Genomic DNA, 60,948 nt, shown 5'->3' with positions numbered 1-60,948 from the left:
CCCCCCACCTAACTCCCCTCACACACTGACAAAAAACCTGGCCAAGAAAGGGGCCTTTGTCCTAGGACATCTGAGGCTGAAGGGGGAGGGGAGAAGGCTACAGGTGAAAGGACACATCAAAGCAGCCAGCTGCCCCTCCTCCTCAAAATAGCTCCCCTACCCTGTTCCCAGAGCCCAGGTTTTCCTTAAATGAAGGCTGTGCCGTAAATGCTCACCTGCCTAAACAGCTGGGAGGCTAGACACCTGGTCCTTACCTTCAGCTGCCTTCCACTTTGCTACGACTCAGTTTCCCTGTCCCTAGGAGACCCACGGGGAAAGAAGAAGGAGGCTACAACCTACATAAAGTGTAGAGGTCATTTTTGAGTGGACCATCAGGTTGGAATTCATCACAGGCATGGACGAAACGCAGACCTGGCTGGACTCCTGGGCTGGAAGGAGGGCTGGAGAGGCTTGGAGACATGTGTGCCCCCGCTGGCAGGGAGCAAGTGGGGGCGGGGTATGGGCAGAAACCACACCAGGCTCAAGTTTCCTCTCTTGGCCAGAAGGGGCAGGAGGAGAGGAGAGCCTCGGGGAAAGGGGAGGGTTGGAGGAAGGACTGAGAACTCAGGCCGAGGGCGTCAGAGAGTAGGCTGGTGCGCCTGCTTCGGGGCTCCCTGCCCCAGCCCAGCCCCAGCCTCCGCACTCAGAACTCAGCAATGGCCCGGGGGCGGGGCGCGGCCCTCGCGGATTCTCAGAGGTAGCGGGGATCCTCGCCCAGGAGGTGTCAGCTCAGGCCCACCCTCCCCAGAGACAACACCCGGAGCCTCATCTCACCTTGCTGGGACTCTGCCACAGGTGCCTGAAAGGCGGGGTGGGCGGGTGGATTCCAGTGGGATCTGAGGGGCAGGCAGGGAAGGGAGAAGGTAGATGGGGACATAACTAACATTCAGGATGTTTTTAGGCGATCTCAGACCTTCCCGGACTGCCCCTGGTTTGGGAATCTGACATCCTTGGGAACTCCTCTATGAAAAGAGCTAGATGGCTTCTTGAGTGCTCTGGGATCTTTGGGATGGGAGACTGTGGTTGGGGACTAGAAGGTGGTCTCCTGAGGCACCGCAAGGGGCTGGGAACCCTTCAACTGGTGGGCTGCTCTGGGAGAGGCAGACAGTAGACTCCCAGCTACGTGGTATCACCCTTTCCCCTACCCGTCCACTCCGCTGCCCTGTCCAGCCAGCTGGGAAGGTTTGGGGGAAGCTAAGGAATTGAAGACACTGGATATACGGACCTCTGAGAATTGTTGCAGCAAGATGGGTTGGGGTGGTGAGTACTGGGTGTTGCCCCCCACTGCTCCTTGTCTTTTTGGGGGGCCCAGGAGCAGTAGAGGTCCTCTGGACCTGGAAGGGAGAGGAAGGCATCCCAACCCCAGCGGAGTTCCTTCTGACTGGAACCCTTGGCTGATTGGGAAGTAGGGCGTTGGGAAGCAGGGGAAGAGAAGAGAGTAGGTATCAGATCTGCTAGGGTTGGGATTCTCTAGTCATTGGTCCCAGAGGACTGGAGTTTGGGGTCCAGGGATGGAGTGACAGGACAGCAGAAACTTGTCCCTCTCTCCCTTGTTCTCACACACAGGTTTGAGTCAGGCATGCCCCCAGGGGACTGAGCTCACTCTGATCCACTCTCTTCCGTTTCCTTCATTCTGCTTGTTTCTCTGTCTCACCTCTGTGTGCCTCTCCCTCTTTGGGGGTTCTCCCTAATATTTCTAAATAGGTTGCTTACTTGCCAACCCACATCTCACATTTTACTGACCTCCCCCCCTCCTTTTACTGCCTGTACTGACACTTGGAGAGGTGGAATAGTCAAGCCTTGGAAGAGGGACCCCTCTCATCATTCCCTCTTGTCAAGGAAGTTGAGAGCCCTGGAGCAGCAGTGGAGCCCAAATGCCTTCCTCTTCCCAGCATTGCTCTCCAAATGTTCCTCGCCCCATATCCCTAATCATAAAGCTCCATATCATTCTGTGAGTATTGGAGGTTATGATAAAATCTTTCTGGGCAGGTAGGACCATCAGGATAAGAGTAAGGAAGATGGATTTTAGTCCCTGCAGATGGCTCCAGTTTTACCTGATCCACAACGTTGGGGAATAAAAGAAGGAACAGCCAACCCAATGGGAATAAGATGTTGTGTGACCTTAATATGCAGACTAAAGTGTAAAGTGGGAGCTGCTTATTACTGTAAAAAAAAAAAAAAAAAGGGACGCAGGGAAGCCCACTTCCCCAGTATCTCCCCAGTTTCTGCACTCTATGGTGCAGAATTGGATCTGACTACCTCCCTCCCTGAGCTATACCTCTGCCTGCCAGTTCCCCTGTCCCCTGAAATACCTCCTAAGACCCAGAGGGACCTATGCCTGGTGTATAGACCACGACCCACCTTTGAGTGTGTAGGGGAAAACATCCTGCTCGTCCTGTATCCTGGTGCAAACTTGCTACTACACCAGAGAGCTGGCTGGAGCTAATCCAGAGATTCTCCTCAACTCCCTGTCCCCGAACCTCCTGCTTCCCCCTTGCTCTCCTGTGTTCTCATTTTCTTGTCTCAGGAGGAGAGGGAGACTGAGCTCCAGGTTTTCATGAGAAGGGGCTGATATATAGGCTCAGAGACAGGGGCCACCTGGATCCCAACCTTGCTTGGGTCAAGGGATTGAAGTTAGAAGCAGCCTAGAGATCATTTTCTGGTCTCCTTTCTGGCTTTGTGTTCTTTCCTGTAAATCCATACGGTTGGACTAGTTTAGCGTTTCTCAAGGGAAGGTTGGTCTATTGTATCAGAATCACTGGGGCACTTGTTAAAATGCTGATTCCTGGGTGCCTGCATCTATGAGTTCAATTCAGTAGGTCTGGGGTGGATTTTAAGAATCTATGTTTTTATACATAGCCCAGGTGAATGTGGTGACTTCCTGAGCTAGATGCAGTCTACTGCCTCTCACAGCAAGGAGGGCCTCTAGTCCTATCTCCATTTAATGGAACAGACTGAATGTGAACCAGTTTGCCCAAGGTCATGCATCTTGAAGGCCAGAGAATCCCTTCTCCTACCTCCTAGGGTAGGATCTTTGTGCTACACCTTAAAGTTAAATCCAGAAAAATAAAGGAGAGACAAATGGGGGTGGGGTGGGTGAAGAACTATGAGGCAAGAGTCTTGTCCCTGCCCCTAAACCCCTTCTCCATTCACTTTGCCTTTGGGCAATTTCCGTCAGAACCTGGGTAGGGGAGGGTGGGGTTCCGGTGTTGAAATGGCATCCTGGACAGACATAAACACCCCACCCACTCTGCCCACTGGCCAAAAGCTTGTGCCTACACCAACTCCCAGCTCTGAGGATGGCAATACAACAAGGGAGTGGAGGCAGGAACTAGGGGAAATCCTCTTTCAAAAGGATAATTTGTAGTGTCCACTAATTTTGTGGTAAGCCAAAGAGGGGATTCCATATTAAATATCTGTGGTGGGCCATCCTTGTGGTGGGTGGTCTAAGGTCATGCAATTTGAGGTCATCCAGTCCTATCCTCTGTCCTTCTATAAGTTTCCTTCACCTCTAGCCTGCTTTCCTTTCCTTATATGACAGTGCATGTGTGTGCGTGCATGTGTGCATTTGTGTGTTTGTGTGTGCACGCGTGCAATGTCTAGCTCTAAGAGATCAGGAGGCCCCTGCCAAATCTACCTGGGGTCTCTTATGGAAGGCAGGAAAAACAGATGCAGGGAGAGATGGGTGTCGGAGAATAGGGAGGCAGCATGAGGAGAGGGACTGACAGAGAGGAGAAGATAAAGGTAGGATTGAGGGTTTGCTGAGAACGCTAAGCTGTCCAAGCAGAAAGGGACCTCTGAGTTCAACTTGTCCAACTCCCTAGTTTTACAAATGAGGAAACAGAGGTCTGGAGAAGTGAGATGGCTTGCCCAACGCCACTCTGCTGCTTTGTGGCAGAGCTGCAGCTAGAGTCCAGGTCAAAAGAAGAGGGGTTGGAGGTGAGTGCGCATTTAAAGGCTTTAAAGAGATATTGCCCAGAAGAGAAAAGAGACAGACTCTATAAGCCTGAGCAAAAGCGAGACCCTGTTTCTACCAAAAATAGAAAAAATTAGCTGGTGCGCCTAATTATGGTGGTGCATGGCCTGTAGTCCCAGCTACTCGGGAGGCCGAGGCAGGAGATGGCTTGAGCCCAGGAGTTTGAGGTTGCTGTGAGCTATGATGATGCCACTGAACTCTAGCCCAAGAAATAGAGTGAGACCCTGTCTCAAAATAAATATATAAATAAATAAAAAGAGACAGACTCTACAGAAAGAACTGACTGATGTAGGCTGCCAATAGAGGACTGGAGTATGGAGACACAGGGGTGGGGTGGAAGGTGCCTGAAGGCATTGCAGGCAAGGAGAGTCAGATTGCAGACCTAATCCTGCTATTTATCTGCTTGAGTCTCAGTTTCTGAATATGCCTTATAGGATCTTTTTGGAAACTAATCTCATAAACTAATGCTTGTAAAATGCCAGTACAGTTCTTGACAAGTGCCTAGTAAGTCTTTGTTATCATTGTTATATTGCCTCAGAAGAGGAAAGACCTCGGTTATATGGGTTAGGGTATGGCCAAAATGACCCTGTGAAGACACAGGGAAGAGGTCCAGTGTCTCCAGAGTCCATTCCTACTCTGCCTGCAGCTGATAAAACCCCTTATCTGGCCCAGGCAGGGGAGCCCAGGGCCAGGATAGGAGGAGAGGGCAGGGCTGCTATCAGCCACCAGGCCTGGGCCATATCATGGAGAAGGGGAGGGGCCGTCTGCCTGGCTCTTTGCACAACACGTCTTGGGGATCCCCAAGCACGTTCTCTCATCTTGGGAAGAAAAGGCAGAGACCCTAAAACTGAGGACAGAGGAGGAAAGCAGGGATGACTTCTGATGTTGCCACAGAAAACAGAAAACAAACCAAAACAAAAAACCCAGAAGATCTAACTCTGTCCCTGTCCAGGAAAATCATTTTGGAGAGTAAGAAGTAGGGAAAAGAGAAGGCATCTTGTCTGAAAAAAGGTAAAGACCTATGTGCTCCCAAAGGACCTGACTACGGCCATAATAGGTGAGGTAGAGATCACACCACAGGAAAAGACTTTCCAGCTTAAGGGGTTGGTTGATGAGACCAGCATGAGTGAGGGGGATGGGGTCTCTCCTTCCCTCAGGTGAAGCTGGAAGGAGCTCCTCTCTGGGGTAAACTTGCTGATCCTAGCAGGTGCAGCTCTAACAACCTTCTTCCTTTAACACAGGTTTCTGGAGCCATTTGGGCTTTGGGGGAACCTGGACCAGACCCTGGTCCAGTAGGATGCCCCCGTGTCCTCCCCAGCAGAGCAGGAACAGGGTGATACAGCTGCCCACTCCAGAGCTGGGCGAGATGGAACTGACTTGGCAAGAGATCATGTCCATCACTGAGCTGCAGGTGAGGAGGGAGCGGGAAGGGAGTGGGGAGTGGAGACGAAGGGAGAAGCGGGGAGTTGGCCTGGACTGAGGCAGGCAGGGCTCAGGGCTGGAAATGCTACAGGTACTGGAAAAGGAAGGCCTGGAGCATGGGGAGATCTGGATGGAAGACACTGAGGAACACTGAGGAGAAGAGGGTGTGGAGGAGCAGGGATAGGAGTGGTGGGGAGGGAAGGATGTGATTGGGGTGTAGGCTTTCTCAGCAGCCATCTGCTTACATCTCTCTCTACCCCACCTCCTGCTCTGCCCTCCATTGCTCACCTTATTCTCTTCTGAGCTCCCTCCCCTCAAATCCTGCCCTTCTTCCCTCATTTCCTCCCCCTGCCCTTAGCAGCTGGGCCCCTTTCCCCCAGGTAGCAGTAGTTCAGAGGCCTCAGGAAGGGGAGTTAGACTGTGCCAGGGGGTCCTCTCCTCCTGGTAGTTGTACAAAGGGGTGACTGTTGGCTTAACAATGATGCCTTTGTCCCCAGCTGGGCTGGAACAGGGTGGCTCTCCGATGTGGGTTGGGGACCTTGTTTCCAGCATGCTCTCTCCTCCTCACTGCACCTGGGCAGGGACAGAAGGACTGAAGAGGAGAGGGCAGAGCTTGTGCAGGCTCCCCACAGTGTTTCTTAGCCTCCAGCCCCGCCCCCTCTTCCTCTCCTGATGCCATGCCTGGTGCCCTTAGCATCTGCCCTAGGCCCTCCTGCCACACAGCAGCTCCCTCTGCTGGGCACCCAGGGCATGGCCAGGGTCTGAACTTGACCCTTTGACCCTAGATAACCGCAGCAGGAAAGTGTTCTGAGGGGTCATCTTGGATAACAACGCCTTGTCTTCCTGAAGGAAATAAAGGAACATGAGCCATTTCAACCCAGTAAGAACTTTCTCCTGAGGAGATTTCATCATTGTTCCAATGTTAGGTAGTTTTTTCTGAAGTCTGACCTCAGTGACTTCCATTCTTGCTTAAGCTACTTTCTTCTTGGAACAGCTGCATCACAACTTTGCAAGAAGCTTCCAATGATTTTTAGCACCTTTCTCTTTCCTTTTTACTATCTCACGGGGTCTTTCAGAAAAACCCAGCTTGGTCTGGAGAGCATGCTGGTTTCTCTTCCTGTCTCCAAACCTCTGTGTCTTTCCTTGCAGGGTCTGAATGCTCCAAGTGAGCCATCGTTTGAGCCCCAAGCCCCATATCTTGGACCCTCAACACCCCCAACTTACTGCCCCTGCTCAATCCACCCAGATGCTGGCTTCCCCCTTCCTCCACCACCTTATGAGCTCCCAGCATCCACATCCCATGTTGCAGACGCCCCCTACTCCTATGGCAACATGGCCATACCAGTCTCCAAACCACTGACCCTCTCAGGCCTGCTCAGTGAGCCTCTCTCAGACCCCTTGGCCCTCCTGGACATTGGGCTGCCAGCGGGACCACCCAAGCCCCAAGAAGACCCAGAATCTGACTCAGGATTATCCCTCAACTACAGTGATGCTGAATCTCTTGAGCTGGAGGGGACAGAGGTCGGTCGGCGGCGCAGCGAGTATGTAGAGATGTACCCGGTGGAGTACCCCTACTCACTTATGCCCAACTCCTTGGCCCCTCCCAACTATGCCTTGCCACCTACTGAGACCCCCTTGGCCTTAGAGCCCTCCTCAGGCCCCGTGCGGGCTAAGCCCACTGCACGGGGGGAGGCAGGGAGTCGGGATGAACGTCGGGCCCTGGCCATGAAGATTCCTTTTCCTACGGACAAAATTGTCAACTTGCCGGTAGATGACTTTAACGAGCTGTTGGCAAGATACCCGCTGACAGACAGCCAGCTGGCACTAGTCCGGGACATCCGACGGCGGGGCAAGAACAAGGTGGCTGCCCAGAACTGTCGCAAGAGAAAGCTGGAGACCATCGTGCAGCTGGAGCAGGAGCTGGAGCGGCTGGGCAGTGAACGAGAGCGGCTTCTCAGGGCCCGCGGGGAGGCAGACCGGACCCTGGAAGTCATGCGCCAACAGCTGACAGAGCTGTACCGTGACATTTTCCAGCACCTTCGGGATGAATCAGGCAATAAATACTCCCCTGAAGAATACACACTGCAACAGGCTGCTGATGGTGCCATCTTCCTGGTGCCCCGGGGGGCCAAGACGGAGGCCACAGACTGAGCTGGCCTAGAGGGGTGGGACTGGTGATGGGAATTTCCTTCATTACCTTCTGATAAAGGTACCCCCTAACCCTGGGACCCAGAAGGCAACAATGGCAACAAGGTGTTTGGGAGCTCCAAGGTGTGTTTAAAGAGGCTTGCCTTGAGGGAGCGAGGGGAGGGTTGGACTCTCTTCCCTGACTTAGCCTCTCAGATCTCCAACCTCCACCTCTTGTCTAAGCTTTGGTCTATAAAGTGCTCTACAGAAATAGCCTTTCATTGTGTCTTCCTTCTTGAGGGAGGGTGATGAAGCTGAGCACTCCTCAGTGATCACTGCCTGTTGGGGGTAGGCAGGGAATACTGCCAAGCTTATTTCTTCCGCCCTCAGAGCTCTGTATGAAAGGTACACACAAAACCTGGGTTTGAGCAACAATGGACATCTGACATCTCCCATCTTCATCCCTTTTCAGAGTGATGGGCCATGCAAGTTCTGAGGAACCTCACACCTCCTAAACCCTATTTATAGAGCTTGGAGAGCTGCCAAAACTGGCTAGACCTACACAAGTTCCCTGAGGTCTCTCCTGTTAATCCTTGGAACACAAAAAAAAGCCAGAACACCCATAGGGCTTTTTTCTATTCTTTCCCTCCTTCTTACCTCTTTTTTTAAAAAAATTTTAATTATTATGGGTACATAATAGTTGTGCATCTTCATAGGGTACCTGCGATGTTTGATACAGGCATACAATGTGAATTAATCTCCTGCTTCTCAGCCTGGGTGCTAATGTGCCTGGGCTTGCTCAAACTGAGCAAGCTGTTCTTGACTGGAATGAGTTTGACTAGACACCAGAGTTTCAGAGGATTTCATGCCCAAGCCTTGATAAAACCTGCTCCACCCAGCCTGAGCAAGAGTGAGGCCTCGTCTCTATTAAAAAAATAGAAAGAAATTAGCGGGACAACTAAAAAAATATATATAAAAAAATTAGCCAGGCATGGCGGCGCGCGCCTGTAGTCCCAGCCACTCGGGAGGCTGAGGCAGGAGGGTTGCTTGAGTTCAGGAGTTGGAGGTTGCTGTGAGCTAGGCTGACATCACAGCACTCTAGCCCGGGCAATAGAGTGAGACTCTGTCTCAAAAAAAAAAAAAAAAAAGGTAGAAAACAAACAAAAAAACCCTGCTCCACGGTGGTGTAAAACATGTATTCCTGTGAAACTTTCTTTTTCTGGTTATATGAGACAAACACTATCCAGTTCTTGTTTGGGAGCATTCCTTTTCTCGATTCTTCTCGAAACAGAGTTCCTTAGCCACATGAAAGTCCAGTCAAACCTCCCAGACGGGATGGGTGTGGTGGCTCACACCTGTAATCCCAGCACTTTGGGAAGGGGGAAGATCACTTGAGGCCAGGAGTTCAAGACCAGCCTGGGCAACATGGCAAAATCCACCTACAAAAATTTTAAAAATTGGTCTGGCATGGTAGTGCTCACCTATATAGTTCCAGCTACTCAGGAGGCTGAAGGGAAGCATCACCTGAGCCCAGTATGAGGCCTCTGTGAGATATGACCATGCCACTGTACTCCAGCCAAAGAGACCCTCTCTCTGAAAACAAAACCACCCAACACCATACTATCTCCTTGCTTCCAGCTGGGTGGTTCCTAATCTTCTGAGCCACCGAAATTATAGTTTACCTCTTTGGAGTATTTTACTTCTACCCATTTATTTCACTAGCTCCACTACAACATGGAAACCTTATTTCCAAGTTCTGATACAGACACCACAAATTTTGAGATATAAACACAGATTAAAGGTGTGGAACCTTCATGCCTATAGATTCTGAACAATGTGGTCTCTAGCTTAAGTTTAGGGAATTAAAGCAACTTGAATCTTCCTATTCTAGATTTGAAAACAGTCCAGACAACTTTATATTCTCAAAAAAACTGATCATTAGTTTTTTAAAAAATGAAAATTTCTCCACATTTCAAGTTGTAAAAGGGCTAGCTGTTCAGAAATCTGATTACCTTAAATATTATGATGTATAACTAAAAAGGAACTTGATTTTACTAGTTCACCTAACAGACATGATTTTTCATTTTTTTCTAAGCTCATAAAATGTGGCAATTCCTGGCTTGAGATTTCTACTCAAGTACCAGACAGCTCGCCAATAAATACTTGTTTGTCAAAGATGAGATCCATTGTGCCCCTCCACAACTCCGCAACAGATGGTGAGCATAGCTCCCAGAGGAGACCTACTGAGCTCAATGGCAATGTCAGCTTGTACAACTTGATTTTCCCTTGCCAGGGGGGCTAGGAAAAGGACATGCTCAAGCGGAGTGATAGTAAACAGCTTACTTCTACTGGGCCAAGAGTTACTCCTGCAGTGAGAGCTTATTTCTATTTTCATTAAACCATGACACTGAATGAGATAAATTTGAACATAGTAAATAAAACACATAGTGTTAGACTTCAACCACCAATCCTCCCTAACTTGAATTTCAACACACATTGTTTAAGATGTTTTTCCATGTTTTCTAAGCAGTGATACCCACACATAATGCCTTCTGCCTTACAAATTTAAGGATCGAGGAAGCACTAGTAAGGGATTAAAAAGAGGCTGCTAAACATTCTAGTTTATCAGACAACTGGTATTGTCAGACACCCAATATTTCTGATCCCCAAATCTGAAATGGCACGGTATATAAAGTATGAAGCTATTTACCATAGATACCAGAAAAACAAAACAAGCAGAACTAAGTTAAAACACAAGTTATTTATTAAAAAACCCATTCACAAAATAGAATGATTAATTTAGAGCTGCAAGCAGCTAATGTCAACTGCATGGCAGTGAGAATGAAGTACAGTGGCTCAGATAAAGGTTGTCCTCACAAGGATGTTCCTGCAAAAGCAAAAAGAGGTTATGAAGTATTCACATAAGTAGAGGTTACAGATTCTACAATGATGTACACTGTGCCCAGCCTAATTGTTTTTGTAACTCATCATTTTGGTTTGAGATGCCTTGTCATTTTTTTACTTTGGGAATGCAGAGCACTCTTGCTGATCATTACCTTATAAAAGCTTACCTTTTAGCCATGAACTTGGACAGATGAGTTTCTGGTTTTTTTAATTTTTTTTTTTTTTAACAGAGTTGGTAAGACAGTAGTAGCAGACTCCTCCCTAGAAAAGTAAAGAACCTTTAGAACTAGCTCTTTTCTGAGACCAAGTCCCATCTCAAGCTAAACCTCCCACCTCCCATTAATGTTCCACCCATCCTCCCACCATTTGGGGAAAAGATTCTAATGTATTACTTTGAGCCATTGTTTTAAGGAAATGGGTCAAAGGAAGGTAAATAAAATTAAAGGGCAAAAATACATTATGATAGTAGCAATTAATGTGCTCACTTCCTTCAATTGGGAGCCACCAAAAGTAGGGTATCAATTTAAAACAATTCATCTCCAGAAAAACCAAGTGCAGCTTAACTGGACTAGTTTTGGCTCAATTTATTAAGGAAAATGTAACAAAACTGGATTTTAGGTAACTATATGGATGTAAGTAAAATCTGTTCTTACCTACAAGCATAGCAATAAAACCTTTCCTCCTGGTTCTGACTGCTAGTCCTAAGAGTCAGGTGTGCCTTACTCTTGTCTGCCTCCTTCCTTGCGATGATCACTGAAACTTCACTCCCTCCTAGCTTTCAAGGAGCGTGTCGTGGCCTGTCCCTGGCTTATCTGTACTCCACATACCACAAGTGTCTACTCTCAGCTGTAGAGTGTCTGAGCTCGGAGCCATTCGCGCTATACTTGCTAGCAGTTCCTAGTAGCTGAACATCTCTCCTGGATCTTTAAAGGCATTGTCACGAATCCTGAGGTATCTGCAAACTCCCTCAATAGTTAAGGTTCCACCTGCTATTGCAAACTCAGCCGATATCATGGAACTATCATCCATGCTTTCCCACCCTCCACCACCTCCCACCCTCCTCCAACCACCCTCCTCCCAGTAACACACCCATGGGATGGAATATACAATTCCTATTGATAAACAAATCTCTATGCTACTAGGTACAATGGCACTGAAATTATGAGGGCAAAGGTAAGGCTCAAAATAACCTATGTACAAATAACAATTATTGGATATTAACTGTTGAAGGTTTAGAAATCATTTTCTATACAATTAACACTATAGGATGGTCGTGTAATCTTGTGTCATATAAAGGAAAACTGCAGTTAACACAAAATTATGTGGAAAAAATGTGACTCCTTCTACTTCTATAGTTTCAATTTTTAATTTAACTGCTGTGGTTAACCTATAAACTTCTGAAGACCCACCAAACCAGAACCCAGTAAAACTGCAGTTTTCCTTTAATGTAAGCTTATTTTTATGTTCATTAAAATTCTTACTGGTACTAGTCATTTTAAAAAGGTCTCCCAAACACTTCTAATCTGTGGATTTATGGGGTGGCATTAGCCAGCAGCTGGTTTCTATTATCTGGCAGAGCTTTGAACTTGAATTGTGGTAGAAGCATTCAACATTATCAGGGGTAGTGGGTAGGGGAAAGTCCAAATCTCTGCCAGTCCCAAATCCATACAGTTGTCATTTCATTCAAGAGAATTAAATCGTTTATTGATTACACATGATAATGGTTGATACACAAGCTTCATTCCCATCTATAATTTTATCTGGTACCATCATTCAATTTAGGTATATTGCATAGGATATGCCAACAATCATCTTTATAACCAATAATTCCATGATTTTCCTTGGATGACCCCTTTTAATGGTGAACTTTAGGTCACAACAGTAACCATCAGTTCAACCACACCAAGGTTTCTGAAGACAATGGCTTCTCCACCCAAGCAGGTTGTAAATGAATTTCAAATAGAACCTGGCATCACCCTGAAGGAATTCTATCTTCACACTTTTGGGGAAGTTTACCAAAATGGCTTCAGAGTAGACTAACTTTACACAGCACATTTAAAAAAAAAAAAAAAAAAAAAAAAAAAGACACATTTATTCAGCGTCATGATCAGACTATTACATTTAGCAATCAACAGCATGGGTGCAAAAAAAAAAAATCTACATTAAAACCCTTTGTTGGAATGCTTTACACTTTCCACAGAACAGAAACTAAAATAACCTGTTATACAATTAGTCACAAATACAGTCCTCGAGTTTTTTTGCCCATACACATGAGTATTGTCTAAAACATGTCTTCTTTGTAGCAGCTAGGCCCTGCCACCACTGTGCTTGGCTGAGTTCACAAATCTGTTGTAACCTGTAGCTTCCCTGTCACTTCTCTGGCTCTCCTCTCCTGCTAAGCTTTGTTTCCTGTTGAACAATATGGAATAAAGTTGTTAATCTAAACATATTAAGACTCATGGCTACAATCCAACAGCAAGTTTTGTTCCCACAAATTTTGCTGATCTGAATATTAACTTAACATCCACAATTTTACTGCAATTACAATGTTAACTATGTTGCACTGCTCAGCTACATTAGGGTTACTGGGTTCATCAGCAATTTAAGAAATCAAGTCACACAAAAAGGTGCTTACTTACCTGGGAATAATCAAAACCTTCTGCCACTGCCATAGCTACTGCTGCTACTGGAACCACCATAGCCACCTGAGAACAAAATTTTTCTTTCAAGGTTTGGAAGTGCCAATAGTAATGCTTTTATATTTGAGATAATGAATAATGTTCAAAAGCTTCAACTGAAGAATTTGACTATTCTAAAGTGGCCCCAGTAGAACTGACAATGGAGGTATTGTAAAGAGGTCACATTATTTTTCTAATTTAATTGCAAATTATCCTCTTTTGAAGGTTTTCAATTGTCAGCTTTAAGATTTCAATTTTAGAGATGGGGGTCTTGCTTTATTGCCCAGGCTGGACTTGATTCCTGGGCAATAAAGGAATCCTCCTGCATCAGCCTCCCAAGTAGCTGGACTACAGGTACTTATAAGTTCCCAGCTTTTTACTGCTCACACATATACCACCTTAAAAAGCTAATCCACTGCCTTCCAGCAGTATAGATACATTCAGTCCTCTGACATTATCCAATGTTACATACACACTATACCTTGGTTTCGTGGTTTGGCAAAATATTGGCCTCCACCACCATAGGGGCCAGAGCTTCTGCCTCCAAAATTTCCTCCCTTCATGGGTCCAAAATTTGAAGACTGATTGTTGTAATTGCCAAAATCATTGTAGCTTCCACCACCTCCAAAATTGCTTCCTAGGAAATGGAAAGAGAGCCTTTGTCTGTTACTTGAGGAAGATGATAGGTCTTAATTCTGTTTAGTGTTTTGAATAAAAGAAGGTTGTATTATCTGCCTGCCTTCCTCCCCAACTCTGGTGGCTCCAAATCTTTGTAGTTCATTCTCTGGGGAAGGCATGCAGTGCGACGATCTAACTTGCTGTCACAGCAAGTTTTTCATGGTGGCATTTACAAGCATACTCTCCAGTCTTAAGGCCTTTATGGATTCAGGGCCACTGCAAACGTAAGTTCCTTGGGTGTATAAACTAAACGTCTAAGGTCCCAAAGGAGTTAAGATACTAAATCCTGCCATGATGCTAATCTAACTGAAAACAAACCACTATCCACTTATCCATCTACTTATTTGGGAGTGAGGCGGCCCCAGCTTAAAGCTAGGAGGAGGTAGCATAGCAAGCCTATTTTTAACATACCATGCAGTGTACCACACAATGCTTTAAGAGCTTCAAACCCCAACATGGGCACAAACTCTAAAAGGCTAATCTAGCTATCACACCAAGTACTTGGACCACTGGATACCTACCACTACCACCGCCAAAGCCGCCTCCGCCTCCTCCGTTGTTATAGCTGTCATAGCTGCCACTCCCGCCATAGCCACTGCCCTGGTTTCCATAACCCTGTCCACCACTTCCATAGCCTCTGCTTCCACCAGAGTAACCAGGGCCGCCTCCTCCATAACCACCTATAAGGATACAATTCTTCTCAATAAGACAAAAGTATTCAACAATAAAAATTTGTTCAATGGCTAAAGGCCTGCTCACAGCATGCGTGTTATGGGCCAAGTTGAACTTGTCATGCACTAGAGTTTTAGTCTCTACTAGCCTACTCTAAAGATAGAGGTTGCCAGATATTTTTACCTATGTACTCCTTAAAAGAACTTACCATCATTACCAAATCCATTGTACCCATCCCCACTGCCACCATATCCGCCACCACCACGGCTGCCACCAAAGCCACCTGGAAGGAAACAAAGTTTTAGATTAGAAGTACATATGAACTACATTTATGTCTTGGAAACAACCCCCGTACTGTACATAAAAAGTTTTGCATATTAAAGATCTTAACTTCTGGTTGGAAAAAACTACATTTAGATAAAATGTAACTCTGAAATTACAGGCCAGAAATACATATTATTGCAAGATATAAAAAGGACAAGACATACAGGGAAATCAAATTACAAGCTTTCTATTAATTTTTAGTAAACCTTAGCTAATCACACATACCTCGACCACTGAAGTTTCCTCCACGGCCAAAGTTGTCATTCCCACCAAAACCACCTCCACGACCGCCACCAAAGTTTCCAGAACCACTTCGACCTTAAGAGATAAGTTTAAGTGTTAAACCATACATATTGGAATAATTCGAAGTTACCTTTAAGGTTTCACTAAACAATAAACACACCTCTTTGGCTGGATGAAGCACTGGCCATCTCTTGCTTCGACAGGGCTTTCCTTACTTCACAGTTGTGGCCATTCACAGTATGGTATTTCTGAACTAAAAAAATTTTCAAGATAAACAACATAATCATAGGGTTTAGAATACCACAGGGATTTTGGAACCCTTAGTAAATGCCAGTGATCTGATACTTACTGACAATCTTATCCACAGAATCATGGTCATCAAAGGTTACAAAAGCAAAGCCCCTCTTCTTGCCACTGCCTCTGTCAGTCATGATTTCAATCACTTCAATTTTCCCATACTGTTCAAAATAGTCTCTTAGGTGATGTTCTTCAGTATCTTCTTTAATGCCACCAACAAAGATCTTTTTCACAGTTAAGTGGGCACCTGGTCTTTGAGAATCCTAACAGAAGGAAAACCATTTATGCTTCTCAGATTAGCAAAAACCCCCAATCAAAAGTTTTTAAGTTTAGAATACTTCAAGTCTGAGTCCACTAGCAACACATCTCCAAATGAGTACGGGAAGAGGCGTAGGAAAAAAAAAAACCACTCACTTCTCTAGAGACAGCTCTCTTTGGTTCCACAACTCTTCCATCCACCTTGTGTGGCCGTGCATTCATTGCTGCATCCACCTCCTCCACTGTGGCATATGTGACAAACCCAAAGCCCCTGGAGCGCTTGGTGTTTGGATCTCTCATTACCTGAGAAAAGTGTTAATTCATTTAGTACATATCCCGACCCCAGAAATTACTGACACTAACTTTTTGAGTAAGAGGAAACTTAATACCAGTCTTTCATACAAAGCCCTACAGTTTCCCACTACCCTAGATTTAAAAGGCAGCTTTTTAAATCAGAAAACGAGTTCCTTTGGCAGTTTATTTCTAACTATAATCCCATTAACCTTTATTAGTATTCAGATACAAACTGCACACAGGTAAGCCAAGGGAATTGACTAATTCTATTGCCTTTTGTCCCTTCCAAATCTTACCACACAGTCCGTGAGCGTTCCCCATTGCTCAAAATGGCTCCTCAGACTCTCATCGGTCGTTTCAAAGCTCAATCCTCCGATGAATAGCTTCCGCAGCTGTTCGGGTTCTTTAGGAGACTAAAGCAGGGGAAAAAGCATTAAACGGGGCTTTAGTGCGATACAGTTTCCATTAAGGAGTAGCTAAACTAGATGCTGGCGTACGCAGCACTTATTGTTCGTTCGGGTCGCAACAAGACACGTGCTTCCCCCCATTAGGGGAGGTGGTACGCTGGGGGCTGGGAGTGCCGGAAAGCCGCAAGCGCATGCGTCCCTACTCTCCCTCTGACGCACGCGCAACAAAAGGCCTTGCCGGGAGGGGTGCATCGCCAAAAAGGGATTAATAGCTCTTTAAGTAACTCGCTCACCGAGACAAGGTAAAAAATACACCGTATGTGCCACAGAATTTTGCAACGAGTAACGAGCCAGGCGTGATAACCACTGGTTGGCGGACGGCGGCCTCATGGCGACGAAGAGGACAAAATGGCGACTTGAACTTTGGGAGGGGTAGGCCCTGGCAGCGACCGAAGAACCGTCGAATGGGCTGGTACAAGCAACGAAACCAAGGCGCATCCTACCGCACTGAGGCTGGGGTAAGGAAGAAATTCAAATTGCAAAGGGCTTGTGACTCACCTCTGACTTAGACATGACGGCAGTGGGAAGAGAGACTTCAACGATGCTTCCTCGGCAGCGTCCACGGGCAGAAAGGAGCAAACTACCGAACGTATCTGCCAGCCTACCTTCGGCCTCTCTTTTTTATCCCGCCTCCTGGCCTTCGGCATTGGTAGACTCCGCCCCTACCTAACTCTGATTGGATAGTTGAAATCTCTTTCCCCTACTATTGGCCTGTGGTACCACACTGCTGTGTAACGTCATCCGTTTGGGCAGTCTTCGTAGTCTCCACCCCTTGAAGTCCATTGGTTCCTGAGTAATTTTATCCTTAACCAGTCTGATTGGGTAGCCGAATAATCATTGATATTTGAATCTATCTAGGGTGTTTAAACGTCTTTTTAATACTACACTTCCAAATACTACATTTAACTCGCTTGACAAAACATTATTAATACTATGCGTTAAAAGGTAGATAGCCTGTGACAATTTTTTTGCAACAACCGCCTGTTGAGCGCATGTGTAGTAAAATGGAGAATTTACGCAGGCGCATTAAGAAGTTCCGCCTGCCTCTTGGAAACACGTGAAATGGCGGGCGGGAGAGGGCGGTGAACCTACGGCGCCTGCGTCGTGGCGGGAGTTGGGCTCTGCTTTGCGCATGCCTAATGGGCGGAGAAAGGGTCTAGGCCCAGGATTGGTTGCGCAGGCGCAGGGAAGGATCCGTTTTGGCGGGCGGTTGGCGTTGCGCAGAAGGCGGCGGCAGAGGTGGCTTGTGGTGCCGTCTCACCATAGAGGACTAGGGCAGAAGGTAGCGTGAGTGATCATTCTCGATCCCGGGTAAGTGGCACACAGTCTTATCTACCCATGCGAGGGCTTGAACTGACTCCAATTGGGCCCGTTATTGTGTGAAATGAATGGACTGCGGGGTGGGGGAAAGTGAAGGGGCAGCGGTGGGTCGGGCCAACCAATAGTAGAACAGGGGGCGGGATGTCTTATCCCTGTAGGTACTTTGGAGCTGTGCGGCCGACGAGTGTGACTGGCGAGTGTGTAGGCCAATTGTGTCTGCCTTGAGCTGCCGACTGATCGGCCCTTGGGCCATCGGAATGTGGGAGGCGGGTTTTCCCCTCCTGAGCAGCGTCTCACTGAGCCAGTGAGCACCGAGCGCGCGGTAGGTTGGGCTTCTCCAAGAGGCAGCGGTTTGACTCCAATGGGGAATGCGGGGGTCGGGCGGTTAAATGGATGGACCAAATCTGGAGCCAGTAGGCGGACAGGCGGACAGCCTAAGGAAGGCGCTCGGACACGTAGTCCAATCGGCTCTACAAACCAGGGAAGTCTTAGACTTGGGGTTGTGAGGAAGGGGATTTAATGCCCGTGATGGCGTGGGAGGGTGGATATTTTATCCACAATGACTTCTAACGAAGCTTTTAGGCCTTCATCCCGTACACCTCCTTGTTAGGGAAAGCGTACATTTGTTCCTGTATGCCTCGAATTGGGCATTTTTTCCCCTCACTTCAGTACGTCCCATAGTCCACCAGTTTAGATTTTGGGAAACGGGGGAGGTTTTTTGATTTTGAAAACTTGCTTCTTTAGGAAGGCGGACTTAAAAGGAATAAGATAAGTCTATGTAGCGTCGTGGAAAGGCGTCTGAGGAAAATCTCCATCATAATAATGCATACTCCCACGGACAGATAGGTATATTTATAGGTCCATAGGAAAAGTTTTGGAAATCTACACATCAAAATGTGTTAGTTATAGGGACACAGTGGGATCGAGGCAAGTTGGTTCTCTATTGTTTAAATCTTTGCCGGGATAATAAATTGTAATTAAAATTAAATAAAAATGAACTCCGTTGTTTTTGTGTTTCCGGTCATAATCACATACTTCTCACCACCTCTTTTCTCTTTTTCATTATTCATGTTCCCAATGCTTTTAGTTTTTACCAGGAAATTTAACCACGCATATATATTTACACCATCAAAGATTTCCTAAGCCCCTCTTTCTGCTGTCCTTTGAGGATGTCTGACTTTGGCTAAAAAGGAAGCTGCTTAAAGAGAGGGATATTTAGGGTTTTGGGGACAGAAGACTCATACATACATCACCTGGATTATTTTTTGCCTTTTGATTAGATTTCTTTCAAAGTGTAATTTACATGCAGTCTCTCATGTTGGCAGTGCCCACTCTACTTATTCCAGGATCTTTGAAAAAGATACAAATTTTCATTACGTATTGGCTGTATCAGTCTTGCTGCTTTATTGTTCACAGATTTATTTAGGGTCAAGGGAAAATACTTAAATACTGTAAGAAAATCAACTGTATATGAAGTACACTTAGGATTAGAGACCTTTCTGACTTTATACCAAAGACAAATGATTTTAGTGAAGCTTATAATGAACAGAGGAGAGATTTCCATGTTCTCTGGCACTTGCAAAAGGACAAACCTATATTTTATACTTGGTTATAAACCTGTTTGTAGATATGCTAATAATGCAGTTGCTGAGCTTCTAAGAACTAAAAGGATGTGAGTTAAGGCTATCTGTCTTGGATTTATTTAGGTTTGAAAGGAATACAATCTTGATCTACAGCAGAGTTTCTCAACCTCAGCACTATTGATATTTTGAGCCACATAATTCTTCATTGAGAGGGTGGGTGCGTATCCTGTGCATCTGTGCATTGTAAAATGTTTGGCAGCATCCCTGGCCTTGACCCACTAGATGCCAGTAGCATCTCACTTTTTCCCACACCCCTATTTATGACAATCAAAATGTCTCCAGACATTGCAAAAAGAGAGGGGAGGGGTGTTGAAATCTCCCTTAGTTGAAAACCCTTAATCTAAAATGCTAGAATTTGCTGGGCTCAATAACATAAGGCTGTAGTTCCAGCTACTCAGGAGGCCGAGGCAGGAGGATTGCTTGAGCCCAGGAGTTCTAGGCTGTAGTATATGATGATGGCATTAGGTGTAAAGGTGGGAGAAGATGGATGGTAAATGGATTACTAAATCCCAATGTTTATCTCTTCAGTTATAGAATGGATCATTACTCCACTGGATAAAAGGAAATTTTCATTAAGGTTTTTACCATCTCTTGCAATTTAAACATACAATTGGTTGCATCTTGTGTTTGCCTTGTTTCCTAAAATAATGGCAATTATGTTTTTGAAGAAAGTAGACTTTGCCCCAGATTCTTCTTACATTTTTCACTTGAATTAAGCCTCTTTCCTGAGATTCTTTTGAATCAGTGTCTCAAACTTTTTTGACTTTGACCCTCAGTAAGAAATATATTAACATTTTACACTGACCCTGTACATCCCTTGAAACAAGTTTCATTAAACAAATGTGCAAAGCACTTGTGTCATCTACAGTATGCTATTTCATTTTCTTAAAAAGGTCGATTTGGACTAAACTGATTTCAGAGCTGTTTAAAGACCTGTAGTTTTGGGTGGCGCTGGGGCGGGGAGAATAACACTGATCTGAAGAATAGGTAACAAAGCAATCATGCCACCTTAGGTTACTCCTAGTGAATTCCTCCCGTCTCCAGCCCCATGTACTTGTACAGATGGTCCCCAACTTATAATGGCTCCATTTAGCATTTTTCAACCTTAAAATGGTGCAAAAGGAATGCACATTCAGTAGAAACTGTACTTTGAGTACCCCATACAACCATTCTGTTCTCACTTTCAATACAGTATTCAATAAACTACATGAGATATTCAACACTTTATTAATAGGCTTTGTGTTAGATGATTTTGCCCAACTGTAGGCTAATTTAACTGTTGTGAACATGTTGAAGGTAGTCTAGGCTAAGGTATGATGTTCAGTAGGTTAGGTGTATTAAATACACTTTATTTTTTGTTGTTGTTAAGAGAGTCTGTCGCCCGGGCTAAACTCACAGCAACCTCAAACTGTGCTCAAGCGATCCTCCTGCTTCAGCCTCCTGAGTAGCTGGGACTACAGGCATGCACCACCACACCCAGCTAATTTTTCTATTTTTAGTAGAGACAGGGTCTCACTCTTGCTCAGACTAGTCTCAAACTCCTGACCTCATGTGATCCTCCTGCCTCAGCCTCCCAGAGTGCTAGGATTACAGGCGTGAGCCACTGTGCCTGACTTAAATGCACTTTCAAAATACAGTATTTTCAATTTATGATGGGCTTATCAGGACATAACCCCATCTTAAGTCAAAGAGCATCTGTGTAAACAGATTAATTGGTGACCTTTTCTCCCTGTTTTTACTGATGCATTTTACTTTGAAAGGTTTTAGGACCTGAACTGAGACTTCCTACTTTGGTGTGCAAGGAAAAATTGCTTGTTTTACTGTGAAGTCTCTTACAATACGGTGGTAGGTGTGATGAACATTTCTCTGATGGGGAAATTTTAGTGTGTAATTTTTCGTTGAAATTCTGAGATCACATTGAAAGTCCTAACTTTAGAAATATTTTTTTGCCTTTAGAGAACTTGGTTTGGTTAAATTATACCCCTCTATTAATAATACAAAGTGTTGAGCCCCAGTCACGAAACTTAAAGCAACTTGTGCTTGGTACTTAAAGACATACTGTTGCAACCAGTTCTAAAAGGGTTGTTCTCAAAAAGGGAAAATAACATATCTTCACTAGTCTGTGTGAAAACTAAGTAGAAAGCTTCTATCTGGGTACTAGGTGATCAGGATGATGATTGGGGAAAGAAAAAAAAAGAGCATACATCTGAAGTAACTGGATTTTTATATGGTTAGGAAAGTTCTGGAGATTCTCAGAGCCCTTACCAATACTTGAGAAAAGAGAAAAAGGTTTGGTATTCAGGGTACAAAGATTTCTGAGGAAGACTAATGAGTCTTTTTTGCTTTTATTTAGGTATTTATATAACCACTTAGCATGATTTCCATATCTTATTGGAATAGCCTATTTAATAGTTTCCCATAGTAAAGCATTTCTAGCTTTTATTTTGTCATTTCACCTGGTTTATTTTTATTTCCATTCACCTTACATGAAGCCTAAAGCTGTTATGGTTATTGATTTCAAAAGTAATAAATTATAGTGCAGGTTACAACTTGACTCAGTATAGCTATTTACATATTGTTATTCATGAGCTTGAACTCTGGGTAATCATCATCTTTTTCGCCTGATATAAACGTTGATTTTACTTCCATACTTACAGAGGATGACTTTAACTGATCATTGTACTGACAGGAAGGAGTCCCGGTCATCCTGAGAGGAGTTGGCTTGTACAGAGTCCAAGATGCAGATTTGTTGGATTTCTGCAAGCCACTCGAAGCCACATATTTATTTCTGATGACAACTTTACACTTGTGCTGGAAGAACACCCACAGTGACAACTGCTGCCTATGTTTAGTCTGTCCAGGAGCTCTACCAGCTAGCATGTTTGCAGAAAAACCTACACTGTTCTTGTTAGCAGCTATGTAAATATTAGACCTTTCTGAATTTGTCTTCTCAGGTCTGCCAGTTTATTTTTGGGCAAATCGTATCCTGTGGTTGCCTCACTTTACCCTTTGAAGTGAGGGATTAAACATTTTAGGCATTCTTTGGGTTACTTGAAACACAATTCTTTTGGATCAATAAATGGTTTTACATGTGTCTAGTTTATGATTTTTTATTTTTTATCTTTGAGACAGAGTCTCGCTGTGTTGCCTAGGCCAGAGTGCCGTGGTGTCAGCCTCACACGGCAACCTCAAACTCCTGGGCTCAAGTGATCCCCCCTGCCTCAGCCTCCCAAATAGCTTGGACTACAAGAACAGGCCACCATGCCTGGCTAATTTTTTCTGTTTTTAGTAGAGACAGGGTCTCACTCTTGCTCGGGCTGGTCTCGAACTCCTGACCTCAGGCAGTCTTCCTGCCTCAGTCTCCCAGAGTGCTAGGATTACAGGCGTGAGCCACCGCTCCCGTCCAAGTTTATGATTTTTAAATTTTTATTTCCCGTGTGTATTAGTTTCTCATGGCTGCTATAATAAATTACCACAGACTTGGATTAAAACAAGAGGAATTTATTCATTTCACAATTCTGGAGGCCAGAAGTCTGCAATCAAGTTGTTGAGCCCCTTCTGGAGGCTCTAGGGGGGAGTCTGTTCCTTGATAGTGCTCAGCATTCCTAGGCTTAAAGCTCATCTTTCTTTGCTCTGATTTCATATTGTCTTCACCTTTGTGTATTTGTCTCAAAAGTTCATCTGCTTCTCTCATAAGGATACATGTGATTGCATTTAAGACTCAACTTGGGTTGGGCGCGGTGACTCACACCTGTAATCCTAGCACTCTGGGAGGCCGAGGCGGGTGGATCATTTGAGCTCAGGAGTTGGAGACCAGCCTGAGCAAGAGTGAGACCCCATCTCTACTAAAAATAGAAAGAAACTAGCTGGACAACTAAAAATATATAGAAAAAATTAGCCGGGCATGGTGGCGCATGCCTGTAGTGCCAGCTACTAGGGAGGCTGAGGCAGTAGGATCGCTTTGAGCCCAGGAGTTGGAGGTTGCTATGAGCTAGGCTGATGCCATGGCACTCTAGCCTGGGCAACAGAGTGAGACTCTGTCTCATAAATAAATAAAGACTCAGTTGGATGAACCAGGATAAATTCCTCCCTTCATATCTTTTAATCACATCTTTTGCTATATAAGGTAATATTCACAGGTTCAAGGATTAAGATACGAATCTCTTTTGGGGGCCACCATTCAGACCATTACACCTTGATTCCCTAATACCTTTCCAAATAAATTTGACCTGATTCAAAAAAGAAAAGGTTGTTTTAAAAAATGAAAAAGGCAAATGAAAAATAAAAGGCTCAGTAACCTGTATTCTCAACCTACTCCTGCCATTCAGTAACTAGTGATATACCCTTGGGTGGGTCATTTGCCCTCTTTGATCCTTAGTTTCTTCATCTTATATGGAATGAGTTGGATAAGTGATAGCTCACAGCCTTCTTGACCTCAGACTTTCATGAAATGACTCCTAAGTCATCTTGGAGTTTTTTTTGTTTTAATTTTTATTTATTTATTTTATTTTATTTTTTTCTTTTTTTCTCAGCAATAGGAGTTTGTTTTTTAAGTGAATAATTTCACATGCAAATTAAACATTCCAAATCCTAACATTTTGGGCCAGTATAGTCCTGTGGTGTTCTTGCCTAGGACTTGAGGGACAGAAGACTGAGTTGTTGGTTAATTGTCAACTCCTTGGGATATTAACATAGGGTAACAAAACTGCTTGTTAACTGTGCTTAAACCTTTTTGAAGAAAAGATTTTCTACAAAGAGTGTAATGGACTAACTGGGCCATTTTTACTCTCCTAATGAGGCTGTGGACTAATAGTATTCATCAAAATTAAACACTGACAGATTTTTCTACCTTAAACTAGGTTATGGATAGAGTAAAAATTTTTACGTCTGAATCTTAATCTTCAGATTTACCAAGTGTCTCTTCCATTGTGCTTCATTGCTAGGAAGGACACTAGAAGGCATGAGCTTGAGATGGTGTACTTGAAAGGACTGTTTCAAGATCAAGTTTTATAACACACTCATTATTTATTTCTTCCATGGAGAGGAGGAACCAAATTGGATTCAAGTATTTCTCTGATTGTAATCTACGTTTCTTAGAATAAAGCAAGTTCATATCTAAGCCAGCGGGCATAATTATGTCGGAAAAAAATGCCCTGTGCTAAAGAGGTCAACTAACAGGCTGGGAAATCTTAAGTTTGGTTTCTGAGGCAAATCCTTGAACTCCTTGTGCCTTGTTCCTCATCCCTAAATCAGTACAACTCACCTCACAGGGAGTTGTGAAGGGTAATATACTGCTAATTTGTTCAGTATTTCACAATAATAAATTATGTGTAAAGATCTGATAAAACATAGGCAAACCTCATTTATATGAGTAGTTGGAGACAAGCATAGATAAAACTTACAGATAATAAAGAAAATTCATTAAAATTTTTTTACTTCCTCTATTACCAAACATTTTTACCGTCTGCTTCCTATATATTTTCCAAAGTATTTTCTTGTTCTTTTTTCATAATAGACTTATGAGATAAATAAGGCAAATAACTAACACCAGGTTATGTAATAAAGGAATCAGTTCATCAAGAGGACATAACTAAATGTTTATACAGCTAATAATAAAGCTTCAGAATACACAAAGGAAAAAAGAAAATGAAATAATAGACATCTGCAATTGTATCTGAATTTCAATACCTTTCATTAATTGATAAGACAAGTAGACAGAAAATCGGTAAGGAAATAGAAAACTTGAACAGCATTATCAAATAACCTGGTAGAATAGTACACATAGCAACAGCAGAAGACACATGCTTTTCAAGTGTGCATGTAACATTTACCCAGACAGACCATTTTCTGGGTCATAAAACAAGTCTCAGATTCAAAAGGATTCAATCATATAAAGTCTGTATTTTCTGGCCTTAGTGTAATTAAGTTAAAAATCAGTAACAGACATCTGGAAAAATATGGAAATATTTGGAAGCTACACAACACACTTCTAAGTAACCCACAGAGATCAAAGAGGAAATTACAAAGGAAATTAGGAAATATTTTGAACTGAATGAAAATGAGAAGATGACATATCAGAAAATTTGTGGGACTTGGGGTACCACGCCTGTAATCCCAGGTACTGGGAGGATTGCTTACGGCCAGGAGTTAGAGAACAGCCCAGTAACATAACAGGGCACTTATCTCTTAAAAAAAAAGAAGAGAAATTAGCCAAGCACAGTGGCACGCCTATAGTCCCAGCCACTTGGGGCTGAGGTGGGAGGATCACTTGAGCCCAGGAGTTTGAGGCTGCAGTGAGCTATGATGGCACCACTGCACTCCAGCCTGGGTGACAGAGCGGGACCCTATCTCTAAAAAGAAAAACAAAAAAAACTGGGATGCAATTCAGGAAATTCTTAGAGGGAAATTTGTAGCTTTAAGCACTTCACCTACAAAAGCAGGTCTAAAGTCAATGATTCAGGTTTCCACATAAGAACCTAGAAAAAGGAGCACATGAAATCCAAAAATAAGCAGAAGAAAGAAAACAGTAAAGATGAAAGCAGTAATTACACCATTACACAATCAACTTCCATTAAAAAGAAAGCAGTAATTAATGGAATAGAGAAACAATAAAACAACAGAGAAAATCAATGAAACTGAAAGTTGATTCTTTGGGATTAATAAAATTGATAAATTAGGGGGGGAAAGGCAGATTACCAGTATTAGGAAATAGGGGATATCACTACTGATCCTATAGATATTAAAATAATAAGGGAATATTATGAAAAACTATGCCAATACAGTGAGTGTCTTAGATGAAATTAATCACTTCCTTGAAAGACAAACTACCAAAGCTTACTGAAGAAATACAGAAACTCACTAGCCCTGTTATCTATTAAGGAAAAAGGATTTGTAGTTATTATAAAAACTATACCACAAAGAAAACTCCAGGTTCAGATGGCTTCACTGGAGAATTTTACGAAATCTTTCAGGAAGAAATAATATCAATTCCACACAAACTTCCAGAAAATAGAAGTGGGAACACTTATCAAAGCATTAGTTATTTTTACCTTCACCCACTATCAGACATTTAACTTATATTTGCTTTATGTTTTTCAAAGCGTTCTCTTGTCTTTCCTCCAGACAGATGTATAAGTAGGGCAAATAGCTAACACCCTTAAGGTTCAGTGAACTGTCTGTCCAGTTTGATCTTTTAGTGATCTAGTTGGGATAGAATCCACACCTAACTTATTTCTGGTCCTGATCTTTCCGCTGTTAACAAATTGCCTTTTTAGTAGCTTTTCTTGTAACAATCTTTGGAGAATTGTGCTAACCAGTGCTGACTTTTAAAATTCTCAGCCCTTACATTAAAACCTGGAATAGACTGTGCCCATGCAATGTTTGACGCTTATTAGACCTTCAATAAATATCCTGTAACGAACCAGGTAATTTATAACAAGGATCAGAATTACTATGTTATCCCTTGGCATAAGGTTTGAATTGGGAATGTAGTTGGAAACTGGACAAAAAGAATCAGAAAAATCTTACTTGGCTTAAGTAACATGTCAAAACAGTCAGTTGATGAGCTGGGTGGCCTGATATTGGCCATAGCTTTAGCCATTTTTCTGATGGTGCCCTTGCATTTAACTAACAATATATCTGAAGTGTAGAGTACACTTTTATGATATTGTGGCCTAGTAACTCACGCTTAAATGTCAATAGAGACACTTGCAAAGACCTACAAGGTTCAATAACTTCTAGTATGGGTTTGTTTCTCCTGTCATCACCCATTATGTATTTTTTTACAGCTTTTAAATTGCCACAGAGAGAAATTGGTCAGGATCATAATAGATGGCCCAGGAGCTGCCAAGGATACCCTTGTATGGGATGAAAAAAGTTCAATACTGGCTTGATTTTATTTATCTAAATTGTAGACTATGACTTCAGTAAAATTCATGTTGCAAATATACCAAGGTGATGGCAAAGCACAAAATTATGCCATATGTTGAAGGCATGCTCTGTTTTACTCCCTGTAGTTTTATAGTCTGAGATATTTCTTGTTCTAATTATATAAAAATTTATTTTTTGTCAGCATTTATTAGCCAGATTTTAGTATATTGATTTAAATTCTAATATCTTAACAATTAAATTAGAGATATTTTAGCAATTTTAGTTTATGGTTATGCAAATTAATTTTTCTGTCTCTTGAATGCCTGCTCTAAACTGAGACTATGAGAACCTAAATTGTTTGACTTAGCACAGTCTCTTCCGTAAAATAGGTGATTTGTGGCCAGACATAGTGGTTCATGCCTGTAATCCTAGGACTTTGGGAAGTGGAGGATCGCTTGAGCCCAGGAGTTCAAGACCAGCCTCGTCTCTACAAAAAATTTAAAAAATTAGCCAGGCATGTTGGTGTGTGCCTATAGTTCCAGCTACTCGAGAGGCTGAGGCAGGAGGATTGCTTGAGCCCAAGGTTTGAGGTTGCCATGAGCTATGGTAATGCCACTTGCACTTCAGTCTGGGCAACAGAGCCAGACAGTCTCAAAAAAAAAAAAAAAAGTAATTTGTTGAAATAACCTGAAGGAGACTTTGTAACCCTTAAGCTGCTGATATCTAAAATCTGTGCAAGCTAGATGATGCCAGGGTAAGGGCTGGGTCTTAGTTTTATGGCTGATGTTTGAAAAATGCTTTATGACCACAATTTTATTTGGGTGTGAGCATTTCAGTTCTCTTTTAACCCTTCTATATTTTGTGAGCATGATCTGCCAAAGTGGTATATATAAATCTAAGATTCATGATAATCTATTTAAACGTTGCTGTTACCCATTTTTCTTAAGATTTATTTATGATGAAATTGCCAGGTTCTTTTTGAAAGGTGACAAGGTCTACAAGTTCATGCTTCATCACATTTAATTAAGAGAGGAGTGGGTGTGAGATTAACACCCACCTGAGAGTGTGGTGCCTTGAGATGAGTTCAGTACATTCCAAGGATAGAATTGTTGGAAAGCACCATCTGGAAGATATTTTCCCATAGTGGTGCCAAGTTCTACTTTCTCATAAATCTTGGAACAATTAGATATTTAACCTCTTGCCCAGTGGTGAGTTTAGGTGTGCCCTAACTCAATTTAAAGAAAACTGACACTTGAGAGGAGAAATCCAATAAATTTTAATAAAAGGGGAGAAAAAAAATCCCATGTAAAATTATGAGATATCAAGAATTTGTGTTCTTGCAAGATATACCAGTGTACTAGACTGATAACTTCAAGAATTTCTGAGAATTAAGTCTTGTAATCCACATTCATTTATAATAAAATGGCGGTCAGAGCTTGGAAGATGTATAGCCACGTGGAATTTATAGGGCAGCCTTTATCTCCACTTATGTGTTTTTATCAAAAAGAACAAAAGGTCCTTTACTCCCTTGCTTACTGTAGCAGGAGACTTGGATAATCAACAAACATACTTTGCCCCAGAATAGTTCTGTAGCTGATTGAAGCAGTGCCTTGGCCTGATTTTTAAAGGATCATGAACTGGAGCTGTGCTAGCCAACAGGAGAGCATTTCTTCTCTCCACACTCCCTTCTATTAATAAAGTTTGTGTTGTCTATATGTGGCTTGTTAATGATAGGAGTGTTAACGACCACAGTTAATCTTTCTCCTCAACTCTTTCCTAATCCAGTCTCTTAAATAGACATTTAAAAAGCTTTTAACTCCTCTTGAATTGGGTGCTCATGGGCTTTTGGTGGAGGTGGAGTGATAGTTATCAGCCCATTTAACAAAACCTGAGACAGCCAGGACAGCTGTAATGTGCATCTCTATGCTGTGTTTTTGTTAAAATGCCACATGGCCAGTACTTTGGAAATCATAAATCCACTGCAAGAAAACATCTTTATAGAGGGTATTTTAGTTTTATGCTGTTTGTGTTACATACCTAAGACCATCAGTACTTTAAAATCCATAAAGAGCAAAGAACATAGAGCAGATTAAAATGGTTCTGTAAATTTAGTTTGTTTTCATCTGTTTTATTTGCTACAATAAGGCTTTATAGAGGACGCCTTGAAGACAGTGCTATAGCTGACAATTTAATCTTCACCTAAGCCACTGTCTTTCCCCAAGGGCCTCAAGGGAGAAGTAAGAATTTGCAAGCCTGGGCCAACTGAAACCTCTCATCAATGGCATATTTAATTAATCCATGTGATTGGGAGCTTTGCATATGCCCTCTCTTTTCCCTGCTCTTCAAACCTGGCTTACTTTCTGGAGGATTTTGCCTATTAGTGGACTTACAGAATTTATATTGAAACTCTAAAATGAAGAGAGAGTTCATTGATTATGCATCTTGACATTTGATCTGATTACTACTTCCAAATAATTTGGTGGTTAGTTCGATGAGGCAGCTTACCAGTTGGCTTTTATTCTTTTTAAACAATAAAAAGAAAGCTTAGAAAATGTCTAGAATTATGTTATATGTGTTTTTGCTTATCAGTGTTGATGAAAATAAATTGTGCTACACCAAGATTGAAGAAAAGCCAGCAGGATAGCTGGCACTGAAGAATAGTGACTGGAGGGACTAGAGCAGAACCTAGACAGAGCAGACAGATACCAGGGACCCTGTGTAGGTTGTTCCAGGATTGATTGGTTAATGCCAAGAGCTAATAACCATGGTATCTGTTGTTCTGCGTCACCCCAGCTTTCTTGTAGTGCCCTCTCTGTAATTGCTGGGGACTGACAATTTTTAAACATTTTCTTTTACTGGCATGATGTATGGAATCCCCCCGCGCCTCCCCCCCACACTCTTCTTTCTGCTTCACCTCCTCACCTCTTCCCCCATCTTTTTTGGAAGATTCATCTGTTAAAAGAGTCCCCTGTCAGCAGCTTGGAATGTGAGTTCTGACTGTGCTTGACCGCAAAGTTCTTTGATGTTTTTCCAAGGCTGACTTCTCACCAGATCCCTGGTTTGAGTGTCTCTACACCGCCCCCCACCGCATTCAGAGGCCTATAAGGTGAATTTGCCTTGCATTGTTGATATGAAAGGCTGTTGGGGCCAGCTCTTTTCTCGTGACCTTATGGTTATTTTTGTTTGTTTTTTTGAAAACAAACTCTCACTCTGTCACCTGGACTAGAGTGCTGTGGCGTCAGCCTAGCTCATAGCAACCTCAAACTCCTGGGCTCAAGCGATCATTATACCCCAGCCTCCCAGGTAGCTGGGACTACAGGCATGAACCACCACACCTGGCTAATTTTTACTATTTTTAGTAGAGACGGGGGTCTCACTGTTGCTCGGGCTGGTCTCGAACTCCAGAGCTCAAGTGATCCTCCTGCCTCAGCCTCCCAGAGTGCTAGGATTACAGGTGTGAGCCACCGCACCTGGTCTTGTTTCAAATTCTTGATGTTGGGTTTTATCTCACTGACTTCAGCCTTCTAAAACATGACCTTATGGTCTTTTGTTGCTATAATCTACCAATAGTTGTTGATACCTTTACCAGAGAGTTCCTGTCTATATTCAGGAGAGAGCTGAGAGCTGTTATGCCTGAAAGACTCTCTAGAAACTTGAAAAGCTGCTTACCCCTTCCCATGGAGATTTCCACAAGGATAAAGTTGCGCTCAGAAGCTCATCCTCTCTTCCTCTGTCATGGTATCGGGATTCTACCTTAATCACTCCATCATCCTGCCAGCCATGTCTCATTTCTCATACTGGAACACTCCCTCCTCCCAAGCTCTGCATGAACCACCAGTCTTCATGCTTTATCTGGTCCAGGCTCTAGCTCTTAAATTGTCCGTCTGGCTTTGTGTTTCATTTGACCCTAATACACTGGGTCGCACTGTCTAAAAGAGAGTTATGTCCCCTCCAATGTCTGAGTGCATTTCTCATTTCTTACTGCTGCTCCTGAGCAGATCTGTAACTTCAAGGTTAAGATAAGACACATTCCATCAGAACTATGTCGTCATCCTTGCCAGCTTCTGATCTGTGACTGTCTAGGAGATTTACAAGACAATTGCATGCCATTCTTTAAAGAATATTATGCTTGGACTCTGACTCCTGGCATCAGGCCCAATTCGATTTGTCAGCTGTTACAAAACCCATTTCCCAAATAGAAAGGGACCTCAGCCCGTGTGCCCTTTAGGCAGTTCTTAAGGGTGGGAAGGAGGGAATTGATCTGAATCTTTATTTCCCAATGTTTTAGGGGGAAGGGAGGAACCAGAATATTTTTGTCCCTTTCCTCGTTAAATTCACTTTTTTTTTTCCTGAAAGGTTTCACCAAAATGTTAGTGTTGCTGTCACTCTTTCCTGTCTGTTATCCCTTCACAGAATTAGTCTTTTCATTCTGCCATCTTCAACGTTTTCCTGAGTTTTAAGGAGTAAGAATAAGTGTTTTACCCTTGAGAGAGAACATACCTACCCTGTTCCTTCAAGGTTTATTAGTTTTCCAGTGTCTCTTAACAAAGACACTGTTCCTCCTTTTTTTGCCATTTACTAACATGTTAAGCTGCAGGAGTTACTACATGTGATAGGGTTTACTGGCTTAGGAATTTGGAAGATCACATACTTCTTTCTGCTGTTGTATTCGGCCTTGACATATTTTTATAGAAGGTTCTCTTCGGGGGACTTAAGAGCTCTTTAGTTTCAACATAAACTTACTCTTCCCCTAGGAGGTAGGCAGTGGGGATTTATTTGGCTCATTTTAATGATGCCAGGGTTCTAAAATTTATTTACTTGAGATAACACATGGCAAGTTAATCACAGAATCAGAACGCTGTTTTAATTTATTTGGCATTGTTTTCATATCCCTTAATTATGAAAAGTTTGAAAAAAAAGAGTTTAAAAAAGGCAGTTTTTGCCCAGGGTGCCTGATGGGTCCATTTAACATTGAGGAAATCCCCTGTAATTAAAAAAATTTTCCTTTCCTCTCATAGCCTATGGTTTCTTCTGTTTGACAACCATGACGCCATTCTCTGCTTTTGATTGTCCCTTTTCTTTACTCTCCTATGGCAGCAACCTCTGGCTCTAACGTTCCCATATTTGTAAAGCACAGTAGCGTTTTAATGCTCTGTAAAAATGTTCTTTAGAGCCAGAAGAAAGGAAAATTTGTAGAATTTCAAGTTTATCAGTATGTTTTTTCTTTATCCCAGTTTTTTTCTCAAGTATTAGCGATTATTGATGTAGGGAGTTGTGTATTAATAATGTATTAGGCAATGAATAATTATTAAGAGATCTGTTTCATAACATTACAAGAGCAACTGAGAAGTGGTTTTAATTTAACAACCATTAGGTTGTGGCCGAACTGCTCTCCTCCTTTTTAAAAACTTCTCAGTGACTAAACTTTTTTCCACCTATAATTTCAGTTGAAAGGTTTTTTTGCTAGTGCTTCAAGTCTCTGGATTCTATTTCTGTATCTAGTAATCCTCCCAAAGAAAGAAAGTTGTATACTATCTTTAAAATATTTCCCCTCCCCCCTTTCCTGTTACTTTTCCCCTGAAGCAATTTTAATTAACTGTTCAGTGACAGATGGTAGAAAAGGCCTTGTCCAAAGTGCTTCTGGTGGGCTGGATTTAGGGATGTGTGGTTTGTGCCAATCCTGTCGTAGAAGGACCTGGCCTTTCCCCTCCCCCTCCAGTTGAGCTGTAATCTTGTTAGATGATCTTAAAATGCTATTGATTAATTCACAGTGCTCTTAGAGGAATAAATATAAATTTTGGATTTAAAACCCAAGAACTAATTCCCTTGAGCTCTAACTGCCTTGGCCTTGAGGCCAAGGGAGGTACCTTTCAACTTCTCCACCCAGTCTTCACTGAAAAGGAAAGTTGAGCCTTTTAACTTTTCCATTTGCCTCTCCCCCTTAGTGTAGTACTGCTGCCAGTTGCCATGGCAACGGACTGGGACAGCTGCGCACTGGCGCCCAGGCAGCTGGGTGGGGGCAGGGGAGCTGCCAGCCCGCCAAGCCCCAGACCTGGGAGGGGAGGCCCCTTCTGTTAGCCCAGAGGGAAAGAAAGAACTGGGGCGATCCGGTAGGTACAGGAGGGAACCCCCATTCATCTTCTACCTTCAGGGCTCCTCTTCTGCATGAAAGGTATAAAGGGAGATTTTCCTTTTCCCTCCCTCAAACTGAAGAACACATGTAAATCCTTGTTTTTCCTGGTGAGGCAGAGGAGGCCATAGCCACAATGCTTAACTGCATGCATCTAATATGGGGCTGGTTTTAACCCCAGTGCTCTGACCTAAACTGCTCAGCTCCCGGAAATTCCAAGGTGAGTGGGAGTGGGGGTGGGGTACTCTCCCTGGAATATGACATTTCCTGTCTCTGAGGTTGGAGGCTGTTTTTATTTTAAATAAACCAAATCAGATATATTTTCTTGAAGCTTAGGACTCTTCTAAATTCCTGGAAAAATTATTTAAAAACCCCCTATCTACATTCTCCCACTACTCTTCCAAATAAAGTATTTTAATGAAAACTTAGTTTTATTATAGGGCAGTAATGGGTACAGGTAGTTTTTTAGGTAGGCAGACTTATTGCATAAGTTCTGGAGATACGGCTTCCAACTACATATTTTTGTAATAATTTTTTTTTTAAGTTTTGCTGATTTGAAGTGAGTTGATAAATGTAACTTTTTATACTGCTTGAACGTAATTCTGAAATTAATAGTGGCCCTTCCTATTCCCAGCAGTGGTTTTCTGGTCAGGATGGAAATATTATATATTTAAAGAGTGCTGGAAAACACCTTTAAAGATTACAGCAAAATAAAAATGGAGTTCCAGCTAAGAAAACAATTCCTGCTACTCTGTAATCCAGACTGTAGGCACCATTTAACATGGTTAAGGAAGAATTCTTAAAAATGATTATGGTAACAACGTGGGAATTTAAAAAACTAGATTCTCTGTTGAGTACCCCCTGGTGTGCATATTTCTGTGCTTAACTCAATTTCCATTTGTGTTGCCTTGCTTCAGCTTTCCTTGGGCCTATGAATGGTTCCTCTGTGTTTTGAGAAGGCTTCATGTTGATGCTGAGTCTGGGGCCAGACTTCTTTTTCCTCCTCTTCTTCCTTTGGCCCAGAGTCAATTTCAGTTGAGAGGAGAGGTACCTCCTTAACTATTTGTGTTCGTTGCACCATGGGAATTACTGAACAATCCAGTAATTAATTTTGAATTTTAGGACTTAAAATTTTTTTCTACTCCCTGCCTCCTTCCCATCCCCAAATTAGCTTGCTAAAAAGGAGGCTTAGTGTGTCTGAGATGTCATTCTTACTTTTGTTAGCTGATGGATGCTCTGAAGGGACAGGCTCAATTTGTTGAAGGGAAATGTACCGAGTCACTGAAAATGTGAAAGATGCCTGAGCAGGATTTTTTGTGCTGCTAAGAGACTAGTCAAGATACTCAGAGCAGAGAGAAGTTATATTTTGGTGGCCTGGCTTGGCTTGCCTTTTCTTTTCTTTCCTTTCCTTTCCTTTCCTTTCCTTTCTTTCTTTTCCTTTCCTTTCCTTTCCCTTCCCTTCCCTTCCCTTCCCTCCCTCCCTCTCTTTCTTTCTTTCTTTCTTTTTTTTTGAGACAGAGTCTTGCTCTGTCGCTCTGGGCTAGAGTACAGTGGCGTGGTCATAGATAGCTCACCACAACCTTGAACTTCTGGGCTCAAGCGATCCTCCTGTCTCAGCCTCCCAAGTAGCTGGGACTATAGGCGTGCGCCACCACACCCGGCTAATTTTTTCTATTTTTTTTAGTAGAGATGGGGTCTCGCTTTTGCTTAGGCTAGTCTGGAACTTCTAACCTCAAGGGATCCTCCTACCTCAGCCTCCCAGAGTGCTAGGATTATAGGTGTGAACTACCACGCCCGGCCTGGGTGACTTTTCTTTTTTCATTTTTATAAAGAACCGCATTCATCTTGGAGGGAAAGGTTTTAATGTTATCATGGTTCATTTAACTGAAAATTTTCCACGTTTTACATTTCTGTTTGAGTTCCTGGCTTGTCAACAGTTACAGAAGTAGCCAGGAATAACATACCACACTACTTGTCTTTTGGAATCTGGAATTAGGGGAGTTAGATAATTATGCCATCTAATAATTTTGGTCTCTTTAGCCAAAGAGAGTTGTAGTTGAGGAAGTGAAAATTCACCCATTTTTAAATTAAATTCTTAGGAGTCATCTGTACAATGACTCAAGACCCAAAAGAAGGGCACATGGCAACTTTGTGTTGTACCCCCTTCATCCTATCAAGAAGAAGTAAAGTTTTTAACTCCTCACCTGGATTCTAACCAATTTGTCCTTCCCCTTTGCCAGGAACCCGGTGGCCTTAGTCCTTCAGGTGGAACCGTGTGCGACATGGGAAAGAAAACCAAGCGGACAGCCGACAGTTCTTCTTCAGAGGATGAGGAGGAGTACGTTGTGGAGAAGGTGTTAGACAGGCGTGTAGTTAAGGGGCAAGTGGAATATCTACTGAAGTGGAAAGGCTTTTCTGAGTAAGTACCTTTTTCAGACTTTAGAACCCTGCAGAGGTAGACACCTTCAGTTTACTTCCCTGTGAACCACCACCATCTTTGTGTTTTTCTTCTCCCTCCTGCACGCCTTTCCTAAAAGTAAGAAGATGCGGCAGTAAACTAAACAAATTCTCTCCCTCCTGGAGCTGGTATCCTAATGATACTGCTTTTGAGGGGCAGTACAATGAATTGTTTAGGAGCACAGACTGGGGAGCCAGATTGCCTAGGTCTAGATTCTTGCTCCACTGCTTGTGGTACAAGCTAAATGACTTTGGCTAATTTCTTTAATCTTTTTTTCTCCTCAGTAAAATAGATAAAAGAAATAGTACTTGTCATAGGGTTGTTGGGCAGATGTACAGAGCCTGACACGTAAGCTCAGTGTAAGTATAAACTGTTATTGTTACTATTTGGATACAACTAAGCTAAAATGTATACATGTAAGCAAAAAAAATAAAAATGAAAAAAATAAAAAGGAAGATGATCCCATACATAGCCCATAGTTCTCCAAAACTGGATCTCAGAATTATCCCAGGACAAAGCACCTATCTTAATGAGAGACTTAAATCTGAGGCCACATTTGTTTTCCAACATTTTATTTTTTAAGATTTCAGACGTAGATCTACGATGAAAAAATTCATAGTGAACACTCAGATACATAACCACCTAGTTTCTATAATTAACATTTTAATGTAATCTATCCATTTATCTATCCCTTTAATGAGCTTTAAGAATGATAATGAAGTGTTGACTCGAATCTCTGTTAGGCAGTAACTGGCTTTATGCTGAAATGCTAAAGTAGATGATTCTTTCCTTTGGAATAAATAGGATGAGGCACATATTGAAGGGTAGATGAGGTAGCTTGCAGGTGAAATATGTGAGGCTGTGTAATCTTCAGGCATTCTGCCTCAGTTTCTGATTAATTTTCTTCCCAGGATGCCTGATAATGAAGAATGGATTTCTCAGAACCCCAGTGAACTGATAGGAACTGGTAAAAGCTCCTTAGAGCAGTGCTGTCCAATAGAAATATAATGATATTATATTAAATTTTCTAGTGGCCACATTAAAGAAAAGTGGAATTGATTTTAATAATATATTTTATTTAACCCAGTATATCAAAAATATTATTTCACAGCTGAGCGTGGTGCCATGCTCCTGTAGTCCCAGCTGCTTGGGTTGCTGAGGTAGGAGGATCACTTGAGCCTAGGATTTCAAGGCTGCTGTGATCTGTGATCACACCACTGCACTCCAGCGTGGGCAACAGAGCAAGACCTCATCTGTAAAAGTATATATATCTTCAGGTCGTATATGATGAAAAACCAAAAAAAATATATATATATTATATACTATTTCCACATTAATCAATAATAAAACTTATTAATGAGATTTTTTTGTGTGCTAAGACTTCAAAATCAAAATCTGGGATATATTTTACATTAATGGCACATTTCAGATCAGACTAGCCACATTTCAAGTGCTCAGTAGCCACATGTGGCTAGTGGTTACCATACTGGACAGCAGAGCTCTATGATGTAGGACCTAAGTATGCTAAAAGAGCTAATGTTTTGCCAATGTCTTGGATAAAGGGTATGCATCAGGAGCCTTCAGAACATAGTAAAGGTTACTTCATTACATGAATCAAGGTTTCTCATCTGGAGCACTATTGGCATTTTAGATGGGATGATTCATGCATTGCAGGATGCTTATCAGCATCGCTAGCACCCAGAGTGCTAAATATAGGTAGCAAAACAATCAGAAAATCCCGTCCATATTTCTAAAGAGCAGTGGTGTCACAGCTTCCACTAGAGATGAGAACCATTGAGTTTGAGACACCTAGAGCACTATAAGATAGGAACTAAAGTAACACCTAAAATTTTGAGGATGTTTATTGGGCCCATTGAATCACCACTGGAAATATTTGGGTGTTTGAAAGGTACTCGAAACTCTCTGTCATTGAGCTACCAGTACCTTACCATAGATAAAAAGGGGAAAGATAAGGTTTGGGGTAGACAGAGTAAGCATTTGTCCTTCTTTTGTCAGAATTGTCCAGAATTTCATAAAAGACTGGAACAACGCCCCCCTCAACCCCAGCTTTGTCTCTACAACTGAGTACCTGCCATGGGCTAGGCATTGGTCAGATTCTACCTTTTCTGTTCTCTTTAATTCTCTCTTTTTTATGTTATTTTGTTTTTCTTTCTTTAATTCTCAGGAAAACATTTAGAGGTATTTTCAGTTTACAGATGAGGAAATTAGTGGTGTTCTTTATTGAAGATCACGAAACTTGCAGCTGCTGAAATCAGGATTCAATATCAGATTTCTTTGGCTCTAAAACCCAAGCTCTTTTTAATTTTTTAATTTCTTAATTTTAATTTTTATTTTTTTAAGACAGAATCTAGTTCTGTTGCCCGGACTAGGCACAGTGGTGTCATCACATAGCTCACAGCAACCTCAAACTCCTGGGCTCAAGCAATCCTCCTGCCTCAGCCTCCCGAGTAGCTGGGACTACAGGCATGCGCCACCATGGCTGGCTAATTTTTTCTATATATTTTTAGTTGTCCAGCTAATTTCTTTCTATTTTTAGTAGAGATGAGGGTCTCACTTTTGCTCAGGCTGGTCTCGAACTCTTGAGCTCAAATGATCCTCCCACCTCAGCCTCCCAGAGTGCTAGGATTACAGGTATGAGCCACCGCGCCCGGTCCAGTGGCTTTGGTTTTCTTAAACCCATGCCAGGAATACAGAGACCAACTCTGAGAATATCAACTATTTGTTTTTTTCAAAGTAAATACCAAAGTTAATGAGACACAATTAATTTAGGTTTTTGCTTTTTTATTAATATAAAAATGTATTTTGACTTCCTAGTGACAGTAGACTTGTGTCCAGAGCACTTGAATTAATGCATTCTAAATCCCACTTCTTCATCATCTTCTTTGTTTGCCTTTATTATTTATTATTATATTATTAATTTAAGACCATACTGCCTTATTTATTTGTTTTTTTACATGAGGAGCTGAAGGAACATACTGCCTTTTTTCTAAATAACTATTTCTAATTCTCTAATATTTGTTGACATTTTTTCCAAAATATGAGGACATATTTAAGGTAATGTAAAATGGGAGTGCAGGATTTAGTAGGTTTTCCTCTCTTGAGGAGTTGCACAGGTAATTATATGTATGAAGTCACACTATTTTGCCACTTATAAAGCAGAATTCAAATTTGGGTTTTTAAACAGCTTTATTGAGGTATAATTTACATACCATAAAATTCATCCATTGAAATTATGCAACCATCACCACACTCCAGTTTTAGAACTTTTCTCTAACCCCTCAAAATTCTCTTGAGCCCATTTGTAGTCAATTCCAACTCCCACCCTTGGCCTCAAGGCAATCACTAATCTGTTCTCTGTTTCTCTAAATTTGTCTTTCATAAGCATTTCATATAAATGGAATCAAACAGTGTATAGCCTCTTGTGTCTGGTTTCTTTCACTTAGTGTAATGTTTTTGAGGTTCTTCCAAGTTGTAGCATGTATTAGTTTTTTGTTGAATAGTATTCCATTGTATGGATATACCATATTTTGTTTATACATTGATTACTTGATGGACATTGAATTTGTTTTCTGTTTTTGGCTGTTAAAATGCTGCTGTAAACAATCATGGCCTGTGCCAAGACTGTGAGTGTGATAAAGAAAAAAGAAGAAATTAAAAAAAAAATTGTGGCCTGGCTGAGTCAGGAGGATCCCTTGAGGCCAGGAGTTCGAGACCCACCTGGGTAACACAGAGACCTTGTCTCTACAAAAAATTTAAAAATTAGCCAGGCATCGTGGCACACATCTGTAGTCCTAGCTCCTCAGGAGGCTGAGGCAGGAGGATTGCTTGAACCCAGAAGTTCAAGACCACAGTGAACTGTATGATAGTGCCACTGCACTCTGGCCCAGGCGGCAGAGTGAGATTGCCTCAAAAAAAAAAAAAGAAAAAAATTGTATACAGGTCTTTGTGTGAACATATTTTTTCATTTCTCTTGGGTAGAAATCTAGGATCAAATTTGTTATCTCCTTTAAGTATCAGGTTTCTGTTCGTTCTTTCTTTCTTTCTTTCTTTTTTTTTTTTTTTGCCTCAAGGTCCTCTTTAAAATAAGCCATTGGATTTTTTTTTTTTAGTCATTCTTTTTCTTTTTCCTTCATTCTTCTTGCCCAGGGAGCACAATACTTGGGAACCTGAGAAAAACTTGGATTGCCCTGAGCTAATTTCTGAGTTTATGAAAAAGTATAAGAAAATGAAGGAGGGTGAAAATAACAAACCAAGGGAGAAGTCAGAAAGCAACAAGAGGAAATCCAATTTTTCAAACAGTGCTGATGATATCAAATCCAAAAAAAAGAGAGAGGTAAGCTTTCTTTCCCCTTTTCTCACAAACTACTCTTTTCCTGCCCACCTTCCTAACTCTCCACCTCACCCCCGCCAAAAAAGGGTTATTTTGGTTATTTCTGTTCTGAGGATGAACCTACAAGGCAAATTGTTGAACAAAAGAGCTTCAGGGGAGGTATGTTGATTAACTACAGTGCCCCCTCCTGGCTGAGTGAGAAATGTAATTTGTGGCCACTGAATTGTTTTTTGTTTTGTTTTGTTTTGTTTTGTTTACAGACCCTGAATTGTTTTTAAAGTGGCAAAATTAAATGTTTGTAAAACATTAAACCACTCTTTGCTTTCTCTGTAAATAGAAAGCTTAGTTATCTTAGAGAGGGAGAATCTTGGTGAATTTTTTAAGATGGAAAAGGGCTTTGAAATGTTTACCACTTCCTTTTCTCTTTTGTTCCAATGATAGAACTTATTTCCAACCCTTTATATTTCTTTTTATCCTTTTTTTTCATTGAGGTGAAATCCACATAACATACAATTAATAATTTTAAACTGTACAGTTCAATGGCTTTTATATCCTCTTGATCCTATTATTTCTACCTATTCCTAATAAGAAAATAATTTTCATCTTCTTTTAAATCTTTTTATTGTTTAGCTTGAGAAGTGTATTTATGAATTTTGGTTTGATTCAGTTGCTTTAATCCTTCTGATCTTTCGCTCTCAAGCAACTAGCTTAAGCACTGTTATTGCCTCTCTCTTTTTTCATCTATATCTTTGCCATCTGTGCGTTCGTGCAAACACACACACTCCACCCCCCCACCCCACCCCCACCTCCCCAGCTTCCACTCCTTTCATTTATTTCAAGGTTATGAAGCCTTTTGTAGTGAAGGATGTATAATACACTTAAATAAAATAAAAGCATAAGTCCACTTTTGAATCTTCTAGCATCCCTATTTATCTTCATTCTACTTGGATATCCATCTTTCTAGAGCATTACTTCTCAACCCTAGCTACACATTAAAATCACCTGGGAGATGCTTTCAAAAAACCTCCAGAGTCCGGAATGCACCACAGACCAGTTAAATTAGAATTTCTGTGGGTTGGACCCAGGCACCAGTGTTTTATAAACTCTTACATGAGTGATTTCTGGTCTCCATAGGAGAGAAAATGGGAGACCAGCTTTCTAAAAAGAATTGAAATGAGAGTGAAAGATTGGAGGTTGCAAGTAAAAGTGGACTCCTGTTTGTTCTGTCTCCTTATTTGTTTCCCTGATGCTATTTTATACAACCTTATTTTTTAAACTGCCCTATTCTGGTGAGGTCTGTATATCATTATGATCTACTGTACTGACAAAGGATTTGAGAATGCTTTCTCTTCTCTAAGGAGCTGGGACTTGATTCTTTTTGTTTGTTTCCTTTTTATTAGTCTTTTATATTCTAGCTTTTGTCATTTGATTCATTTTCTAGCTAAATGAAGAGAGCAAAAACAGGGTAAGACCTCTGACTAGCCATTTGTGAAAGTGTGTATTTCCACAACCTAAGGTTTCTGTCCTTTTAAAAAGGAGCAGTCTGAATCATCTGGCTTAGAGCCACTGGCCAGTGCGGAGAGTTTTGTTCCTAGGCCAGGTTCTGAAGCTGCCGACCTTGAAAACAACCCCCACACGTCCCTTACATCATAATGTTCATCTGGGGCCCCTGATAGCATTCTCAGCAGTACTGGCTGCTGTCAGGTAGTCAGCTGGGAAGATAGGTGATTGTATGTTTTAAAGGTACAGAGGGGGATTGCGTTTCTTTCTTTAGACCACTGCAGAAGAAATTTGTTAGTCGGTATTATGCCTGATTTAAGATTACTGCCTGTGTGATGATTTTAGCATTTTCTTCGCCTCGGCTCCTTTTCAGCAGCTTGAACATTTTTCTTCATCATCCCCCGCCCCCCCTTCTATGGCAAACTGTTTTCAGCCGCCAGCTATGATTTACAACTCGGTCCATGCGCCAGCATTCCAGCTGTGAGCAGCTGTGTGCACATCTGGGAACCTCTTCCCCTTAAGCACCCCCAAAAGAGACTGTGTTTTTAAAAGTCAGTATCTCCCTTGATCCATGTATGGAATTTCCTTTCTATTGTGGGTTCTGGTATTTTTGGGGACCACCTGGACCCTGAATTCTTTGTATCTCTCAGAGGAAAGCAAGGTGAACATAAGATCAAAGAGATTTTATCATGAAAATCAGACACCAGAGATTTAGGTCGTTTGGGCAGTCTCTCTAGATCTTTTTTTGTGTTACTACTAGACAAGCTTGCATTATCTTCTGTAATAAAGTTTTAAAAATTATCTGGTTTGTGTAAAATTTTATTTTATTTTTTTTGCTCTCACTAGTGTTGTTACACTGGATCGGACCCTCTGCCCCTTGCCTAGATTGCATGATTGCATTTAGACCAAATTTCAATACTCCCCTTATGAATTATCAGTATTGTTTTCTTTTCTTCTTTTTTTAATCATGGACCAGTTCTGCCTTCTAATGCTAACAGCTCATCCACATTAGAAAGAGGTAGGCACAGACCAGAGCCTCCTCTCTAGACAAGTGCATTGGTAATGATGTATATGATCTCTGAAATTTTCTGTTTAATAGTATTGGTCTTGTATCATTCTCACTTCTGTGCTCTCATAAATATATGTGAAAAGTGTTAAAATAATTGGTTAGTATTAAGGTAAACTAAAAGTAAGAAAAAAAAATAAAGATTGAGAGAGGTGTTATATGTGAAGTTTATAAAATGAATAAGGGTATAGTTAGGGTAAATATAGATTTGTTTGTCATTTCAGAAGCTACAACTTAAGAGTCATCAATTTACAATATTACAGAGATTCAAGATGAGTGGGATTAGAAGAATTCCTAGATGATGACTCCAAAATATTTTACAGGATATTAAAGAGTTTTAGGGTTCACTCTTCATCTTTTGAAGGAATTCCAGGAAGGACAACTACATCTTCTTGCAAAAATAACTCTTGGCATCACTGTCACTGGCTGACATAGTATTGTGTTTTATTAAGTTCTAAGAATTTTTCTGAATTGGTGACAGAATCGTATCAGGTGATATTAACTTAGATTATGGTTTTTGGGCTGAGAAACAGGGAGATTTTTTTACTTTCTCCACGCTGTAACCTTTCTTCATCTTCTGTTTATAGCAGAGCAATGATATTGCCCGAGGCTTTGAGAGAGGACTGGAACCAGAAAAGATCATTGGGGCGACAGATTCCTGTGGCGATTTAATGTTCCTAATGAAATGGTGAGAGAGATTGGGCCTCACTTTACAATTGTGTTTCTTAGTCAGTGACTTGAATTTATGTGGAAGATAGGGAAGCAAGACTGAGTATTCCCAAACTAAGAATTTTGAATGTCAGAGATCCTTAACTGATAACAACTCTTGATATTAAATGGGAATTATGGTTCAGAATGGATGTAAGCATTCTCAAGCTTTGGTATTAAGCCAAATTATATTATTATAGCCCACATATCACAAGAAGGTAAATTAGAGGTAGAATACATGTAAACATGACCTAAGCATTTGTTTACACAGTTCTGAATCATCTGCTGTAAGACCATGAGCCTGTGACTATGGGATAGGAATCGAATGAGGCTTTCTGCCGTCACTGAGGGCCAAGACCGCTGAATAATGTCTGAAAGAGAAAAATAATCCCAACCAAAAGCATTAAGGCTAATACTGGCCAAAGCACAAGCTACTTTATACCGCAGAGAGAATGGCTCTTAGACGAAAGTGAAGTATTTCCCCTTAATTTGGTTCTTAACGACAGAGTGATTTATGGTGTGGCCCCACTACCTCTCCATTTCCAATTGTTCTGGGTTTATGATACACAGAGGGTTTGTGCTACAGTGCCACTAAGGAAGCTAATTACCCTAAAAGTTGTACAAATGGTTAAATTTTTTATCTGATCAGAATGCTGCTGCTAAATTACCCAGAAGCCTATATCTGAGGAATCACTATACTCTGTCAGGAGTAAGGAGCTGTATTTACTGGTTTTTCCTACTCAGCCATATGTTTTACTTATGATTTACATTCACATATTAACTGGCTTTTTCTATCATAGTCCAAATTTGAGTATCTGCTCTAAACTTTGTATTTTCCCTCTCCTCTTCTCACCCATAATACTTAACTAAACTACTCAACTGTCTAGTAAAAGAGGTAGCTATCTTTGTCCACCTTGCAAGAGATTTTATTTTTTTTGAGATAGGGTCTTACTGTATTGCCGAGGCTGAAGTCCAGTGGTATAATTATAGTTCACTGCAGCCTTGAATGCCAGGGCTCATGTGATCCTCCCACCTCAGCCTCCTGAGTAGCTGGGACTACCAGCATGTACCACCATGCCTGGCTAATTTTTAAAAATTTTTTTTGTAGAGACAGAGTCTCGATAAATTGCCCAGGCTGGTCTTGAACTCGTGGCCTCAAGCAGTCCTCCCACCTTGGCCCCCCAGATTGCTGGGATTACAGATGTGAGCTACTGCACCTGGCCACAAGAGAATTTTAATTAAAATTTTTTTGTCTTGATTTGAAATCATGATTAAGGAGCCATGTTGCTAGATTTTTTTTGTTTTGTTATACTTGGTAGTGGAGGCTGTAATAACTTGTATAATTGAAATTTGCAGCTAAATTTTTTTTCTTGTTCCACTCCACAGTTCTGACTAAAGGGGTAATGAGTATTTAAAAGGCCACAAGGTGAGAAGGATTAGGACCCCTTTATTTAGATGATCCAGAAACTGGATTGATCAACTTTACATAATCAATAGAGCTGAATATAGGTTTGACTGGGTTCACTTATATGCTTATACACACAAATAAAAATTGTGAAAGCAGAATTAATATAATTTATTACTTAGCCTTTTTGACTGAGCCTACCCCCATGTTTTACATTTAAATTCTAGCTGCAGACATCTGTTTCTGTCTGATATAGTAGTTAAATGATATTGACTCATAATTTAATTTATTTGTGTAAATTTCTCCTTGAAAATAATGAATGGTTAGGGTCCTTTTCACCTTGAAATCAAGGTTAGGAGGAAATAAGTGAATTAAATCCATATAATGATGTAAATCTATGTTTGAATAGATTCTTTCCCTCTTTCTTTCTTTCCTTCTAAGTCTCATATTTTTTCTTTCCAGGAAAGACACAGATGAAGCCGACCTGGTTCTTGCAAAAGAAGCTAATGTGAAATGTCCACAAATTGTGATAGCGTTTTATGAAGAGAGACTGACGTGGCATGCATACCCTGAGGATGCGGAAAACAAAGAGAAAGAAACAGCAAAGAGCTAAAGGAGGGGGTGGTCTCTGTCATTTCTCTTTGTACATAATACATTCACCCCCCGCCTCCTCTCCCTTCTACCCACCCCCTTCTATCCTAAACACATCCATAAAAAATGTGCTTATCACTGTGCTCCACAGGAGAAATGTTGGTATTGGTTCTCTTGTAACATAACTGATGGTCTGATTCATGATAAGTGTCTCTCTGTGAAGACCAGGCATTTACAGACTGTGTGTAATTCCCACAGTTTTTTTGCTTTGCCCTGATCTCTTCCTTCTGCTCCCCTGTGACCTCAAGATGAGTTTTAAGTTTTTAATCACCTTAGAGTCTTGATCTTTTCAGGGTTGGTCGCTTTTTAGATTTGAGGATTTTGTTACAATGATGATGAATTTTGGTTTCTTGCTTTGGTTCTTAGAACGTGTTGATGACCAGCTGGCCTTTGTTTTGACATGTTGGGATGGAAAGGATGTTGCCCATATTTTAAAAAGCCAATAGCAATTGCCTACCTGTTGGGGCTTTCCCAACCTCGTTCAGCTCTACCCAGGAGAATACAGGGTTTCTGGTGTGGTCTTCTGAGCCACTCTCATTGTTCATCCTCACTTATCCTCCCAGAATAATTCCGTCCTTTGGAGGACTTGAAATTTTACACTGAAATTTGTCAAGGCACTCCTTTTAGCCCCAGGACTTTTGGCCTTGTTCTTAGCAGTCCCTGACTCTGCTTCTGCAAGGTGGTGTCAGTTTGTCATCAATGACAAGACTATTAACTGTGGAGATTTTTAGCTGTAGTACATGAGGATGATGGGGTAGGGGTAGGATACAATTGTCTTTATTATCATATATGGTATGTATGTATTTTTTCCTTCCATCCCTCATATTTAGATTATATATTTATGTAGGTATGAGTGATTGCCTGGTGCTTGCTTGTGCCAAGGTGCTAGGCACCCTCCAACCCTGCCAACTTTTGTGGCCTCCCAAAGCATTCCTGTTACCAAAGAGGCTTCAAACCTGACCCTCACTTCTCAGTGGACCCGAGTTTCTCTTCTACGCCATTATTTTCAGTGGGGAATTTTTGGAGGGGAGCCATTGGCCACAATATCAATTTTAAATATTCATAGCGGTTATAGTCATAAGTCTCCTGCTTTCTTGACTCCTGGATTTACCACCAAGAGTCCCCAAAGTATTAATGCTCTTTCTTTTTATCACCCTCAAACTTTTAGTTGTATCTTATTTTTAAAAATGCATTTTCATGAAAGAATATCACTTCAAAAAGTGACAGGCCCTGGCATTAGCATGTCAATACAACCTTCTCTTCCTACTCAGCAAAATATTTTCCCTTTTGGTTTCCTCTTGCTTTCTTATTATATTGAGAGATTTTTCTGACCATATCCTTTTGTGTCCTTCAAGAAATACCCTACTTCTTTTTATCCTTTTCTTCTTGTAGTTGAGGGGGGCTAGAGAATCAGGACTAAAAGTAAGGAAATAGCAGGGTTTTGAGCATCCTTGTCCCAGCCCCAAAGCTGAGGAAATAAGAATAAATGCTTGAAACAGCCTTAATTCTAGAGTTCACCAGCCATTGAGGCTGCGCTTGTTGTTGCTTTTGATTTTTAAAACATATAGCTGTCTGGCCAGGAGCATTCAACCATTGCTAGATTATTCAGAGTAATGAGGGGAATGGATGGATTGCTCCAGTACACAGATGAGCCAAATAATATGCAAATCATACATCCATTCATAGCATTTGTTAACATTGCTTCCCTGCTCAGCTGCTGATTGAATTCTGTGTGCTTGTATAAATTATGTCAAAAATTATACTGCAGTTGAGAAGACAGCTGTTGCTGCAGTGACATGACAGACTGGAACAATGAAGCTTTTGGTTTAAGTCAGCCGAGAAAATCCTTCTGAATGGTAATGTGATTGGGGGAGAGCTCATAACCCATACCTCAAGTAGGTGGGAGTTTTATCTCTATATTCCTTTGCTCTCTGAAGGAATTAAAGGCCTAGATCAAGTGCTTGACAGTTGTTTGTACTTACTCTGATGGGCATCTAAAAGAAAGAAAGGATGGTCAGGAAAAAGATTTGTCATACAAGTAGCCAAGGATATCAATTAGGGTAGACAAGAATAGGACAAAAATAGGCCAGAGCCCCTGAGGAGATGATCTGGGTCTCTTGATTTGCAGCTGGAGAAAATGACAGCCTATCCAAGTAGCCAGTGTTTGCCTCCTAGTAGCAGTGGGTATGCTACTGCTACCAATCATATTTTTAAAACCAAACATCTAGCATGGGGACAAAGAACATGACAATATTTGGTACTGGGATTGGTCTTGAGAAACCTGAGACATGTGGTTGCTATGGTTATAGGCAATATTTAAGTCATTTATTGAAATCTGATTTTCTTTTACCAAAATAGCCCTAGTATCATCTCCACTTATTACTCCTTTAGTACTCCTCATTCCATCTTTTTCTGTCCTCAGTTTATTGAATCATGGTCTTATACTGCATATTGCCAAAGCAACTTTTCTTTTCTCCCTTCCTACCCACAGCTGGTTCTATAGGAACTTAGGGAGCCAGGGGCCAATACTGACTTCAGCCCTTAGCACAAAGGAAATCAGATGCCTGCCTCCAGCATTTGTGAGTGCTGAGTAGCTGTCCTTGCCCTTGGAGAATTGCAGCCTCCAACAAAAACCTGTTTTGTGGAGCTTTCTCCCCTACAAAGAGTTAATAGCCATGGGCTAAGCACTCTTAGGGCTGGGTGTCAGGTGCTCAAAGTATATTTTTCCTGTGTTTAGTTCTGTTTCAAAACATCTTTCTAATGAATGATCTCCCTTTCTGCAGACTTTAGCACAGCTTTGCCCAGAGTCTAGCAAGGACAGCATAGCAGCTCTTCCGATCCCTGGGCTAGGATGGCCCGTAAGTTAAGATCAACTGTTGGAAAAATCAGCCTGGATGGAAGTGCCCATTTTAAACCTGGAGAGAGCCATATTGTTTTTTTTCTCCTTCAAACAATCCAGTTTTTGTCTGTTCTAGGGAACATTTGGACCTGTGGTGCTTCTAACACTCAAAAATCTAAATGGTCCTTGGCTGTCCCTCAACCATAGCGCATACTACTTTTTGTTGCTGAAGGGTTGGTCCTATTCCCATAGCTTGGGCAGTTATTATTCTTAACTCTTTGTTCCTGTTCTGTAGCAACCCTACAGTCTATTTTCCTTATATTCAGGCCAACTAAATCACAAGGCATTGGGAAGTTTATTGGGATTTTCATCTTGAGATTTTTACAGCTCTGTGATTTAACCCAGCTCGCCTAAGGTACAGTGAGAGATCAGAGGGATGTGTGTGTGGGCTGGGGAGCAATTGTCTCTACCCTTAGGGTTCAAATTTGAGGGCCTAAAATACTACTTTGCAATGATATGAGAAACCTCATTAGATTTGAAATGAGGAAATTCTCACAAGTCTGGTTAAAGGAAAAGCTAATTTTGCATCCATGACCCCCTCTTTTTGATTGAGACTTTTAGAGTAAAAATTATAGTGTTGAGGTGTATACTTTTGTCATTAGACCACCAAACATATCTGTGGCAAGCCAGAGAGAGGAAAAGTCTAGAGCAAATGTATTGGCAATTTCATGCTGGCTTCACTCACTGGTTGCAAAAGTTATGTTTTCAAAAATAGAGATGTTGCTAGCCTTATACCCAAAAGTATAAGCTCTAAATTAGGTGCTTCTCCTGCCCAGTTTGCATGAAGCTCTCCAAATTTCAGCCATACCCTGGTAGAGGTCAACAATGGTTTCATTCAGCAGGTATTTTTTGGCCTAGAGACACAAAGGTCAAAAGAACGCCATCCCTGCCCTCAAAGAACTTTCATGCTTGTGTAGGATGAACTGACCATTCATTAATAGTTTGGTGTAATAAATGCTACACATTGGTACAAATTTCTGGTTTGGGGGCAGAGACAGCTGGCTGGTATTGGTATAGTTTGTCGCCCTGAAGTAGAAGGGGGACATTATTTTTGGTTCATATGTGGAAAAGACCTTGGGTGAACTGAGCTAACTGGCCATAGAACACATAAGGGCTTGTTTTACTCCAGGAAACAAATATAGGTGAGGATTAGACATATTATTGAGAGAGAGAACAGGTGAGTTGGGATTGAGAACTTCTGATTTTGGTTCCTGGTTTAGACTCAGCCAGAGTATTAACTATGTTGCAGATTCAGTTGTATGTTACATTGCGGGTTCTGTAACATTTATTCATCATGGACATTTTGTGAGAGTTGCTCACACCTTTTTCAATTTCTTATCCCTTTTGGAGGAATGAACATGAGGCTGGCTTTACGCCTAACACAGGGACATACTTTCCAATGACCAGAGATTTGCTAAAAAGAAGGCTTGGAACACATCTTTTAATACCTGAGCATCTACTCTGGGCAGTGTAGTTTTATTTAACATGGCAAGAGAGTGATTGCTAAGCAAGGACTTGTGTTGATTATATGGAAACCTTTCCCAGAAATACACCTGCCCTGCGTATTAAATCTGAGTCTCAGATTTAATCAGTCTGTGGAGGTCTAGAGTGAAGTCTAGCTTGGTTAAGAAACAGTCTGACCATAAGAAAGTTCACAATTCTGACCCATCTGACCATAAGAAAAAGATGTTTATTTCTGTCTGGATAAGTGAAAGTTTTGACTAGCTTTGGAAGTCAAAATTCCCAGGAATTAAAGTAACTGTTTGGGAAAGTTAAAGAGTGAAGTTTTTTAGATAATTTCATAAAAAAACATTCTAGTTTCTTTTTGCTTGTGCTGAATTTCCTGAATTTTAATCTACCTCATCATATCTTTTTAGAGTTACTTCAGCATGCTTGACTTTGGTTGTTTTCTAAGGTGGAAGTTTTCCTATTCATTGATAGCTTGTTCTCTTGCTTTTTCATCCTGATTCTCATTTCACCTATCATCATCTCATTGCTCCTCTGTCAGAGAAATGTTTTAAAATAGTTTAAAGCCTTATTTTATGGGAAGAAAGTGATCCTCCAATGCTGTTTGTCTCTGAGACCAGTAAGAGAAGGAGTTAAAACAAGGTAGTGGGGGAGGGGATGAATCCTGCACTGGAGGCAAAAGCTGACAAGGAAAGAGCCATTAATTAACACAATTTCAAAGTCAACCGATTGTGATCATTAATGTCACAATAGATCAAAACCTAATTATCACAGCCTAGGTAAGAGCCATCAGTATTAATCGGAAAATCTAATAGGAAACTATTATCAAGAAATTAGGCCAAATTGAATACAGTGAACTTTTTATCTTGTCATTCTCTCTCTCTTTTTTCTTTTTTTGTGATGTCCAATGGCATTGGCAGGTGTGACCCTGACGGTTGATCTAAGGCCAAGTGGCCAGTTTATCAACGTTTTTTAAGGAATTTTTTTTAGGAATTCCAGACTGTAACCTGAACTGTCATTGCTGAAAAATCAGTTTGGAACATTCTCATCACCTGTACTTGGCTGGTATGATCAGGAATCAGTGGCAAAAAGTTTATATTTAAGTCTTGGAATGGTTCCTGGAACTAGAATATCCCCTGTGAACATTTTACTGTGTATGTTGATAAATCATTCTTTGAATTTCTGTTGCATATAGGGGTCCTGCTGCACTGGATACTGTGAGGGGCTATGGAAGAAAGGAGATTAATGCCTAGAAATTCTTTGAGAACACCTGAAAAGATAGAGTTTAATCGTATCACAGACTCTTAAGGCTCAAGTCAGTGTTTTTTAGTTTCTAGTAGTATTAGGATTTGATTCTAAACCAGGGCTGGCTGTGGGTTTGCTCTCCATCTCATGTCTCCCCCCACCTCTGCTCCCCTCCCCAATTTTAGGATAAAAGACATAATGATTTCTATCAGAATCCAGAGTAAATCCAAAGGGGGAAAAAGACATCAACTTTTTTCTCTTACCATTCTTTGTTAAAGAGTTATGTCTCCTGTAGGAGGAAAGAAAATTACAAGAGTCTCTATGACTAGTTATAGAGAATATCTCATCCCCTCTCCCTGCATAGAAAAGCAGGGGTCAACATTAATAGTTTTAGTCTTGAGCTGTTTATAAAGATGCTGTAACTCTTGAATTGAGTTGAGGCAGAAAAGTTGGAAAGATGGTATTGTGGGGAGGGACACGAAGCAGCAGGAAGGTGTTTGGTGATGCTAGGATTCCTACCCTACCAACCTTGCAGCTCTACAAAAGCACTACCAAGACCACCACTGGGGAGATGGTTCTCATTGTTCCTGCTTGACTGTGGTCTTTCTGGATTTTAGGAATCTGGGTTACTCAATACAAAACTTTGGGAAACCAGTGTTGACTTTGTCCTTCACCTCTTGGGATAAAGTATTTCTTTACAAAAGAATTCATGTCCTTAATGTTTAAAATGTAATTTTATGTTCAAAACATCCATTAACACATGACTTCCAGAAGCAGTTTGTTTCTCCAAGATTCCTTACATTATGCTAGATAAATAATAGGCCCTCCGTTAATACTTGTGAGTTGATCGAGTTCATTTAGTTTGCAGAGTGAAGTGTACCTATCAACTTTCTTTTGCTCCCAAGTGCACTCTGAGAAGTAAAATGCTCTAGGAAGTGAAACAAGGATTGAATGGATGCTGACTATGTGTGCCAACCTTCTCAACTGATTGACAATGGCTGACCTTGGGCAAGTCACTCCTTTCAATGCCTCAGTTCCCCATCTGTCAAATGGGGGTAATAATACTGACCTACCTCACAGGGGTGTTGTGAGGCATTGTAAATCAAAGTGGATAGAATACTTTAGGGTCCTCTGTGGAGGATTCTTTGAGCCGAAGTTTAAGCCTGACACAGGCTTTAGTCCTCGCTGAGCTGTCTCCAAGATTGGAACTACTTAGTGATCTCGGCAAATTCTCTGCCCCCCACCCCTCATCAAAGCTGCTAGTTCAGATGTTGACAGTGTTTTCGTAAATGTTGGAATCTTACTAGTCCAGACGTACTTAGGACATTATGGGGGAAGGCACTTAGTATTTTCTATGTCTGGCATTCACAAAGAGAGGCTATTTCAGACCCAAGAGCATTGGATTAGGGAATCATGAGGCAGGGATGCTACTGCTTGTTCCTCTCTGTAGGTTGGGAATTAAGGTCCTATTCCCCATGGGTTTGGAGCAGACTCAATACTGTCTCAGGAGCAAAGCAACCCTCAATGGTTTTGATTTATGTCGTTGCTTATCACTCCCCAGCCTGATCCCTGGACAGCTGGGTCACTGCACCCCTTTGTGGTATCTATACTCCACTTCCTCATAGGGACCAGCTGGTTCAATAAATGTGACCACCTCCTCATCCCCCACCAAAAAAGAGCTACATTGGAAACTTGTTTTTCTAGAAATATGTGTAACACTCAGAATTGGGCATCTGTCCTTAAAGCTTTATCCAATTTACTGTATTCAGCATCTGTCATCTCTCTCAGTGTCCACAGTCTGAACTTTGACTTTTTTTCCCTCTGGTTTGAGAAAACTTTGGACACTATTTGCCCACATATGTACTCAAGGGCCTTATCTTTCCATCTCAGTTTAGGGGCTCAACAAGCTCCTTTTCCCAATAGGGCTCTTTCTCCTTTCCCTCTCCTTGGCCCTAGATTTGTAATCCATGAAAAAGCACAAGGTCCTGGCCCCTCGCGGTCACATTCTGGTTCTCTGTGTTTTGTGGACTCTGCTCCCACTGTTCAGCCAGCACTGGCAGTACCAGACGGTTCTGTGGAATCCTGGAGGATGGAGAGAGCACAGTCTGCCACACTGCCAAGTAGCCAGGAGTTGACTCACCTGTGGCCCGCTGGCTCTCCCACCGTTTCTCGCAGGATGGGATCTAAGAGACTCAAGAGGCTGGCTTTCTTTCAGCACTCTCTATCCTGAGCAGCAACACAAATCGTACTTTGTAGCCAGATTTCTGAATGAAAATGAAAAATTGAATTCTCTATGGACTTTTAGGTTTGTGGGGGAGTTTTGATTCTGTTTCTTGGTTTTATTTCAGCCAAACTTGTCTGCTTTTGATTTTTTTTTTAAGGATAAGTGATCTATATATGTGTTCACCTTTTAAATGTAAATGTTTAAAAGTAGGCATTTATGTGTTTCCATGACTGACATCTGATGCAGACCTCATTCTCTCCCCCTCTTCCACCCTCCTCTTTTCCCCTTTTCATAATCTTGTATTGGTTCTAATAAATGGTTGCTTTTCAAATACGGATCCTGAGTGGTGGTTTAAAGATCTGGGTCTTAACACCCCTTCTTTTTTTTTTTTTTTTTTGAGACAGAGTCTCACTCTGTTGCCCAGGCTAGAGTGAGTGCCATGGCGTCAGCCTAGCTCACAGCAACCTCACACTCCTGAGCTCAAGCGATCCTCCTGTCTCGGCCTCCCGAGTAGCTGGGACTACAGGCATGCGCCACCATGCCCGGCTAATTTTTTTTTTCTATATATATTTTTAGCTGTCCATATAATTTCTTTCTATTTTTAGTAGAGGTGGGGGTCTCACTCTTGCTCAGGCTGGTCTCGAACTCCTGAGCTCAAACGATCCGCCCACCTCGGCCTCCCAGAGTGCTAGGATTACAGGCGTGAGCCACCGCGCCCGGCCTAACACCCCTTCTTTAATTTGGGCCCTGGAGTGTCCGCCAGTAGTCACACATCCCAGTTTCTGAAAGAACAACTTGGAGAACAAGGGCTCTTTTCTAAGGATAGTTGGTCTCTGACTTTCTACAAATAGCTACAAGGTGGCTCAAGTCTGAGGGGATAAGAGAACATGTGTCCTGTCTCCTACTCTGTTTCCTTAGCTGGTTCAGTGTGTAGCCTTCCTGGTTTCCATGCTCTGCTCTGCTCCTGATGGTTCCAAGAATAAACTTGGAATTAGCCTTCAGGATCCAAGGGACCCCTTGAAGAGTCACTCATGGTTATTAGAATTTATGGAACACCACATCAAGCAAACAATCTAAATCAGGTTTGAAAATGGGTGTTTGTAAATGTAACTTTGTATTTTGTCTTTCTGATTTGCTTCACAAATACCAAAGAAAGTGTTTTCTCTGAGGACTGAATACTTGTGGGAAAGGAACGTGGTGTGGGGTGAATTGGAGTTGGATTAGGAGGGGGAAAGTGTGTGGGTAATCAAGAATTTATTGGGTAAAAGAAGCTGATGCAGTCCTGAATCTAATGGAGATAGGCAGAAACTATCAGAAGAGTAAGAAGTAAAGAAGATGGAGAGATTCCCCAAACCCAGACATCCTCCCACTGAGCTGTGACTCTGAAGCTAAGTACTTTTTTCTACCATCTCCTACCTGCAATTCCCTCGTTCTCCTTTCTTGCTGCTGAGTTATAGGGTCTCCCCAGTCTAATCTCGTAAAGTCTTATGAAGACATCTGTAGGGTGGCTGGCTTAATGTTCCATGACCTCATAAACATGGGACAGGAGAGCCATTTGGTCCACTCAGAGCCAGACCCTTCTGGACATAATTTATTTCCTGCCTCTGAAGCCTGGGACTGCTTGCCCTCTTCCCTTTCGATCTTTCTAGTTCTCTAGAAATTGTGCCACTTTGTCTCTGCCTCAGGCCCATTGGAAAGCACAACTCCAGGGTTTTGACACCTGCACTCCTAGTCCTAAACAACTGAGTCTTGGTTTTTGTTTCCCTCCAGTGAGGAGTGTGCCTGCATGACACTCATTCAGATGAGCTCATCATTCCTCCTAACTCTCCTCCCAGGAACCTTGCCTCAGTCTGCTGGGGACGTCCAGAATGGGGCGAATTTGCCTCTCCTTTTGTCTTTACTAACAGGCTGCAGAGCTAGTGAAATCGATGCAGCGCTAACAGCCTGGGAAAATGGAGGATCACTGTGTGGGAGTCTCCCCTTGGATCCTTGGATCACTAAGCACACTGCTCTAAATTGTCCTGTTAGAGCCAGGACATGCCGCCTCTGCCCTTTGGAAGGACGTGTGAGCCAGGGGTGACAGCCTCAGTCTTGAGGGCTGCTGAACCTGAGTGTGTGCAGAGGAGAGCCCATTACAGCCTGTGAACACTCCAAGGCACTACCCAAGCCTTTTGAGAGAGACCTGTGTGTGTTGGGGGCTGGCGGAGACAAGGTGACAGCTGGAGGCCAGCTGGCCTGTGCAGGCATGCCACACAGACACTATGGGGCACTGTTGTTCAGGCAGAGACTGGAGAGTAACGACTGAGTGTGAGCAAACCCCATGAACTCACCTGTTTAAAGTCACAGACAAGCAGAAGACAGGTGAAGGGAAGGGTCTGATTCTTGCCTTTCTGACTCCGTGGCCTTCCTTTCTCCTCTCTGTTGCTCTCAGCTTTCCCCACCCCCTCTGCAGCTGTAACATCTTGCTTTCCAGGTGCCGGCTCCCTCCTCTCTCAGCTTCTGCCTTTATTTGTGTGGCTGTATTTTTTAATGGTTTCTCCCTTTTGTCTACTATATTCTGTGTATTTTTCTTTGTCTTTTTCTCTTCTCATTTCTGGCCTCTCCACCCCATGTTCTCTCCATTCCCTTTAAATTCCGTAAGCAACCTCAATTCGGACATTTAATTTTAGCCCCATCAAACTGTTATATTTCTTACAGCAATCTGGGACTCTCCATGAGCTCTTTCTACCCCACGCCACCTTTGGAAACAGCTGCATCTCTTTCTGAGTATAATGTGATACCCCCTCCCGGACTGGGAGAGTGATGTTGGCTCGGTAGCCTCATGCCTCCTCTCAGCAAAGCCTTGTTTGATCATTTGGTTATGAGCCAGGGAGGGAGGAAGAGATGCTAAGAATTGAGCTTGCTGGTATATTTGGGGGCTGCTGAGATGAAAAGGATTAAGGTTATTATTGCAACCTTTTTTTTTCTTTCCCTTTCTGCTGCTGCTTCTGTCTTCTAGAGAAGAAAGCTGGTGGGGAGTTGAGGTATTGGCCATAGCTGCTGCAGCTTATGAAATTCTGCTTCTACATCTGCTGCAAGGGTGGGGGGTGAAATCTGCAGAAAGGGGGAGGAGGGTGATGAACTGGAGCCCTTGCCTTTGCTGTGTAGGAATGGGATGGACCGTTCCTGTTCCTGTTGTTTCCAATACTGCGCAGCTCTCCCTTCGCAGCCTATCTCCCCCTTGCTCCCTCCCTCCCTCCCTGCGCCCCCCCCCCCCATAATCCTCTGCTTGTTTATGTTTCAGCTTTTCCTGGCAGCAGCCAGGAGTGCTCAGCTCCTAGAGACCTGGGCCTAACTGCTCCTTTGTCCTCTATCACATACACTGTTGCTCTAGTTCCTGCCTTACTGTGGTTCTAGTCCTGTTTGTGCTAGGGGCTGGGAGAGAGAGGGCATGGAGCTGCCATGGTGCTCCCGGGCCAGCAGGGCTGGGGCTCCCTGCTGCTCAACTGTGTGCGCAGCCACACATCTCTTGCTTCCAGACCAGGCCTCAGGATGCTTCCTCTCCATGTTTTCTCTGCCCTCCTTATTTCTCTCTCCTTGACCTTTTCTCTTGTTCATTATTCTTTCTCGGTTACCATTTTTTCCTTTCTATCTTCTCAGTCCTTTCCTCTTCTCATCTTTTCAGTTCTTCTTTACTGTTTTTCCTCTCCCTGTTTTTTATTTTTGTATTTCCAGGAGTACACAGCTAATAAGGGGGATTAAGGGAAGGGGTTGAGAAGGAAAGAAAAATATAGATTGTTTTTCCTCTTCTTGTTTGGAGCTGTCGGGAAGGGGGAAATTGCCACCTTTCTCTTCTTGAGGATTGGTGCATCTCTCCATCCGTAGCCCTCCTGTTTCTCTCAGCAATGATGTCCACAAGAGGGATTTTTTTTTTTTTTTTTTTTTTGAGATTGCCCGGGTTAGAGTGCAGTGGCATCATCATAGCTCGCTGCAGCCTCCAACTCCTGGGCTCAAATGATCCTCCTGCCTCAGCCTCCTGAGTAGCTGGGACTACAAGGTGTGTGCCACCACATCCGGCTAATTTTTCTATTTTTTTGTACAGACAGGGTCTCACTATCACCCAGGCTGGTCTCAAACTCCTGGACTCGAGCGGTCCTTCCACCTTGGCATCACAAAAGTGCTAGGATTACAGGCATGAGCCACCGCACTGGGTCTAAAACGGATTCTTAACCTTGAAAAATAGTTTCAATTCTTATAGGGTCCTTCGTAATTACACGTTTGTGAGAGAGACTCTTGCCATGCCTGTGAAAACAAAGTCAGTCCTCTCAGTGGTATATTTCTGTTAAAAATTTAAGATAACCACTTTTGAGAATTTTATAACCCTCCTTGACATGATTAGAGCCATAGGAGGTGTTGCAACAAGACTGGGAATTACTGATCTTTAGTGTCCCACTAAACCAGTTGGATCCTTATTTCTGTCTGAAATTGTTGCTGCCGTTTAGCATGGGAGTAAAAACTTTCTTCTCTGGGGCTCTCCCATTGCCCCAGTCATCAGCCTAAGGAATAAAGGGGCAGATAGAAACCATTTCCCTGATTCCCGCCACTCCCCCCTCCCTGTGGAGGGAGGCAGGAAGAGTGCTTAGGCTCTGAGATTGGATCTCTTATCCCCATGCTTTGCTTCTCCCCGTGATTGTGTCACTCAAAGCAGAGAAGAGGAGTGGTTAGAGACCAAATTACAAGCTTGGATAGAGGAGGTGGAAGAGAGAGAGGTGCAAGGTTGTCCCTGTGAAAAACTAGGAGACTGGAATAAAATGAGGAAGAATGGAAGACGAGCGACTTGGAAAAAAATAGATGATGTGCAGGGGACATGTGTGTGCCAAAACACAGATGCCAGGAATGGGGAAGCTCATGGACGGTGCAGCCGAGGCCCTCTGAGGCTGGGCATCCTCAGCTTCCAGGCACAGCGTCTTCTTCACCCAGACAAACACAGCCGGCTGGAACTGCACTTCTGGAGAGCTCCAGGCAAGCAGTGAGTCAATTTAGCATCCACTCTCATGTGTTCTGGGTTAGTCTTCGCCCTGGACTGGATGACCTGCCTGAATATCTGAAAAATATTTGGATTATTTCAGAAGGCCTTTCTGTGTCCTGAATGACTTCAGTTTTCACTCTAGTGTGGGGAGTTGGAGGACCTGGAATCCTGAGGTTTTCTTCCCTCAATCTCCCATCCTGCTTCAGGTGGTCCCAGGGAACGAGAAGAGGGTGTGTATAGGGAGGGAGGTTGAAGGCTTCACAATACAGGTGGCTGCCGGTAAGGATACCCCAGTCTTCATCAGAGATCTCAGAACTAGCCAAAAGAAAGAAAGAAAGAAAGAAACAAAATTCTTAGGCCATGGTTGCTGCAAAACAAAAACAAACAAAACAAAAAGCTGAATAACTGTTACTGTCTCCAAAGAACAGATGGGACAAACAGTCCCTTTCTCTCCCCAAGGAAATGGCAGGTCTGTATGTATGAGTTGGAAGAATGTATTAATTTGAATATAACTCTGAATATATTAATATGTGTGTTCATTTGAATATATTAAATTCCACTGAGTCACTTTAATGGAGGGGAAGCAATGGCCTAGATAATTCAAGACAGTTAATCCTCAAATCATTTATGAATGTGATTGAAAGTTGTTGCTTTAGAAGGAGTTTTGGACGGTGCCTTGTGGGCTTCTCTGGGCCAAGAGGAAGAAGTCATTAATGGAGGCAAAGGAATAGCTGCTCTTAGATCTGCACCAGGACGACCATACAGATCAGAAGCAGAAACTTGCAGGCACTGTGTCTCCTTAGGTGGAAAGGCAGGAGACCAGAGAGCCCCAGGGGCAGCATGCTGTTGGAAGAGCAGCCAGCATGTTGACAGTGCAAGAGCACAGAGAGAGTGGCAGGATAAAGTGTAGACTGAGAGAGCCTAGGAAGCAACATAAGCTCACAGCTGACCTCGCTCCAGAATTAACCAGTGTACTAGCCCAGAACAGCCCAGGCACTGGGCAAAATCATTAGGTAAGAATTTAAGTGACTTTGTCATCCACAGGCTGTGGCTAAATTAATTCCCTTCTCTGGGTATCAGTTTCCTGAGGGAACTCAGCTTAAATGTTGAATGATGATTCCATCATTTTTTATAGAATATTTTGTCTTTTTTTGTAATCGTAATAAAAACTTGATAAAAGTAAAAACTGAAAAAACTATGATCCTATCACGTTAATGTAATACATATTTCTACATTTGTGTGCTTGACCAGATTTTGTCCATATAAAACAAATTTCTGTTTTTACATAGCATGTGTGTCATTTTATATATTTTTCACGTAACATCAAAAATGGCTCTATAGCATTGAGTATTCTTTAAAAAATTTTTATTGACAAATTATATATTTATGGAGTACAAAGTGATGTTATGATATATACAGTGTGGAATGACTGAATCAAGCAAAGTAACGTATCCATCACTTCAAGTACTTATTATTTATTCATTCTGACTTAAACTTCATATCGTTTGACCAACATCTCCCCATTCCTCCCTCCCTCGATGTTGGTATCCACCATTCTACTCTCTGCTTCTGTAAGTTTGATTGTTTTAGATTCCATATATAAGTGAGAACACGTGGTATTTGTTTTTCTGGGCCTGGCTTATTTCACTTGGCAAAATGTCCTCCAGATTCATTCATGTTGTCAAAATGATGACTTTCCTTTTTAAAGGCTGAATACTATTCCATTGTGTATATATATCACATTTTCTTTATCCATTCATCTGCTGATGGGCACTTAAGTTAATTCCATGACTTAGCTGTTGTGAATAGTGCTGCAGTGAACATGGGAATGCAGATATCTCTTCAACATACTGATTTCAAATCCTTAGGCTATATACCCAGAAATGGGATTCCTGGATCATATGGTAGTTCTATTTTTAGGTTTCTGAGGAACTTCCATACTGTTTTCCATAATGGCTGTACTAATTTACTTTTCCACCAGCAGTGTACAAGGGCTCCATTTTCTCCACATCCTCATCAACACTTGTTGTCTTTCATCTTTTTCTTTTCTATTTTAGAGACAGGGTTTCTCTCTGTCACCCAGGCTAGAGTGCAGTGACAAATCATAGTTCACTGTAGCCTTGAACTCCTGGGCTCAAGTGATCCTCCTGCCTCAACCTCCTGAGTATCTGGGACTACAGGCACATGCCACCATGCCCAGCTAATTTTTAATTTTTTTTGTAGAGATAGGGGTTTTGCTAGGTTGCCCAGGTTGGTCTTAAACTGCTGGCCTTAAGCAATCCTCCTGCCTTAGCCTCCCAAAGTGCTGGGATTACAGGCATGAACTACCTTGCCTGCTCTCATCTTTTTCATAATAGCTATTCTGACAGTTGTGGGATGGTATCTCATTGTAGTTTTAATTTGCATTTCCCTAATGATTAGTGATACTTAGCATTTTTTCATACATCTTTTAGCCATTTGCATGCCTATTTTCATGAAATGTCTGTTCAGGTCTTTTGCCCATTTATTATTTTTTTTTGTATTTTAGAGATGGAGTCTCGATATGTTGCCCAGGCTGGACTGGAACTCCTGGGCTTAAGTGATCCTCCTGCCTCACCCTCCTGAGGGGACTATAGGATCGTGCCA

General features: G+C 42.1%; 3 protein-coding genes across 11 annotated transcripts; 2 read left to right on the top strand and 1 right to left on the bottom strand.

Moving 5' to 3' along the window:
- The first annotated feature begins 628 nt into the window (after window positions 1–628).
- On the top strand, window positions 629–7,835 carry NFE2 (nuclear factor, erythroid 2). Of its 6 annotated transcripts, XM_069490598.1 has the most exons (4): window positions 629–834; window positions 1,352–1,481; window positions 5,257–5,426; window positions 6,587–7,835. In XM_069490598.1, exons 3-4 carry the CDS (start codon window positions 5,313–5,315, stop codon window positions 7,586–7,588), a joined length of 1,116 nt encoding a protein of 371 aa, XP_069346699.1. In that variant the 5' UTR covers window positions 629–834; window positions 1,352–1,481; window positions 5,257–5,312; the 3' UTR covers window positions 7,589–7,835. The 6 variants fall into 6 exon arrangements, with proteins under 6 accessions (XP_069346699.1, XP_069346698.1, XP_069346704.1 ...); XM_069490597.1 differs by lacking the exon at window positions 1,352–1,481; XM_069490599.1 differs by lacking the exons at window positions 629–834; window positions 1,352–1,481 and adding an exon at window positions 3,287–3,476.
- A 2,659-nt stretch (window positions 7,836–10,494) lies between these two features.
- On the bottom strand, window positions 10,495–16,954 carry HNRNPA1 (heterogeneous nuclear ribonucleoprotein A1). Of its 3 annotated transcripts, XM_069489453.1 has the most exons (11): window positions 16,878–16,954; window positions 16,209–16,325; window positions 15,775–15,921; window positions 15,413–15,623; window positions 15,224–15,316; window positions 15,046–15,138; window positions 14,705–14,779; window positions 14,346–14,504; window positions 13,628–13,783; window positions 13,108–13,173; window positions 10,495–10,729 (listed from the first exon to the last, which is right to left on the bottom strand). In XM_069489453.1, exons 1-10 carry the CDS (start codon window positions 16,890–16,892, stop codon window positions 13,118–13,120), a joined length of 1,122 nt encoding a protein of 373 aa, XP_069345554.1. In that variant the 5' UTR covers window positions 16,893–16,954; the 3' UTR covers window positions 10,495–10,729; window positions 13,108–13,117. The 3 variants fall into 3 exon arrangements, with proteins under 3 accessions (XP_069345554.1, XP_069345556.1, XP_069345555.1); XM_069489455.1 differs by lacking the exons at window positions 10,495–10,729; window positions 14,346–14,504 and adding an exon at window positions 10,737–12,879 and having other exon boundaries at window positions 13,116–13,173; XM_069489454.1 differs by lacking the exons at window positions 10,495–10,729; window positions 14,346–14,504 and adding an exon at window positions 12,815–12,877.
- A 652-nt stretch (window positions 16,955–17,606) lies between these two features.
- On the top strand, window positions 17,607–46,728 carry CBX5 (chromobox 5). Of its 2 annotated transcripts, none has more exons than XM_069489562.1 (5): window positions 17,607–17,690; window positions 35,582–35,760; window positions 39,967–40,153; window positions 43,304–43,404; window positions 45,292–46,728. In XM_069489562.1, the coding sequence occupies exons 2-5, from the start codon at window positions 35,624–35,626 to the stop codon at window positions 45,440–45,442; spliced, it is 576 nt and encodes a 191-aa protein (XP_069345663.1). In that variant the 5' UTR covers window positions 17,607–17,690; window positions 35,582–35,623; the 3' UTR covers window positions 45,443–46,728. The 2 variants fall into 2 exon arrangements, with proteins under 2 accessions (XP_069345663.1, XP_069345664.1); XM_069489563.1 differs by lacking the exon at window positions 17,607–17,690 and adding an exon at window positions 33,273–33,321.
- The last annotated feature ends 14,220 nt before the right edge of the window (window positions 46,729–60,948 follow it).

This window comes from Eulemur rufifrons, chromosome 16 (genome assembly GCF_041146395.1).
Source record: "Eulemur rufifrons isolate Redbay chromosome 16, OSU_ERuf_1, whole genome shotgun sequence".
NCBI classification, from domain to species: Eukaryota; Metazoa; Chordata; class Mammalia; order Primates; family Lemuridae; genus Eulemur; species Eulemur rufifrons.
The sequence above is the reverse complement of the archived record's forward strand: the minus strand, read 5'-3'. Positions and strand labels throughout refer to the sequence as shown.

Coding starts and splice junctions, on each gene's coding strand:
- NFE2 (XM_069490597.1), top strand. CDS start 5,313: ATGCCCCCGTGTCCTCCCCAGCAGAGCAGGAACAGGGTGATACAGCTG. Junction 5,427..6,586: donor TGTCCATCACTGAGCTGCAG/GTGAGGAGGGAG, acceptor CTTTCCTTGCAG/GGTCTGAATGCTCCAAGTGA.
- CBX5 (XM_069489562.1), top strand. CDS start 35,624: ATGGGAAAGAAAACCAAGCGGACAGCCGACAGTTCTTCTTCAGAGGAT. Junction 35,761..39,966: donor AAGTGGAAAGGCTTTTCTGA/GTAAGTACCTTT, acceptor CTTCTTGCCCAG/GGAGCACAATACTTGGGAAC. Junction 40,154..43,303: donor AATCCAAAAAAAAGAGAGAG/GTAAGCTTTCTT, acceptor TTCTGTTTATAG/CAGAGCAATGATATTGCCCG.
- HNRNPA1 (XM_069489453.1), bottom strand. Junction 15,922..16,208: donor GAACGCTCACGGACTGTGTG/GTAAGATTTGGA, acceptor CACTTTTCTCAG/GTAATGAGAGATCCAAACAC. Junction 15,624..15,774: donor AGAGAGCTGTCTCTAGAGAA/GTGAGTGGTTTT, acceptor TCCTTCTGTTAG/GATTCTCAAAGACCAGGTGC.